The sequence below is a fragment of the Peromyscus californicus genome, unplaced genomic scaffold, assembly GCF_007827085.1.
Source record: "Peromyscus californicus insignis strain IS unplaced genomic scaffold, ASM782708v3 Scaffold_6__1_contigs__length_162567912, whole genome shotgun sequence".
Taxonomy (NCBI): Eukaryota; Metazoa; Chordata; class Mammalia; order Rodentia; family Cricetidae; genus Peromyscus; species Peromyscus californicus.
In genome coordinates this window covers 55192189-55264277 of record NW_026294584.1, presented here as the reverse complement: position 1 = coordinate 55264277, position 72089 = coordinate 55192189, and the positions used below count along the sequence as shown (strand labels likewise).

Genomic DNA, 72089 nt, shown 5'->3' with positions numbered 1-72089 from the left:
AGCTACTGGGAGGATGATCATGCACCATTGCATTTAACTGTGCATTGCACCATGCACAAGCAAACTCATTGGAGGGCAAAAACAAAGACACGAAAGTAGAAGAAGACTGGTTATGAAGAGAAGGATGAGCAGGAGCAAGAGAGAGTAACAGGGTAAGTGTGATCAAAACACATTATGTACAAGTATGAAAATGCCATAAACATGTCATTATGTATAGTCAACATTTGCTAACAAATAATAACAATAATAATAGCTAAAATAGTCTAGGAAGATCTATCATCTTAAAATGGCAAATTCCTTAGGAAATAAAATCATAACATATAAAAGAAAAGTCTTATACAATCCCATAAGACATTTAATATAAGAGCAGTTGTTACTGTTATCAGCATGTTATTAGCATGGGTTATCTCTAGACAAAGGCATAGTGGGAAAAATAATGAGGAAGAGTGGAGATACTGTTTTTCCTTAATCTCATATATACTGTTTAAAATTTTTGAATAAGAAAATACCACTTTCTCCCCCCACCACCACCCCACCCTCGCAAATGAATATCTGTTCTTCAGAACTTGTTGGCATTGGGCATTGATGGGATAGATGTCTCAGCAGTGCTTGCTTCTCCTACAGAGTACCCGGGTTCTGTTCTCAGAACCTGTAGAACATCTAACAATAGTCTGTAACTTAAGTTCCAAAGGACCTGATGCCCTCCCTCATCTGGCCTCTACAGGCACCAGGTACACACATGGTGCACCTACATACATACAGGCAAACATTCACACACATGAAATAAAAATAATAAAATCTTTAAAAAAAGAAGAACTTGTTAGCATTTCTTTCAGAATGAGATCTTAATGCAGAAGACTCTCCAGAGGCATTCTTGGGGATATTAAGATGGGGACCGGTACATGTCAAGGCATTTTAAAGATCATCCTTCTTCCCTCATGACATAGTTCTTGTAGTTCTCCAAACTACACGCATGAGGGAATGGATCTGGTGAAGCGATTTCTCCATATGGTGTTCATTCAGCCTGTCAGTTCACCAGCTATGTTGTGAAAGCTGTCAGAGTCAAAACAGCCATGTCAGACCCTGATAATAGAGTTACAACATCATCAACAAAGGAGACCTCGTGCATATTTACTTGATGAAAAATTCCATAACAATACACGCCACCAAAAGTACAATCTTGCCGTTAAAGCCACTTATCTAAGGACACCCTGTCCAAAAACAGCCAGTCCTAGCTGCAGCCTTGCCAGTCATCTCAAGCCATGGTCCATCACTGGCACGAATTTGTTTCCTAGCAACAAGCAGTGTACACATCAGCACTATGCGTTTCCTATAATCAACGAATATTTTTTTTATAAAAATTAGATTCATGTTTTGCATTTTTAAAACTCCTCCTTGCCTCATCTTCCCTGGATGTGCCCATGATCCTCTATCACATCCATGTCCTAGATTACAGTGTTCTGTCATTCATTCCCATGTAAAAAGTTTTAAGAGCCTCACTGTGTATTCTTATTTTAGTTCAATATTATATGGTAGCCTCTGTTTAGAAACTAGAAGGGAAGCAAATGAAAGGGGAGATATACTAGGTTTTTAAAGTAGGTCATTAAAAGTCAGAAAAAAAAAAAAAAGACATAGAACAGTGTTGGGAGCCCTGCAGCCTAGTGTCGGATCAGCATATGACTACCTGTCCAACAGGTTTCCTCAGGGCAAGACACCTGTGGAAACGCACTCTCACCTGGCAAGGACCAGTAATCCACAGAATGGCATAGGAATTTGCAAAATCCTTGCAGCTGGCAGGCTCTTTTCTCTCTCATTATATTGGTGATTCTTTGGGCAGTTTTTAGTTTTGCTTTGACAGTCACACATAAAACAGCTGTAACTTTCCCTGAAAATTCTGTTCCTTTTCAAATATTTTCCCCTAAGATTCAGCAGGGGGTTATTGCTTCTTAAATCTCTTTTCTGGAGTTACTAACTATAACTACCAATCCTGGGAATTTCTCTGACTCAATGGAAATAGTTAGGTACATATTGAGAAAAATAGCACTTGGAACATTAACCATCTTTCACAGTTCAGGAAAGGAGAGCAGGGCATGCATAAACAGACTAGGAAGAAAGCATCAGGAATACACATATAGTAACTACTGCTGAGAGTAAGTTTCCTGGACACCAAGCATAGAATCATTGGTAGGATATGGTATGCTGTCAGAGGAAAAAAAAATAATGCAAAATTCGGGATGGGAAAGAATGCTTTATCAAGATCTGCCTTTTACAGAGAGATTGAGACATGGGACACTTTTGTAGAAAAGGGAACTGTATAAAAATATATCTTGCAGACATGAAAGAATTGTCTGGGTTTGAATATTGTTGTACTTAAAACATTGTGCCCATGTCTATTACTTTTTAACTTTGTAGCGGCAAGTAGCTGCCAGCTGACCAAAGTGCTGTGAGAGCAGGATGTGTCTGGCTTGATAGTTAGTCAAGCCTGCAAAAGTGCTGAACCCTATGTCTAGAGTTAGGTTATGCAGGGTATGGGAAGGTGTATTTGGGGAGTCAAAAATAGAAGTCAATAATATAGCTGTTCATGTAACCCTGGTAAGAAAAACTCTGTTTAAGTACAAATAAAGATAGCCTGAGATATTCAGGGCCATTTGAGTGCAACCTACTTGGTGGTCAGAAGTTTTCCTTGCACTGATGCCCCTTCCCCATCTCAGGACCTGAACCTGGGCAGAGGCTAGACCCCGGCAGAATAGATGCATTCTATGAGGATGTCCCTCTACAATTTTACCTACAGCTGTAAAGAAGATTGAGTGTCCAGGCATGTGATCTCTGTACTCTAACTCTAAATATAGAATGGGTGGTTCCCTTGTACAGAAAAAGCTGCAAGAGGTCCTATGATTGGCAAATTCAACCATAGTCCACTGTCCATTCTGAAGGACAGTTTAGCTTTTTCCTATATAACTTTAAGGCAATGCAAAGACTCAACCAGCCTCAATGGAGGAGCATCCCAACCACTAAGCTTTTCCAGACATCTTCCGCACCCCAAAGCAAAACCCCTCTGCCACCTCCCATGAGACATTGAGACCTGCCAGCCTTGCCCCATGAATGATAGAGTAGTTGGTGTTGTAGGAAGAGATTGGGCATTGTGACCCAGACCCAATTATGACCCTGCTTCAATCTAGAAAGTAACCCTGAACCCATTACTTCTGATCTCTGATTCTCCATGGCATTATAGCTTGAGACAAACAGTAAGGCCAAATGCATGACCCTAAGTCCTTTCTACCTTTATTTTTCTCCATAAGTCTTACTTGCTATTGCCTTTCCATGAGAATGTCAGTGGGTATTCTTGACTCAGTAAGGACATTTGTGGATCAAAGCTTGGTACTGACTGCTCTGACAAAAAAAGAAAGTTTTGACTAAAGCCATGGGCCCAGGTGCGAGGCACAGAAACTCAGCAGCTGGTAGTATGCAAAACCAGTTTCTAGTCTCAACCGTCAAACAGGGAACTGCTTTCAGCCACAGAGCAACTGTCTTGAGGATGTGAGCAGGTAGAGGTAGAATCTAACTTTTCTTCCTTTACCTCCACCCACATCTGACCCCATCTCTTAACTGTTAAAAAGTTAAATATTTCTTCTTTCTGTTTCATTGGATTCTGTGAGCCATCACTCATAACCTTAAAGCTGATCTGTTTTTATTATATAATGTTCTGAAATTTATGAAAGACTCTTTCATACCTTATCTCATCTGATACTCACTGGTTCTCACAAGGTCAAATCTATTCTAGAACAGAACATGTGAAACAGTCCCGTAGCAACTATGGCTATGTAAAAGGTAAGACATCAGATTAGTTTCTCATGATTCACCGTAAATCACTGAAACTCAGACAACTTGAATGAAGAATGATGACATTAGCTCTAAAGATTTTTTCCTCCTCTAAAATGATCTCAAAACATAATCCCTAAAATAAATCAAAACTTGCAAGTGTGGTGGTCTTCACAGACAGTCCCAGTACTTCTGATGGAAAGATGGAAGGGTCACTGCAATTTTGAGGCCAGCCCAGTCTACAAAGCGAGTTCCAGGACAGAGAGAGAGAGAGAAGAGAGAGAGAACAGTTAAAGTGGTAACTCTCACACTTGGTTCCACAGTCTAACTCTTGAAAAACATGGAATTCATTACCAGAGTCATGGGCCTCACCAGCTGAGACACTTACTGTTCTGATCTGCTTTCAAGGGTGATCTAGGCTTCTCAAGTTTTCAAAGCTTCTGGATGAGTGTAATGTACAGTCAGCATTGAAAGCACTGTTCTATGGGGTTTACTCAGGCAAATCCTGACTTCTGGAGTTTTTTGTTCATTCTCAAGCCTCAAGTTACAGGAGTCCAGATGGACTGTCTAGCAGGCAGAGTCTTCTCTTTGTTTCTATGGTTCCCCCCCTCTTATTCTCATAATAGCCATTTGCACCCCTCCCATCACATTGCAAAATGACAGGAGATGAATATTGAAATACATGCCAGGGAGCTAGGGCTGAAGCTCAGTGGCAGAGCCATTGTTGAGCATATAAGTGACCCTAGGTTCGATCTGTAGTGCTAACAGAAGGGGGAAAGGGTGGGGAACCCTTAGAGAAGGGGAAAGTGGGAAACCCTTAAATGGAAGCCAGTAAGATTTACTGTAAATAAAGGAAAAAGATCATTTGTACGAGAGAGAGAGAGAGAGAGAGAGAGAGAGAGAGAGAGAGAGAGAGAGAGAGAGATCTTTATTCTTTGCTAAAAAAAAAAAAAAACAGCAAACAAAACAAAGATATGTTTGGAGGGCAAACATGCGTTCGCTGTGACAGAGAGTTTACCCATAACAAAGCCAAAGGATTTGAATGACACTCCCTTGCTGACTTCATTCTGTGGGCACTGTCAGCTTCCAAATGTTGTCATTGCAAGTGATGTGTGCATTCATCTTTTATTAATCACTTCGACAACCAAGCAAATGCCAACATTTCACCAAGGAGACAGCAAAATCTCAAAACATGAAATATAATTATAATTGATATAATGTCCTATATGAGGCCCTGATTTTATCAGCAGAAGATTAAGCCTGATTAATCACTGGGAACCAGATAGGCAATTTTCTGTTGTCATTGACCTGGCCTGGATTATGATGGAGCAAGAAGGACCTCTGCCTCTGCCTCTGCCTCTGCCTCTGCCTCTGCCTCTGCCTCTGCCTCTGCCTCTGCCTCTGCCTGGTAGGTAGGGAAAGGAGGAGTCCAAGAACACAGATACTGTGTTCTGTGATCAGAAGACAGTTCCCAGCAAGAGGCAGAGAGGAAAACACACTTACTGTGTAAGCCTGGCCATCTGGGCTGGGTCCCCAGAACCAGCATAAAGGTGAAAGGAGAGACAGCTTCACAAAACTGTCCTCTTACCTCCCCCCACATACCATGGTTCTTGGAAACACACACACACACACACACACACACACACACACACACACACACACACACACACACACATTTAGAAAGAAAACAACCCTTAAAGACAACTTAAATGTAGCCGGGCAGTGGTGGCGCACGCCTTTAATCCCAGCACTCGGGAGGCAGAGCCAGGCGGATCTCTGTGAGTTCGAGGCCAGCCTGGGCTACCAAGTGAGTTCCAGGAAAAGGCGCAAAGCTACACAGAGAAACCCTGTCTCGAAAAACCAAAAAAAAAAAAAAAAAAAAAGACAACTTAAATGTGTTTATTCACGGACTCAGTAAAAATTTTATTGTAAAACATACATTAGGAATGTTTGCATTTAAATATTCAAAAATCTATGACTTCAAGAGCTCAGCATCTAGTAAAGAACATGCTTTCATTCTCAGAGTCCTTGTCAAGGTCCTTTGCTCAGTCCCAGACCATGAGCTCTGAATCTGACTTAGTTTCCCTAAATCCCCAAGCAGACTGATCTATCTGCTTCATGAGGGAATGATATGGGTGAATGAACTCATTGTAATGCATCCCTCCAGAGCCAAGCACATTCAGGCTAAACTCTGTCCTGTTTAGAGCTACCTACCTGCTGACCCTGCTCACCCTCCTCCTATACCCTCAACTCTATCTTCCCATGTCCTTCCTCTGCCACCTCCAGAGAAATCCCCCAGATGATGGCACTCTTCCTCATGGATAATAAGACCTTGTTATTCCTAGGAGGACCTAGAACTTCTTCTCACTCACTCTTGTGGAGACCAAGTTCCTGCTACATAGCATCTGTGACCCTCCCCCCTGCATTACCTGACAATGATGATTCCAAGGTTTCCTGTGACCTGGCTGGTATCTTTTGTCTTGTGGGTTGGCTAATTCTGTCATGGAATTAGCAAACACTGCATGCATGCTCATCTGTGGACACAATGTACTGGACCCTATGGCCAAGGCACATGTCACACACACACACACACACACACACACACACACACACACACACACACATACATACACACACTCATAAACACACACTAGGTTATCATGTATAGCAGCAGAATAGTGGTACTGCCAATTGGTCAATTGAGCTGAACATCAGAGTAAGAACTCAAGTATAGAGAATTCAGGATCAGGAAAGGCCTTATCCTGGGACAATACAGCTTATATTAAGGCAAAAAAAAAAAAAAGTGCAACTGCACAAAGAAGTGAAGGGGGAGTGTTGAAGGATATACTCTGATTTTGAAGGTCTGGATAATAATGGCATTGCATTGGAATCCTTTTTATAGTTCTGCTCTTTCCCTAATAAGATTCAAAAGCAGTTTATGCCATCCAGAAATTTCATGCACGTATTTGCTGACTCAGTGAACATCAGGATAATTGCCCTCATCATTTTCGTCATTGCCCTGAATACCAAGTTCTCCATCCACAATCAATCAATCAACCATTCAGTCAAATTCTACAAAAAGATATCTTTTTTGTGTCTAACCCTGGCTCCTGTCATCATCACTATTGTTACAACCTCCCTCCTCCTGTGTGTTGCAGGAATCACAGGACCTGGGATGCCACACAGTCTTCCAAACAAACACCACATCAAGCTCCAGAGAGTGCAGAACACAGCGTCAGGTGCTGCAACAAACAGATTCTTCCACAGCCTGGAGAGTATGAGGAGAGATAAGAGATTAATGTCAAAATAAATAAATGAAACTGAATTCTAACACATTCCTGCAATGCAGAAAGTACAATTTTACAGTATCAGTTAAGAGCCAAACAAGAGACAGTTAGAAAAATCTTAGAAGTTAATGCAGTTCAATTAGAGAGATAGGAAATCCCTGTAGTTTGAAATGAATTTAAAGGAGAAAAACAGGGTGAATCTTGGGAAATGGTCAAGTTTCGGTAGATGACTGAGTAGAGACAGATGGGTTGTTCCTACGGCATGACCCAGGTGAGGAAGCAAAGACCAGGAATGCTCTGATGAGATGTGAGTAAACCAATATGAGAAAGATCTCATTCTGAGGAGTTATGGGGAGGAGCCGGGGCTGCAGAAGGGCTGTATATGGTAGATCTTGGAAAATAAGGCCATGAATTTTTACATTTTAGAAGATGACCACATTGCAGGGGTTTTGATATGGGACAAGCACATCTACCACAGCAACTAAAAGCTGTCTTCCTCCAGGCCTGCAGGACATATAGGGACAGACACATGGTGCATTTTATTCCATCATTACTCCAGTGAGTCTCTGTCCCATGCTTATGAGGAAGGAATAAGAAAGACAATATTTATAATTCAACTTCCCTTAACTACGGTGGACTTCATAGACTGCGTGGGGTTTAGGGGAAGAGTTCAGAGACTAAAACACTGGTGAGCATACAGACTAGAAGTTATTCCAAGTGTAGAAAAATGTTAGAAGCAAAACTGAATCTTGATATTGAGAACTGAACCAAAGGTACAGCTGCCCACAAAGTGCCCTCTACATTCTAGTCTTGTTTTTTGCTTTGTGCTGTTAATATCAGAAGACATCGCACCATCTGGGTAGCACTCTGAAAACTGAGCGAAAGGAAACAGCGCCCCTGGGTCTTCTTCCTGCCGTCTCTGGCAGCCACCATATCTGACCCCACACCATGCTTCAGCACGGCCACTTGTGACTAGACAAACCACATCCAGGTGAGGCTGGTAGGCGGAACCTGCTCTTCTGATACTGATTCACACAGGAGTCTGAATCTCACCTGTTACTAGTCTGGAAAGAAGCTCAGAGTATTTTTATGGAGACGAAGTCAACACACGATGGCCCTGAGAACAAAACTCAGCATCCATGGTCAAAGCATGAGCAAGGGCTCAGTCCCCTAAAGAGCAGTGAGGAGGCAGGCAACAGGGGGTAGAATTACTAAGTGTTTACAGAATCTCTCAGAGTCAAGGAAGAAAGCAAATGACTATTCTTGACAGGCCTGATTAACCCACCAACAGGACTTCCCCAACAGCAGTAATGCCCCTGCTTCCTCAGGACAACACAAACTTCTGTCCAAAATAAAATCTCCGAATCCACCAATCTCCATTCTAAATAGCCCCCTACCAGGAATCCCACCACAGAGAGCAGGGGATCTTAACTGGAGCTACTGCCAGATTTCAGGGTGTGTCTACTCCTGGAATTATGTTTCCAAATGCCTATCGCAAGCACACTTATCACCTCATTAGGAAACTGCTCCTTGATGACAGTCTCTCTCTGAGTCTCTGCCATATAAAGCCATGTCTTCATACACTGATAGGCCATGGACTTTCCCTTCCAGGCACTTTTCCCGATGTGTAACAATGTGATTACTCGTCAGACACGTAATTCCTGACTCCCACAAGATTGCTGATTCCCTGAGGAGGAGGCTGCACCCGTGAGTCCCCTGTGTCACCCCTGACACAGGCATTGCCTTCATATGCATATTTTAAAGTATTAACTGAACCAATTATCAAAAATTTTACCCTATAGGTCATTCTGTATGAACATGCTTTTCTATTTTATAGAATGTCTTTTATAAAATCTTTATCAGTACCTGGTGCCTTTAATCACAGCACTCTAGAGGCAGAGGCAGGTGGATCTCTGAGCTCAGGGTTAGCTTTATCTACCTGATGAATTCCAAGCAAACCAGGGCTACATAGTGAGAACCTGTCAAATACAAACAAAAAAAAACAAACAAACAAAAAACAAAGCACTTTACCAGGGAGCTGTGGTATTCGCTGTTGGTGAAATGGGAACTGTAAGTAGACCTTCACAATACCAAGGAACTGGACAGCAGGGAAGGGTAGTGGACATCAAAATCCTCGCCCAGACCCCATCCAAACATCTGAGTTCTCATTGGTACAATCTGATTTTAGAAAAAAAAAAAATTAAAGAAATAGCCACATTTGGAAACTCCTAATTTTCTTACATTTTTTTCCCCTTCAAAGGAATAAAATCTCTCTTGGGTTCTTTATTTACCTCCATTAGCTGCCATTAAAATACTGTTTGGGTGAAGTTTTCTATTAGAACCACACCCACAAGCAGCCTGCTAGTGAATTCCAAGCATGTGACCGTGCCAAAAATTCCTCTCCAGCAGTTTCTGACCGACCAGAACAGTTCTCCCCCCCTTCCACACACACAGTGTTTCCCTGTTTCACAAGGAGACAAGGGGAAAACTGTGAGCAAAATGGGGACAAAAGATCAGAGTCAGGGGAAGCCTTTGCGGACGGCCAGAAAAGGTCCTTGTTGTGTTCCTCCTTCTTCCTGCTGATGCAGCTACAGAAAGTAACGACATTAATTACGAGTTATCACAATTGTTTCCAAACTGTGATGAGCACTCCTTGTGTCGTGTGTGCACGGTGTGTTTCAACCCTCACAACTGTTAGGAAGTAGGGACTCCACTCAGCATACGAGGAAACTGAGACACAAAGGCGTAGTTACACTTAGGATGCTTAGGTTTAGGCATTGCCACTTTTTTTTTTTTTTTTTTTTTTTTTGAAACAAGGTTTCTCTGTGTGGCTCTGGAACTAGCTCTGTAGACCAGACTGGCCTCGAACTCAGATCCACCTCTCTCTGCCTCCCAAGTGCCAACACTGCCTGGCTCAAAGATTTGCACTTTCTAAAGTTAAAACACTAACAACACCAAAAACAAAAAACAAACAAAACCCCAGCAGGGGGTGGCACATGCCTTTTCACCAGCATTCCAGAGGCCAGGCAGGCAGATCTCTATGAGTTCACAGCCAGCCTGGTCTACAAAGCCAGTTCCGGGACAGTCAGAGCTATTGTACAGAGAAAACCTGTCTGGAAAAACAAAACAACAACAACCAAACAAACCAAGAAAACCCACTCACAATTATGTTTGTAATTTCCTATGAACCATTATTCCTCCTAGTGAGTTTTTTTCAAGTTATTATTAAAATCAAGAAAAAAATTTAAACTCCATGTGACAAAGGAAGAGCTGATTTCTACATGTAAGATAATGACAATCCTATCATAATGAGTCATATAAATTGTAAACATATTATACATATGTTTTTTGGTTTTTTAACCTAACAGATTGGTCAAAAATAAAGTGTGAGAATAAGCTGCTTGCTGGTGAGAAAGCAAATTGCTGCAAGCCCCGGGAGGGTAATTTTTAGCAAAATTAGAAAGATGTGTGCTATTTGATTAAGCCCATTTCATAGAATTTAGTCTACGGTTAATGTGAGCACATGCAAGATGATTGTGTGTGTGTGTGTGTGTGTGTGTGTGTGTGTATAATATGTGTGTGATGCGTGCATATGAGTATACAGGTGTACACACTCATGTGTTCAAATACAAAAGCCAGAGCAAGATATCATGTCCACCTTTTTCATTGGCTCATCCTTGAGACAGTCTCTCACTCAACCAGAATCTCTCCCTTTTGCCTAGGCTGGCTTACCTTTTAGGCCTTTTAGGATCTACTGGTCTCCATTCCCCAGTGCCATGGTTACTTGCATGCACAGCCATACCCAGGTTTTTTTTTTTAGTGGTGCTGCAAATTCAAATTTAGGTCCTCAGGCTTGCAGAGCACACCCCCTTATCTGATGACCCAGATCCTTATCCCCTATATTGTCATAATACCAAAAGATAAGAAATAACTTTGATGACTGCTGTCAGGTGAGTAGCTAAATCATGCTCCATCCACCCCAAACAAACAAACAAAATGAAAAAGACTCCATTTGCGCCCACACAAGCAGACCTCTGAGATATACTGTGAAGTGGGGGAGAGCAAGGAGCTGAGCAACAGATATATTACACAACCATTTGCATAGAAAGACACAGAGACACCACAGTGAATAAAGCATTTGGTTAGCAGTGTAGAGTTACCGGTTTATAAGTCAATGGACTGGTTCCTTATGGAGGTGTTAATACAGACAAATATTTCTAAAACCACAAACATAAAACTGCTAAAAGTGCCCCCCCAACACGGTAGTTAGAAGGGAGATTTTCCAAATACACCTGTCAATAGAGTTTGAGTTCTTAATCATTTCACTGTATTACACATAAAAATGTTTAAATTTAATATGTAGTCCCACTGCCTTTAACACTGCAGTCCACAGCCCAGGCTCACTTAGTCGAATATACCCTAAAACAGGGCAACTGTTTTTTACTCGGGGGAGAGTGCAATCTCTCTCCATCGGAAATCTGGTTGTAAACTCGTCTCTAAAATTTACATATTGACGCCTTTTAGCAAAAGTTCTTCTTTCCTAAAACGCCAGAATTTATTGAGTTACAATGAATACACAAGCAACATCAGTCTCACCATTTTAATTTATCAAATATTGCTGTTTCCACATGGAAATCACAAATTCTGTTTTTCCAAACGTAACTATAAATGTCAATTCAAATCACTCACCACACTTCACCCAATAGCACAGAGAGAGAGAGAGAGAGAGAGAGAGAGAGAGAGAGAGAGAGCTTTTCATTCTGTCTTACAAAGACCCATGTTTAACCACATATCTTTCCAAAATTACCTTTCAAAACATTTGTATAATAATTGGAGCAAGTTATTTTTAAAACGATATTTGGGACATTAATACAGTGAATTTTTTAAATGGCATTTGAATATAAAATAAGTGAGATTCTTAAGTCTGTTTTTTTTTTTTTTTAACAAAAAGATGTTTATTCAGTGCAGATGTGGGTTTGTAACATTTGCTTGAGGAAAGTAAAAAGGTTCCCTAAGACAGTTAGGAAAATGAGGCAATCACAATGGCCTTTTTGGAAAGGAATAACGAGCATGGGAAGCTGCAGAGAGGAGAAAATTAAAGGCAGGAAAGGAGAAATATTACTGAGAAATGAAAGAGTAGCAGCAAGAATTTCCCCAGTAATCTTCACAAAACCAAAGCTGCACTTTCCAAATTTGGCAAGAGACAAATAACCTCCATAGGGTGAAGAGTGATCAGGACTCCTAGCCCAGACCACTGCCGCCAGAGCCACCTGTCCTTCGGGGTTCTGGTACTGACTGCTACTCTGTCCTCTGCTTCCCGCGCACATGGACATCCCAGTTCAGCTGAGACACAAACATCTTTTCTGTAACTCCCCAGTAGCTAGCTGAGATGAGGTGATCCAGTTGATCAAGACTTTTACCTAAAGAATTAACCAGTAATAAAGGAATAACAGACAACTTTTACCTAAAGAATTAACCAGTAATAAAGGAATAACAGACATAGAAGCAATAGAACACATTGTATTTCGTACTTTAGGTCAATACTGGCTCTCCAGGATTCAGAATCTCCATTTTCATAATATCCCAAGTTACAGGAAGAATGCTCAGAGTCCCTGTATTTTCCTCTCCTCTTTCCCAAGGAGGGAAGTCCACAGTGTGACCCCCATGTCTGCCTGTGAAGACATTTCCATGAAGGTGAGCTCACTTCCAAGGGAGGTTACCCTCACCTGAGTCTCTTCAAAGGGTCTAGATGGAGAGACCATGCTTTCTAGGCCACCCAGAAACCCCTGGCAAACAGGAGTAGCTGCCTAAATGTGCCTCGAAACCTGAGATTATTGGTGATGAGGATAAATGGATGTACAGACATGCACAAGTAAAGTATAATTTGCCAGGGCCAATACCACATGTTATCTGATGAGATGAAGACCGTGGCATCGATGACCATGGACACAAACGACAGTGCATAAAGAACCAGGAAGGAGATGAGTGACTTCAGAGCTCTGCTGTGAGCCTGGGTGCTGGGGTCCTGCAAGCTGTGGGCATTGTGCTGCATTCTCTGGGTGTGTCTCCTAAGGGAATTAATCAACAGCAAAATTGAGACCAGAAAGAGAGAGCAAGGAATTGACATGGTGACAAGTTTCAGGGGCATAAAATAATCTATTTCCAGCCTTCTGTTCCACTCTTTAAAGGTCGTGTTCCCAGAAATTTTCCTTCTTAAGAATGCCTGATACACAGCATGGTTTCCCCAAAAGAACAGCAGAGTTACGATGAAGGACACCAGGATAGAGCCCAGCAGGAGCCAAGGCACCAGTGCCGGGAGCCTCCACTTCAACCACAGGAAGGCAGGATGGGAAAAGTTAGCAATCTTGGTACAGAACAGGACGCTGAGCCAGGTGCCAAACCAGAATGTGGCTGAGTTCAAGAAGTCCCAGTGGAGACCAATGAGTTGCCGGGCAAGACCCTTGGAGTACTCGACCAGGTAGAGGAAGTAGTAGAAACTGTTCACTAGCCCAACACACTGCTGGCAGAATCTGGAGACACCCAAACTAAGGAGGATCATGTCCAAAGGGAGCAGCCTACCACGACGTAGCCATTCCCTGCTCAGTATCAGCACAATGAAGCCGTTGGCCAGGATTCCCAGAAGACAAAGCAAGACAAAGATCAACATGAAGAAAACTGTCAGTGCTGGTAGCATTTCAGTCCCTCCTCCAATCACCACTAGTTGCTGTGGCTCCTGGCCTCCTCCCTGCCCCTATCTACAGTCCCTCACACTCCCTTATGGAGACAGGAGATAAATGGTTGGGTTCTGCATCTGAGCAAGAACTTCAATGCGAAGGATGCTCAGGCAGTAGATCAAAGGTGTGCTCTGGGCTCAGATAGGATGCAAATATCCCCTGGGCTTGGGTACCATGGGGCACCAGCTGCTCATGATTTGCCTTCTCTGATTTTGCCTACATCCTATCCTATCGTGCTTGGAATAGCATCAGTAGGGAGGGATTTTAGTCTTGGTAAGTAAGTTCCATCCTTATCCTATCATTGTACTATAGGACCATTCATCTTTCTATTAGGTGTAGATTGGTAGGTAAGTAGATAGATAGATAGATAGATAGATAGATAGATAGATAGATAGATAGATAGATAGTAGATAGATAGACAGATAGGTAGATAGATAGATACTTACATACCTAGATGCATAGATATCCAGTACAGGGGGATACCTAGCAAAAATAGTGACACTAAACTAAAGAAGTCAGTCTTAGCTGAGTGTCCTTGCCACGCATCTACCCTCACTCATGAATAGTTACTCCTTCAAAGTCAATACCTCAGTCTACCTTTCTACCCAAATCTCTACTTAAATTCCCTATGTTATAAGTAATTTATAAGCATCTAAACCTATCTCTTTCCAGGAGAGAATACACTTCCTTGTGGTTGCAGGACTGAGTGCATTTGTTTCCTACTGGATATTGCTTAGAGTGCACTTGGGTCCCCTAAAGACTGAGACAGAGGCTGTCCTCCATCTTTGCAAAATGAGCTATTTAAAAATGGTCACTGACTTCATTAGACCAGCAGGGTGCGGTATGAGCAAGACATAAACAACACATTCTAGAATCTCAACAGATCTGCTTTGCCTGTATTATTGACTAGACACCCACACCTCTGTAACAAGGTGGATTCCTTTGCCTAGAATCAAGACATGGCTCTTAGCAACTGGGAAAGTGAGGAATCCACAAAGTTCCAAAACTCAGGGTTGGTGTTCATGAAGGTCACCTTAGATTTGTCTACCACGATGAGAGACCACAGCTTAGAAGGCACAAGTGAGCCCTTGTCTACCAACACCAACATTAGAGACAGCCCTACAGGACCACATTGAAAAGTAAAACTACTTTAACATGCCTATCATCTCAGGGAGTTATGTTTTTTTAATGACTTTTATGTGTGACAAAGATACATAAGACCTATTCTTTCAGCAAATTGCAAGTGTGTACTTCGGTATGACCAGTTGCTGTCACATGGTTGTACATTTAGCCTCCAGGACTGAGTTGTTTAGCATAGCTGAAATTTTGTACCCCATGACCAACATCTCTCCACTCATCCTCACATCCTAGATCCCTGGCAACACCACTCTACTCTTGATATCTGCAAGCTCAGTTACTTTAGTTTCCACGTGTGAAGTTCTGCAGTGTTTATCTTTCTATGTCTAGAGTTCTTTGATTAGTTTAATGTCTTCTAGAGCATAATGCTCATTTGTGTTGTTCCAAATATGAGTATTTCTTTTTTTTAATTTAAGAGGATTTTATTTACTTTTGTATGTTCTTAAAGAAAACCATTCACATACGTGTAAAAATTAGACAACTGATAGGGGACTTAGGTTTTACTTTACACATACCAATTTGTAGAGCAGACATAATTCTTCAGTTCAGTGGGACTTCCACATGATTACAGTCACAAAATTGGCACACTATATTAAAAGACAAAACTAAATGGAGACAGACAAAATAGGAAGCTCTATGCCAACTTCGACCCAGGGTGTACTGCCTGTCATACAAGATCTTGGAACTGTCTGCTGTGAACTTACCAAAATAGAACCAGAGGTCAGAGGTCACAAACAGTGGCTTACAAAATAAAACCTCTTTTCCAAAAGCTACTGGTTTTATAGAAAAATATTATAAATAAAATTAATACTCTTTGAAGTGATTATTCCAAAATCACATGTGGTGCACTGGTTCATACCAACCCCTTTAGGACACAGTGCCTGGCGGAGACTGAATTACTGGTCAGGTTCACCATGACTACCCTTCCAGCTCAGCCCGCTGGCTGACAATCATAATGTTGTCAGCCATTGGGTATACTTATAATGTGTTCCTAGTTTGAGATTCAGAAAAAAACTGCTTGGGAAACATGACATAATTTGTATTTCTTCCTGAAGGAAGGAAATCAGTAGAAATTTGTAAACGTAAAAGAGATTTTTTTTTTAAATAGAAAGAAATAGCTGATTCTTCTTCATTGCTGGAACTTTACTCAGAGATGATACGAATTTAATTTCGGTTTCTGAGACAGGGTCTCACTATGTAAGCCAGGGATCCAAGTTGGTCTGAAACTCTCCACATAGCCCAGATTGACCTAGGACTTGTTGTAATTCTCCTGCCTCAGCTCCCTGAGTGCCAAGTTACCATGCCTGGCTCCAAATTATCGGGCTATCCTGAAAGGCTGGAGGCTAAGTAACATTTGGTAAGCAGGGATGTTTCAGAGCGCTACTCCACTTAGTCCAATCCTCCTGATTTCCCTTCATGATTATGGAAATTATATAGAAAAGAGATCTTACAAGTTATGTACAGCAGTTTACATCTCAGTTTCTTTTTTCACTTGATGAATAGTTGAAATGAATTCATGACATATGTTTGTCATGGAAATCTGTGTAGGAACATGGAAGTTTCACTGGAGAGGCAAGATCTTGAGCAGGATCATGATTCTGGACTCCATTTCCTGAATAAGTGGAACCATATGGTACATCAGTTCCTCCAGCCATACTTGTGTCATGCTGCATTCCATATGTTTTTCTTCTCTGGTCTGAAGATCTTTATAAGCAATAATTGCCCCATTCAATCATTGCTTCTGGTCGGAGTTGGTTGGACCTGAGTTCGTTTATATCGGGTCCTGATCTCAGCACCAACTCATTCCAGAAACTGAACTGCAACAGCAGCTGATTCCTTCTGGAGAGAAGCATGTCACTTCTGGCCCACCGATATTTACAAATTCCTGGTTTTCTTTGAGTTTATTCATGACCTCTGTGAGGGCTGGATAGCCTCCTTCATCTCTCCAGATGTGGAGGGCTTGATCCTGCTCGCCACACCATGTGTTCCATATCCCCACGAAGGTACGAGGGTACAGTTTGTCTTCTTGGGTCTTTGGTAACACTTCTTGATAAATTTTGTTGTACGCGATCAGACATTTGGACTTAACATTGTGAAACTGTAACTTGTAACAGACTGCTTTTCTCCTTTTTTGGCTAGGAGGTTAGAGTTGATCTTTTCTTGGATCAACCTCTCTGACAAATAAAGACTTTAGCCAGCTGTCCTCCTGAGCTCTGTGACTTGAAGATGTCACTCTTGTGAGCCTGGGCAGGAAGTTGCCAAGGGCAGCTGGCCACAGCAGGCCTCCTCGACTAAAGCACTAGCACCACCCTCTTGCTCCAGAGCCTGAAGCTCCTACTGTCTGGGTGCAGTTGACCATGACGCTGCCCAGTATTTCATTTTTTAAGGCTGAATAATATTCTACAGTGGTCATGTATCATGTTTTCTTTACCCATTTACTGATTAGTACTTTTTTATTTTGTCTCCATGTCTTGGCTACTGTAGCTGACACTTTGGTGGACATAAAAATGCTGCTGGCTCTAATACAGTGATTTCACTTCCTTTGGATATTGGTTGCTCTGGTTTGGATATGTTTGATCCGCACCAAAACTCATGTTGAACCTCAGTTCCAATGAGGCCATGTTAAAAACTGTTGTGGACTTTCAGAGATGAGTAGTTCATTAGGAGAAATGAAGTCTTTTTCTCATGCACATTCTCAATCTTGTAGGACTGGACTGGTTGGGAATGTAAAGTGCTGCTGGTGTCTCCCTAGTCCCTTGTTGTGGGATTCTCTTCCACATACACCCGCTTACCTTTCTTCCTTCACCAGAAGCTAAGCAAATGTCAGTGCCATATCCTGAGCTTCTAAACCATTCTCTTTAGAAATTACCCAGTCTAGGTATTTTGTTATAGTGACAGAAAATGGACTGAGATTTGACGAAAACCCAGGAACGGGACTGTTGAATAATAAAGTGCTCTGTTTGGGTTTTTTTTTTTTCTTCCTCTCTCTCTTTTTTCCTGAACATCCACATTATTTACCAAACTGTGCCAATTCACATTCCAACCAATGCATACAGGGACTTGTTTTCTCTGCCTCCTCCCAACATTTATCTCTTTTTGGTAACCACTAACAGGTGTGAGGTAATGAATGCCTCTTCGTGGTTTGGATTTGCATTTCCCTGAAGCAGATGACGCTAAGCACATTTTCACGAATTTCTTGTGTGTTTGTACGCCACTTTTGAAAACTATCATCTCCTCAGATCCTCTGCTCACATTTAAATCAGGTTTCTTGGGGATGATTTTGCTGTTGAGCTGTATAATTCCCTTACAATTTTCTTCTTTCTCAGTGAAGAAACCATTGTTTCCACATTGCATACTCTTGGCACCTGAGTCAAAGTTTGGTTGTCTGCATGTGTGTGAACCTGTGTCTGAGATCTCAGCTGTGTCTCATTGGTCTATACGTCTGGTTTTATTCCAGCGCTGTGTTGTTTGCCTTCTTTTGGGCTAGTTACTGGAAATTTATTGTGTTACTTCTGTTTTGTGTTTCTCTGATCTTCCATGTCCCATATAGCGTTGTGTGGGATGTTTGTATGCCTGAAAAACAATTATTTTTTCCACTGGGTTGATTGTTTCCTTTGTTGTCCATGGGCCTTTTAGTCTGATATAATCTTCTTTCTCTATTTTAATGATGTTCTAAAGCTCAGCACCCATATCGACATCAGGGAGTGTTCGATTATCTTCACTTCTTACAGTTTTATGATTTAAGATCTTAAGCTTGAGTGTTTAACCTATTTTAAGTCATTTTTGTATGTGAGCTGTGTAATGTAGGGGCCTGGCTTTACTCTTCTGCCTATGGATATCCAGTTTCCCCACTTTCCCTAGCATCATTTATTGAGGAAACCCTCTTTTCCCCACTGCATATTCTTGGCACTCTAGTCAAAATTCAGTTGACCATATGTGTATAAACTTGTATCTGAGCTCTCTGTTGTGTCTCATTGTCTATATGTCTTGTTTTATTCCAGTACCATATTGTATGCATTCTTTTGGGATGGTTACTGGAAATTTTTTGTGTTCCTTTAGTGTTGTGTTTCCTTGATTTTTTTTTAATGTTCATATAATCTTGGGTGTGATTTCTGCGTACTCAAAGAAAAAATTATCTTTCCCAGACTCTACAAACTTGGTTTTCAAAGGAACCACATACACACACACACACACACACACACACACACACACACACACACACACACACACAAAATGAACATTGAGAAACAAGCCAGGCATGATGGCTAATTCTTATAATCCCAGTACTTGGGAAGAAGAGGCCGGAGAATCAGCAGTCCACAATTCTCCACAGCTACACAGTGAGTGCAAAGTGAGCTTGAGCTACATGAGACCCTGTGTCAAAAACAAAAGCAGAAGTTTTAAAGTGTGTGTAAGTATGAAGTCACAGTCTAGATGGGACATCGCCCTCTAGTTATGGGGAGGACAATGGTGGCTCCAGCTCCGGGTGATGTAATGGCTCTGGCCCTAGGGCAGAGGGACCAAAGAACTCTGGGCAGCTCCACCAGTTGAGACTGGAGTTGATGAAAACTGCAGCTTACCTCAGTGGAAGGAGCTTCTGGTGTCTCTGATAGGGAAGGGCTGCTCAGTGGAGGGCACCAGGGGCCTCCTGCTCTACTTCCCACTGATGGGGCCTCTGCAGCTGAATATTTCTCTTCTGCACTGAGCTGTGATGATTGCTGGCAAGGATCAAACACAATAAATGCTCCCTATCTTTTTCTGTGTAGCCATCCTAGCTTTTGTGCTCTGCTTCGTTGCTGAGCTTATTACATTCTGGAGCTCTCCAAGAACAATTGTTTTCAGGAGGAAGTTATTGTTTTGTGGAAGACTTGGATTATGACCCTTAGTCTGCCATCTTGTTCCAAAAATATTTTCAGAGTGAAAACATATTCAAGTTAAACTATATTAAGAGATTTTCTGTTTAATATTTTCAACATGTTCTGATTTGTCTATGGCTGTTTTTAAGCATTCACATATTCTGTTAGAATATGATTTTATCATGAAAGAGTCATGTGAGAAAATTAGTCCAACTAATAATATGAAAACTGTTATTCCCACAGCATAAGGGGACCAAGACACTCCTGTGACATTCATGTGGGATGATTCCTTGACCTCCCGTGAGTACCAAAATCTTCAAAATGCCCCAGTCCCTTGACACAATGGAATAGAAGTGGCATATCACTTGTGCACATCTGTATGCTCTGAGAATCTCTAGATTGTTTATAATGCCTAGTTCAATATAAATACTATTTAATTAGTAAAAAATAATCCAGTAAAGTGCTGGATTTTTTTTCCTTTTTTTAACTTACTCTTCTCATATATTATATCCCAGCTACAGTTTCCCTTCCCCCCACTCCTCCCAGTCTCCCACTACCAGATCCACCCCTTCCCCATTTCCCTTCAGAAAAGAGCAGGCATCCCAGGGATGGTTTTAGGTAATAATGATAAGGAAAAAAAAGTCTTGACATGTTCATTACAGGCATAGTTTTTACTGTGTTTTCCAGTTGCTATCAACAACTTGGATCCAGAGGCCCTACTACCACAGTGTGAAAATCAGTAATCTACAATAAAAAGAGCAATTCCTCTGAAACCATCTAGACCTGCAGTCTTATCACTATCACAGATCTTACATTGTTTTTCATGTATTTGTTTATCTACTAAATAAAATGTATGGACGTTTTGTTTGTTGTGATTCAGGGGACTCGTATGCACTCTAGTACTAAGGTGTATCCCTAGCATGCAACACATATGTATAAGTGTTGTTGTTTGTTTCTGCTATTTTGGGAGGCCTGCCACCCAAATAAATCACATATGGAGACTTCTTAATTGTGAATTCCCAGCCTTATCTTGGCTTATTTCTTGTCAGCTTTCCTTAACTTATCCTGTCTACCTTTTGCCTCTGGGCTTTTCCCATTCTCTTACTTCTGTAAATCTTACTCTTACTCCGTGGCTTGCTGTGTAGCTGGGTGGCTGGCCCCTGATGTCCTCCTCCTTCTCTGGCTACTTCTTTCTTCTCTCCCAGATTTCTCCCTCTATATATTCTGTCTGCCTGCCAGCGCCGCCTATCCTTTCTCCTGCCAGTTCTTTATTAGAACATCAAGTGTTTTAGACAGGCACAGTAACACAGCTTCATAGAGTTAAACAAATGCAACATAAACAAAAGTAACACACCTTAAAATAATATTTTACGACATATAAGCACTTTTATTTGCTGCCACAGAAGTCCTATAGAATGTAAGTGCGTGAGCAAGGTGTTTTCAAATACTTACTAGTTCTTTGAAGAAAATAAAAGAAGATTCCTGGAGTTTGCTGGAGAGTGAAAGCTGTTCCTTTGCACTTACAGGAGACAGGGAGAAAGTTAAGAGAAAGGTTTGTCAAGACAATATATGTGAGCTGAGAGGCCCAGGAGAGCAGAGCCTTGCACTGCATGAACACTCATTCTTGTAATATTATCTAACTGTAACTGTATTCATCCTCCCTCACCGTTACTTTAAACTTGATTCTAAGAAAGAAAACAAGCCAAGGCAGAATGCGTAGCTATTATTTTCATTCTGATCACATGGATTATCAGAAGATCACCTCAAGTAGTAAAGCAGACTTAAACCATCCTAATATAGGAATCCTAGATAGCAATATAGTGGCAGCTTCAACCCTTCTGAGACAGGCTGATGCTGAAGTTAGAAAAAGGACAGGAGGAAGCTACTGGGACCAGTACAAGAATCTGACTTTGTGCTTACCAGGCCTGAAAAACAATTAATATAGCCTTTTCCTTCCTGGGTTTCTTTCTGAGATCTGAAGATTTCCTACTGGACCTTCCTACACTTGGATATCCAGTTTCCCTGGCATAATTTATTGAGGAACCTATCATGACCCATTGGGTATCCTTGGCTGCATGGGAGGGGCCCATCCACATCAATCATTAATCCAGAAAATGCACTACAGGCTTGACCACAGGCCAATCTTATGTCCAGTTCAGTTAACTTTATGTGTAAACTTATGCCTGTGATTTCCAAAATCAATCCAATCAGACTGTGTATTGCCTATGCCTTAGTATATGTTCTTATTGCTATGATAACCATGACCAAAAGCAATTTGGGGAGAAAATGGTTTTATTTGGCTTCCAGGATATACTCCATCACTGAGGGAAGTGAGGGAAAACTCAAGACTGAAGATGGAGGAGGGCTGCTCACTGGCTTGCTCTTCATGGCTTTGTCAGTCTGCTTTCTTGTACAACTCTGGACCACAATCATTAATCAAGAAATTGCATGGCAGACTTGCCCTCAGCCCAAACTTCTGGACTTGTTTTCTTAGTTGAGGTTCCCTCTTCCCTGATGGTATAAGTTTTGTCAGCATGTATCAGGTTGACAAAAACTAACCAGCACCCCCTCTACATCCTTCTGATGGAATCAAGACCCCAAATCTGTTAGGACTCCCAACTGAAGACATAACACAGTGTGCTTTGTTGATATCATGATGGACACTCCTGATCCCCACAAGCTTTTGAGGTGAAAAGAAAGACTTCCTTGTCTTTCTCCACAAACCACAAGAGGAGAATCAACAGAGTTTCATCAAGTATTTACTCTCCACAAAATCCTCTCTCCCTAACCATCTCAACATTCCACTTTTTTATCAAAGGACTTCAAAAGCATTGGAACAGGGTGTTTTGTTTCATTTTGTTTTGTTTTTGTTGTTGTTTTTTGTTTGTTTGTTTTTTGTACCTACTTTGAAAATATGGAAGGCTAAACTGGAGGAATTCTCATGTTATTGAGGTTTTGCTCCCCATAGAAATATCAATTTCAGCAGCATGTAACTAAAAAGCAGCATCAAAAAATTTGTTAGTCCTGGGAAGTAATTTGAATATTATTCTAGTATAATTGAAATTCACTTGAGGGTTTAAAGTAAGGAGTAATGCAATCAAGTTTATCTTCTTAAGTTGGTCCCCCAGACAACTGTATGAATAACAGATCTTGGGCAGGCTAGGGTGGAAGAAAACAGAGGGTACTACCTTGGACTGTACTTGCAGATCAGAGCTTCTCCTCAGGTAGAAACCTGAGAGAAGGAAAGCAATAAGATGCTGGTGAATTATGAATGTAAACCTGATACAATTTGTCTGATCAATAGGGGTAAGAAAAGGAGAAAAATCTAGCACCAATTCTAAAGTTTCAACTTTGTCATTGGAGAGACTTTCATGGAGTCCCTTGCTGAGATGAGAAGGAATAGAAGAAGATGTCTGTGGGTGGAAATCTGTTTTGGTCCTGCAGCACTTGAGATGCCTGTTAGATATCTAAGTTGAGACATGAGCTAGACAATTGAAATGTAAGTCTGGATCTCGGTGAGTAGCAAAGGCTGGAGTAACAGGTTTGGAGACTCAACACTTACATGGTATTTAAAGCTATTAAACTGGATGAGATCATCTGAGGGAAAATGTTGGTGGATACTGTAAAGGGGGCTGGAGTAAGCATTACACCTTCAGCTTTTAGAGGTTGAAAGCTCAAGAATCCAACTAGTATTATAGAGGACTGAAACTAGTATTGAAAAGGTTCCTCCACCCTGAGCTTACACTCAGCACAAAAGATAGAGGAAACAGAAAGATAGGGGTGTCAGCCCAGAATGAATAACATGCCTAAAAGGTTCTATGCTAGATCCCCAAAGTGATCTGCACCCAGAGGTTCTAGGTCATGCTCTCTGGGATGATATCTCCAAAGAACATGTGACTAACATGTTCTAAGGTTTTAGCTGCCCTCAGCTTCTATGCTGGCTAATCTATGTCAACTTAACATACAAAGTAGAGTTACCTGAAAAGAGAGAACCTCAATTGAAAAAATGCTATCGTAAGATCTGACCATAAGGCATTCTCTTAGTTAGATTGATGGGTGGTGCCATCCTTGGGCTGGTGGTCCTGGGTTCTATAAGAAAGCAGGCTGAGCCAACCATGGAGAGCAAACCAGTAAGCAGCACCCCTCTACAGTCTCTGCATCAGCTCCTGCCTCCAGGTTCCTGCCCTGTTTGAGTTCCTGTCCTTTCTTCCTTAGATGATGAACAGCAATATGGAAGTGTAAGCCAAATAAACTCTTTCTTCCCCGTTTGCCTTTTGGTCACCGTGTTTCACTGCAACAATAGAAACCCTAACTAAGACAGCTTCCAAACCCAGTCAACTATAATAGAATAATCAGTGTTGCGAATAGCATCTGCCCAAAGCTTTGCCCGCTGACTGTTTCATCAGAAAAGGCCTGCTTATTATCCATCCACTCAACAAAATCAATCCATCACATGTCTGTCAGAGTAAGGTCTGTCAGACCAGGCGTGTTGGTATAATGACTGAGATAGTCTCTTGGGAGAAAAACAAGCAGACTGTAAAAAATGATAAAAATAATAACCAGAAGTTTAAACTTGTGACTGCTATGCCTCCTCCTGTACTATCCAAAATGCTTTAAATATATTAATATTTTGATTTTCACAAAAACTCAGTGAGTTTCAAGAATGGTGGTGATAAGATGGTTCCAAAAACTCAAAATGAGTCACGACTCTAAATGTGAGAACTCCAGCTATAAAGTTCGTAAAAAGAAGCCAGAAGAGTGTGTCTTCATAATCTGGATAGAACAAAGCATTCTTGGCTATAATACCAGATTATAAACGTCTAAAGAGAAAAATAAATTGGAATTAATCAAAACTAAAAGTGTTTTTGCCATCATAACCCGAAAAACAACCACATAGTGAGAGAAAATATTTACAAGTCACAGATCTGAGAAGGAATTTGTAAAATTCCAAAATTCCAAAAATGTAAAGCGCTTTTAAAATTCAGCAATAGAAAAAAAGAGTAATCATATCAGAGGTGGGAACTTGGGAGGAAGAGGAGGAGAGTAGATGGAGTGGAAAATCATAAAGGATGGAAGGATGAATGTGACCAGAATCCATCATACACATTTATTAAAGAATACATTCATTAAAAGATTTGACTGGGCTTGGACATTCCCAGGGTGCCCTGCAGATCTTTTCTTTTGGATGGGGACAAGGCATGGCCCCTTTCTGAACTGACCTAGAAGAATTAAACCCCTGGTGGGTGCTGACTTAAAAAAAAAAAAGATTTGAATAGAAATTTCCCCACAGAAGAGACAGAAAACATCAACGAACACAGAAGTCAGCAGTGGGTGCTTTCATTGTTACAAACGAGGCATTCATTAACTGTACTTCATGTATGCTCATGTTTCTCAAGTCTAGACTTAGCAGTTAAACCTGCAGTATCCCAAACTCTTCAAACCACCACGGGGCCACATTTGTAGGAATGGAAACCATTAACTTTTCAAAAAGGTCACTGTGAAGTCAACTTTTTCAGTAGACACCGAAATCTCCCAGCTCTGAACTCTCAGCACCCCACTTCACTTTCTGCCAACCCCTCCCCACTCGAGATGGATTCAAGGATGCCCCTTACAGCCATACCACCCTAAAAACACCAGTTCCCAACAAGGATGCCATCACAATGCCCCATCATCATTCAGGGATGAGCTATAATGTAGGTCGCCCAGTAAGAGTGTTTTAAGCTAGGGTCAAGTGACCCTAGTCATTAAGACTGAAAGGCAGAGGCATTTTGTTTGTTTGTTTGTTTTCTGATAGCTGAAAATAGGAAGCCAGAAAGTCATACTCAGTCTAGCCTGGAGTAAATCAAATGTCTGATAGTGTCTATAAAGGTCGTGTGGCAAGGAACTGGTGGTTTCTAAACACTGAGTACAATTCCCTGACAAGAAGTAGATATGAAGGCTTCATCTCACTTGGCAGTGGGCAGCTATCAAAGCAGAGACTCACAGTGTAACAAAGGGTGCTGAGAATAAGGGACTGCTGAGTTTTCAACCCTAAATATGACATCTATTCCACCAGCTCCAAAGCCCAGGGGACATCATGGAAAGGGTAAGGAAAGCTGTAGAGCCAGAGACTGGGAAAGAATACTATAAAATGATGGCCTCAAAATATGGTATAGCCATTGTGATCATGAACACACACTAACTATGATCATATGCACAAGATGTGAAAGCAGGGATGGGGTGGCTGCTAGTAAGGAAGGAGGAAGGAGTCAACAGGAATGGGAGGGTCATAAGAGAAGATAGTGAATATTATCACAATATATTATATACAAGTAAGAAACTGTCAAAAATGTTAAACCAATTTTAAAATGAGGTCTTCAATCTTGTAGCTGAGGAAATCAATTCTTAGTCATCAGTGAGCCAGGAAGTGGACGTCAAGACTCAGATTAAAATCAAAATCAAGCCCAGGACAATGAGCAGTGTTTCTGGCCAGGCAGAACATAAGAGTACTGGCCTGCAGAAATACGAGCTAATGAAGAGGGTGCTGTTCAAACCATGGAGTTTGTCATCTATTTTGTAGCAACAGAGAATGAATTTAGTCTCTTTAACAAGTTCTCTGAAGCCTGCAGTACAGACCATTGGCTAGCTTTAGGAATGAACAGAAAGAGCATATTACTTGCCTCTATGTTATTCTCTAAGATTTAAATAAGCATTTAAGGTAATTTTACAAATATCTTTATCCAAATGCTTAGATGGGATATTGGCACCAGCATTTCTTGACTGAAAAATATCATCTTCATTTGAATTTTAACAACATTTATGAAATGTGTAAAATGATAATCAGTTAATCTCCATTATCACAGTTTATTCCCACAACATATAGTGGGCTAGGAATCAACACAATCATAGCTTTTAAAAAATATGTTCAAAAAATATACATGACTTCTTCAGGCTCACTAAAGGAAAATCTTCTAATTAGATTTGGATATTTTTCTATTGTGATTCTTATACTCTGTCTGCTATGTCAAAGCCATCAAATCTACTTCACTGTATGTGTGATAGACAGACCAGAGAGATATCACTGAAATGATACAAAACTCTGCAAAATAAAATAGTCATAATAAACATCTCCAAAGTGACAGCCAGCCAACTAATACAGTGTCTGGGCCTGTCTGGGATAATAAAACATGTGTCTGTAGTAGTTTCAAATAATACATGTTGCCAAGCTACCTGAATACAAGCTGCTTGGGACATGATGTTACAGGGCAGAAAAGCCCAGGCTGAGGACACTGGGAAGGATTAGCTCATGGTGACTCTTTGAATGTCTACAACAACCCTCACTTTGTAGGTTCCAAACACTGAGCAAAAATGTAAAGGTCTTGCCTGAAATCTGTGCCTATTCAGACCTTTGGGGTCCAATGAAGGGTGGAAGAGCACCATGATGGAGCAGTCCAGACACTTCACTGTGTTTATTTCATTCTAATTCCATTTACATGTTTGTGACAATGTAAAAATAGAATTCCATTAGTGACTGACTTAATCAAATACTTTTACTCCACAGCACTGCATGCCCGCTTTTCTCGGGTTTCCGCATACTTCCCTGCATTTGCTTGTCCTGAACTTTGCCATCTGTCAAAACAGATGATTTCTCTCGTGGAATGGAAAGAATTCTTTGCTTGTTATTCATTGCTTGATATTTTTTAGGCATCCCACTTATTTTTATATGTCAAACTCTCTTTTCATAGTCACAGAAAGGGATTTTTGAGGCTGTCACTGCAGACAAAAAGTCACAGCATATTGGAAGATAATATAAATGTATTTTCTTAACTTTGTAAAATTAGGTTTACATGTCTGATATGTTGGAACTATGTGTTTTTGTAGAACACACATAGCACAATTTAGAGTGAGAAGAAGCACCTAGAAAGGGTAGTGGGTGCTAACTGCAATAATCTCAAGGGATCTATAGAGATTTTTAATTTTCTCTATAACACTCAATATTCCAAGTTTTCTGCAGTGAACATATTACCGAAAAAGAACAGGGAAGTTTTTAAATTACTAAACAATGTGTGACATCGCCATGACCTTCATGTGTCACCCCAAGTTCATGTTAAAGTTCATTACCAATATTATGGCATTGAGAAGTGGGAACTTTGAGGAACTTATGAAGCCATGGGAACTGGATGAGTGCCCTCATAACAGGATTTGAAGGGAACACGCTGCCTTCTGCCCTCCTGCCGTTTTTTGTTGTTGTTTTGTTTTGTTTTGTTTTTGCTCTTACACCTCCATGTTATGAAGATGACATGAAGTAAAAGAGTCACCAATAGAATAAGCTCTCCCCAGATGAGGAACTCAGTCCTTTGATCTTACACTTCTCAACCTCTGGAGTGGCAGGAAAATAAATGTCTGTTGTTTATAAATTACTCAGTGTCACACATTTTCTCAGAGTGGGAATGGAATAAGTCTGTTGTATTTCACAAAGACTAAATGCCTCTATCTACCTATTAACCCAAACTTGTAAGGTCCTATGACAGGAAGAATGGATCAATCAAACATGGGGGAAGAGGGTGGAAGAATGGGTGGAGCAGGGCTGACCGCCACCACTTTAAAAGAGTTGTATATTAATCTTTGGAAGACTTAATTGTTTTTGTGCTTCTGCCAATCCTCTATTTTGACTAATTGACCAAACTAAACCTCTCAGAACATCTGTTCTGCCCCTCCCTACACACACATGTGCCCACTACCAATCACCAGCACTGTCGTCTTACTACCCACCCAAGTCTGAGGACCACAAGCTCCACTTCCCTCCATGGGTATGGAATCTGAAGCACTGTGATGGGAATGCCTTTCTGAAAGTCATCACATAAGGAGAAGGAAGAATTATCACTTGAACTTGAATCTTGACTGCAAGCCAGTGTCACTCATACTCTCAGATCTGTCACTTGGGACATCTGGTTTACTTCTGCTCACCTCTGGGTTCATCTCTGAGCAACTATCATTCCCCTTTGCAAATCTCTGCTTGTTTATAAGGGGGAATCAGGAAGCCTGAGGAAGGCACTGGATATAGAAAACCCAAGTGGCTGACTCTCCTTTGTGTTTCAGGAATGAGAGATTAGGAGGAGGACATCTGGCTGTGACCAATGACCCTAACTCCTCTATTATGAATTCTTTGGTCCTGACCCCACAGGATTCTCTAAGTTCATAGAAGCCATTCACAAATTTTAAATCAAAACTAAAGTGAGGAAACTTCTTGGTGGTTTGGCAACTTTACTTCTCAGGGTTGGGTCATGACTGGTTGTTCTGCTGCCAGGGTGATCAGGAAAACACAGAGGAGAAATACGGGGAGCCCTTGAAGGATGACAGCATCAAAAACAAAGACAAAGCAATAGGGACTAACAATGTGGGTCCAAAACAGTGACCCTGGCTGGAGGGAAGATGCCAGGAGCAGTGTTTTCATTGGGAAACCAGTGGACTTTCCAAATTTCATGCTTCATGGAAGACTTTAAACAAAAGCTGGAGCCCAGCGTTGAAAATAAGCAAACAAATGTGAATAGGGAAGTAAGGAAAACATCACAAGGTTTCTTTCAGTTTCGCCCAAGAATGAATGCTATCGATGTCAGGACAGGGACCATTTGCCCCAAACTCAGTCACTTTAGGGCTCTTTTGATGTGAGCGAGTCAGAGCTACCCATAGGTGCTTTCCAGAGGAAAGCAGGGCTCAGGAGCATGTGGGAGGCACACACTGCCTCGGGAACTTTCCAGAATCTTGAAGTGGTGCTCCAAAAAGCAGTGTCCAAGCTGCTCCCCACATGTGAAGGACTTTGTATTCATTACATGCTGGGTGCTCTGTAATGTCTCCTCTCTTTCCTGTTTCAGTTTAAGAATTTGCTAAAAACTTATATCACACACACACACACACACACACACACACACACACACACACACACACATCAATGCCTATACATACAAATACTTCAGTTAACTGTGATGCTTGATCCTTCCTTACAAAGTATGTGCTACCATTCAATTTCTGATTCTCAAAAGGATTTGCACAAAGAATGTTTGCTGAATATAGTGTAAAATCTGACTCATGTGAACACACGCTGCAACTACAGACATGGCTCTGGGTCTTACAATAACATGTCATTCTCCAATGGCCAAACACGGTTTCCTTCAACTCCCACATAACGGCACAAAAGAATACCTGTCCCATGACTGAGGGGTAGCTGCTTTTCCTTTTTGAGATAATCTTCATTTGTGAGCATATCTTTCGAAGCATATGCTTTCAGTATTTAGTAATCTAAGGAAAATGGATTGGTAAATCCTCTGATAAATGTTATGATAGCAAAAGCAGAAATGCTCTCATCTTGCTGAGTGATATCCACATTTCTGTCTTCTTGATTTTCCTCTTATACTGTTGAGGTATCTGCACATGTGACTCAAATGCAAAGATGTTTTTCTTTGGAGATGGAGAATGGAGGATAAGGAGTTGAAGGCCACCCTGGGCTCCATAGCAAGACTCTGTCTCACAAAGAAAAATACAAGGAAGCAATGAGATGGTTCAGCAGGTAAAGACAACTGCTACCAAGCTTGATGACCTGAGTTTGATCCCTGGGACCCAGACGGTGGGAAGAGAAAAGTGACTCTTGAAAATTGTCCTCTTACCTCCACACATGCACGCTTGTGGCCTCCATATTATATATATAAAATAAATGAGTACTAAAGTTTAAATAAATAATAAAGTGGAAGACTATTTTAAAAACATGAGAAGAAGAATAACTAAGTCATAGTGATTGCCTGTAATACCAGCACTCAGGAAGTAAAGACAGGCAGAGCCTAAGTGTGAAGCCAGCATGAGTTGCATATTGACAAAAAGTCAAATATATGTTATATAGTCTTTTCTGTTGAGGCACTGAAATCTAGTCTCAGTTTCGAAGGTTGAGGATGACTTTTAGAGAACAGTTAAAATAATAACAATAATAAATTAACAAAACTCAGTGGCCATAAAGGAATGTTACTATTCACCTACATACAAGACCCTGGGTCTAACTTGAGAAAGTCAGCTCTTCCTCCAGTTTCTTCTAGATTCCTTAAATATACTACAGAGTGGTTAGGAGGCCAGATTCCTTCTAACTATAAATCTTGAGACTACCTATTTTTCTTCCCCCTTTGAAACTTCCCACCATTAGGGACAGTACAGTCATGCATTGCTTAACAACAGAGATATTTTCTGAGAAATGAGTCACTCGGCAGTTTCATCCGGCATGCACCTCCCAGAGCACACTCACCCAAACCTGCATGGTCACTCCCCAAAGCCTCCTGATGCAATCAGGAAATGTGGCAAATGAAGATGTGTAAGGCTGTTGCTGGCAGAATGTGCATATTATCTTCCTGTGAGGTTTCAGTTTACACACAGTAGTACACTCTAAATTAACAGTAAAACATAAAGCATGATAAATACATAAAGTGGTAGCATAGTCATTGATTTTCATTATCAAGTATTGCATATCTATGGAATTATGTTGTACTTCTATATGACTGGCAGTACACCAGATGTGTTTATACCACCATTCCCACAAACACATGAGTAATTCTTTGAGTTACAATGTCTCTATGAAGTTTTTAGTTTCATTATACTGTGAGACCTCCATCACACTTGTAGTCCACGGTTGATGAGACTGCTATGATGGAGCACATAATGTGGTCTTTCTGCATTAGGATTGGAAGGAACCTGCCTTCAGTGATGACCCAAGTCATAAGGCCCCAAGAGTTTGTCAGCAGAGCAGATAACCATTAACCTCAAATTTTAGTTCTAAATCCTTTATCCTTCATTTGAGCAGGCAAGATGCCTCAGTAGGTAGAGTAGTTGCCATGCAAGTGTGAGGACCAGAGTTCAAATCCCTGTAATGGCATAAATGTCAAGCAGGTGTGGCCCTTCCTGCAATCCTACTACTGGAGAATTGGAGAGAGGGGATCCTCAGAGCAAACTGGACACTTAAACTACATGAGTCAGTGATCTCTGCATTCAAGAGATCTTGGGATCTCTGCCTCGATATAAGGTGGACAGTGATCAAGAAAGACACTCAACATCAGTCTCTGGCCTCCATTTGCACATGTAAATATGTGCCACACATGACAACATGCACACACACACACACACACACACACACACACACACACACACACTTTTGTTCTGATACAAAAGGTACAATAGTCTATTGACACAGAAGTAATTTTGCATTTTTAAAACCATCACTATATGCAAAACAGTGATTAATAGTACCATGCAAATATTCTATCTTAACTAGCTTATTCAATCACTTCTATAATCATTTCATTCACATGATGAGAAATAAAAATTAAAATACTCAGAAATAGCTGGCCACCCACCACAGTCCTTGCATCCTCAGCCTTGATCCCATCCTTTTCAAACAGAGTAGGTCTTATTTATAGTTGAAAGTTGTGTCAGTTAGTTCAGCTTACTGAAGCTCAAAATACATCCAGGCCACTCACTGCTAAAACCCACTGTCAAATCTTTTATCTGTAACTAAGGCCAGTCATCCAGACCATTAAAACTTTGCTTCATTGCAAGTTGTGTGACAGAAGCAAACCCTGGGAGGAGTAGCAGAAGGCACATCCTGCTCGCTCTCTGCCTCATGCTTCTGATCTGACTTCAAAGGCTCAGCTCTCTTCACAGCTCTTCTCCCTCTTGGGGGACGTTCACGTGGCTTTCTACATCTGCAGAATGCCCATTTTCACCTGAGTGATTCCTACAACGAGGAGCCAGGGAGGCAAACCATCAGCATTCGGGGAAAAACACTATGGTGACATTCGTCAAGCCAGATAAATTATTGTAAGAAATGGATGGGAATTCTCCAAGATGTGTTATCTGAACAAACAAAATTTGCAGCAATGTATTGTAAATAAATCATGCTAAGCAGTGGCTGGGCCTAAATAATTTCCATTTTAGAATTCTCTGAGTACTAAACACTGTTAGAACTTGACTTATGGTCACTTTAGTTCTTCATGGTCTTGCATTCCTCTAACTAGTTCATGCATACAGGAAGAAAAAACTTCCCATACAGCATGAAAAGTTTTTTGAATGTTCGTACCCTGCTTCCATATGCCCATCACTCAGTAGACAGATGTATGTCTAGATTGTCGGATCTAGATGTTGGATAAATTCTTTTTAAATTAATTTGACTGGGATTTTTTTTTGTTTTTATAAAGAGTCTCACGTATCTCATCCTCACCTCAAACTTACTGTAAAGCCCAGGATAATCTTGAACTTCTGGACCTCCTGCCTCTACACACACCTCCTGAGAGCGAGAGTTACAGACGCATACCACCATGCCACTTATGCAGTGCTAAGGACTGAGCACACACACAAGTACTTTATCAGCCAAACTATTTCCCAAGCCCCAATAAATTCTTGTTAAAAAGTGAGAGGAGTCAGGCAGTGGTGGCAAATGCCTTTAATCCTGGTTCTTGGAAGGCAGAAAGAAGCAGGCAGATCTTTGTGAGTTCCAGGACAGCCTAGTCTACAAAAGGAGTTTCAGGGCAGCCAGGACTGTTGCACAGAGAAAGCCTGTCTCCAACTGCATGCACCCCCTCCCCCATCAATGCCTGGGGCATATGGGAGAGCTCACCTGTGATCATAAAAGCAGGAGAGCTGTCCCTGACCCCCACCAGTTGCAACATTCAGGAGAGCAAGCCCTACACAATAGACCCAACCATGTTAGCGGAGGTGTGGGTGAGCCAGCCCTGAAATTGTGAGAATGGACAGCTGTCCTTATTACCCATCCGCCTTGTGATGGCATGGACAGAGGAGTGTTGCCTTCCCCATCAATGCCTGAGGCAAGTGGGAGAGCTGGCCCTGTGGTCATAAGTGAGGGAGAGCCCTCTCTGACCCCCACCAACCACAACATTCAGGAGAACAGGCCCTGCACCTTGCCAGGGCAGCACAATAGAGACAACCCTGAAGGAATGGGTGAGCCAGCCCCAAAACTGGGGGCATGGGAGAGCTGTCCCCATTACCTATCTGTCCTGTCATGGTATGCATGGGGGAGAGATACCTTGCCTACCCTGCCACACACACACCCATCAACCCCTGGGACAGGTGGAAGAGTTGGCTTTAGGGTCATAAGAGCAGGAGAGCTGTCCCTGACCCCCAGCTGCAACATGCAGGAGAGCAGGCCCTGCACCTCACCAGAGTCGCACAATAAAACCAACCCTGGTAGCTTAGATGTGGGTAAGCCAGCCCCAAAGATATGAGCATGGGAGAGCTGCCCCATTTCTTATCTGCCTTGTGGTAGCATGGGCAAGGGAAAGAAGCCTCCCCCGCCCCCCGTCTTCTGTCCACCAATGCCTGGGACAGGTGGGACAAGTGGCTCTGTGGTCATAAGAGTGGGAGAACTATCCCTGATGCCCACCAGCCGAAACACCCTGCACCCCACCAGGCCAGCACAACAAAGCCAACCCTGTTAGAGGAGATGTGGGTGAGCCAGCCCTAAAATCGTGAGCATGGGACAGCTGGCCCTATTTCCCATGTGGAGGACCAATCCTACAGCTGTCTAGGCCTATACCCAGGGTTATGACTTGGCCTGCCCCAACACCCACCCCATCTATGATCTGCTGGAGTGTGTGAAGGGACCTGACCTGCAGACCCAAAGCTTCAGAATCTCCACAAGACAGGGCACCAGAAAGATACCCAGAAAGAGTCATAGTTAGGGCCCAACATCAAACGTGCAGTGGAGACCAGGGGCCTTGAACGCAATCAGTGACTCTTGGCAATAGATACTTGCAAGTAGAGATGTGCGATCCAAGGGGTATATGGTATGACTTGTTGGATTACACTGCAGCTTCCATGATGAGATTTTTAATTCCTTCCCTTTTTTAAAATTATTTTTTTCATATTATTTTCTTCATTTTTTTCTTTTGAATTTTGTTTTATTTGGGGAGGGGTGCAAGGGAAGAGAGCAGATGTGAAGGGATAGGGGATGAATGGGATCAAGACACATGATGTGAAAAACACATAGAATAAATAAATTTTATTTTAAAAAAGTGAAAGAAATGTAATGATCATCCCTATAGGTGTTGTATCAAGGAACTACCAAAAGTTACTCACATTTCTGAATATATAAGATATTGTCAGCTGATGATCCAGCTTCCAATGGTCATTCTCACTGACATAGAAAGAAAATTTTGTGGGAATAAAATTAGTCTCATTTATTTTAATATTTATACATGCATTCAAATAATATGTATTAAGTGCCAGTAGGGGACAAGACAGGCACAAATCTCTGTCCTTTTGAAGCTTGTATTACAGTGAAGGAATTAAACTGTAGACAACAAAAATAAATAGATTAGATATTGATAATTGTAGGAAAAAGTAGGATAGGCAGTATGAAAGACTGCAGTTTCGATAGGGTGACAATGGAAATGCCTGGAAGAAGTGAAGGAGTGAGCCAGGACACTAGAGACCATTCCAATCGCCAAGAGCAAGGACCTGAGAAACATGGCTGAAGTGCTCAAGGAACATCAAGGAAGTCAAACAGGCAAGAGAAGTGTGAGAAGGATTTGGGTTCGGTATGATCAAGATATTGCATGCATGAAACTGCCAAAGAAAAAATTGAAACTATTCTTTTACAAAGCTGAGAAGAAGATTCAGAACAAGCAGATGACTTCAGATTTGAAGCATTTCCTTTCACCCTCAGACTTGAGTTTTACTCTCAGGTGGAAAGCAAACAGTTATGAAAGAGTTGCAACATGATACAATTTGTATTTTTAATAGATCCTACTGACTGTTGTGTTGAAAACAGACTAAAGGCAAAAGGACAGTAGAAGCTGCAGAACCAGTTTGGAGGCAATTGTAATATACAATCATATGGTAACAGTGGTTTGCACCAGACCGTAGCCATGGAGGTGATGATAAACAGCAGAATTACAGATTCTCCTGGAAGGTAGACAACTGTAACTCTATCCCTAATGTTTTCAAACCTTTGTGCCACAATCTGACTTTCAATAGATGAAAGGAGTGTCTTTGCTTCCTATGAACCCACAACCCAGAAGCATGTTATCTACAAATGGTTTAGCTCTGTGTTAAACGATGTGGCACCCCAATTGCTGGGTGATTAGACATTGACTGCAAAAGTTTTTGACCAAAGCAACTGGAAGATAAAGATGTCACATACTGACATAAAGCCAACAAACAGAAAACAGTGAAATAATTATGTTAGGATGAGATTCACAGAATATCAAGAGTTCAATTTTGATATAGGCTTGAAATAGTCATGAGGATATGTAAAGAAGGGATATGCATGTGTAGATCAGAGAGACATACCTCATGTAAACTAGACTATTCTGTTCCATTTTTCCAGACACAAAGCCTGAGGTGGAGACGTTTCAACAACTGATATTTGGAAGAGTTACTTTCAGTTGAAACCCACAGGAAAAGTTTGAGACATAGGAGAGGGCAATGGAAAATGCTCAACAATACGCAAGGTGATTACATAGTCAACATCCATTCTCTTTGATACTGTTTGCTACAAACTGAATCACAAAGCTTGTCTCACCCAACTATATGGAAACTGTACTGTTATCATCCTGCATCAGTCATTACCACAGACCCTCACAAGGAAATTTGTTGGAAAATCTCCTAGAAAACTCCTTCAGGTAAAGCAGCTCCCACAAATCAAAGGCAAAGCCCAACAGTGCAGTGATGGTAGTGATGAGTACATCAACTTATGTAGAGAGTTGGGAAAGGAAGAGGATGCTTGAAGGGGAACCTACCCCTTACAAAAATCAGTTTTTCCTGACACAGTGGGTTCACTCCATCTCCTCATAGCTTCCCCATAAGTCTGGTTTACTGGAATTTCTGGAGAAACTTGCAAAGAGTTTTAATGAAGCCAACCATGGGAATCTTCTACTCTGAAGTTGGATGTATGACCAAAACTAGTATAAAACGTTCTCAGATCTTCATCTCTCAGTGGTCCAAGTCTTTATTTCTAGTGTCTTATAAGCATGTCAATTGTTCTTGCCCACGTACAATAGACACAGCTTCAAAAGTCCTAAGAGATAACTCAATGGTCCCAAGAATGTGGCACGTATTCCTCATAGCTCCTTTTCCACATGATAATCCTAGTCAACTATTCATATTAAAAGGAAACTTTTTCTTTGCTACCTGGTCCTCTGGGACCAGGAATATAAAATAACTAGGTGGAAGCCATAGAATTTTTAGGAATCTTCTTGTGTCACGTTTTGGTAGTGCTCTTGAGCCTAGGAAGCAAGACCTATATTACCACAAACTAAATCTATGTGGATGGGAAGTGTAGCTTCTCAGAGTGAGTCTCTTGGGAATAAGGTCAGGAAATAATTCTCAGAAACTTCCTGAACCTGGGTATTTTATTTGTTGATGATAGTGTTCAAATCAATGGCCATTGTTTCAGGGTACATTCCCCATTTTAAGGGAAGCAGCCTATGCACCCTCCCCCCAGAGTCACCTCAACGCTAGCTGCATATGCAGGTCCAGGTCATTCTTGTGCTCTCAGGTAGACAGGTCCCAGATGCCAAGGCTGTGACTCTAACTGTGCTAGAGAATGTGGAAAAAAAGAAAACAATCAGTGTAGGGCTTGGAAAGTCCAACACAAGATCCAGATAAAGGGCCAGAAAGCTTCTATGTCTGTAATAATAATAATAATAATAATAATAATAATAATAATCATCTCATTCACATGTAATTGTAAGTCTGAAATTTCTGACAAACAAAGCAGAAGTCCACACAGTGAGTGACTGAGTTGTAGTGAAATGTTAACTCTCTGAAAAACTCAGGACACCAATCTGGGACAGCTGGACCCAGAAAACTGAGATGAAGACACCTGGGTATATTCCAATAAAGGCAGCAATATGGACTCCTAAGTTCTGCCAGGTCTCCCTAAGCGATAGAGGCAGCTCTTCCCGCCAAGGCTGGAAGACAGACCATGCTTTCTCTGCAGATCCTGCAATGGACTCGTTACAAAGAGCTGACAGGCCTGCTCACAACCAGGCTCCACCCCTCTTCCCTGCTGATTCCAGTCACAGCAGGTCCGAGAGGGTGAGGTACAAACTGTAACCCATGAAGAGGCGTGCTCCACACCAAACTCTCAAGGAGGATTGCTGAATCAAAGGGTGCAATTTTATATTGCCAAATTACCCTCTGTACGTATTGTACCAATTTATACTTCCATCAGCAACGTACGGAGAACAATGCTTCCTTGACAACTTAGCAACAGAACGTTTGGTGAATGTTTCCAAAGTTTGGCAAATGAGTACTTTTTAAGTGATAGGACTGCAGGCTTTTTAAATTATTTCTCCAATTATAAATTATATTTAAATATTTTTCTTGTGTTTCTTTCCCTTTCTGTGAATTTCATGTTCAGATTCTTAAGGGGTTTTTTTTCTTTTTTTTTTTTTTGTTCATTTTTCTTTTATTTCTAGGAGCTGTTTGTGTATTGAAGATGAAAGCTCCTTTATAATACAGATGGGAGAGATTCTCCCAACTTGATGTTTTGCCATACAGATATTTTAACTGTAATGAATCAATCATTTCTTTTGTAGATTTAAGAGACTTTCCACACTCCAAGGTTTGCAAAGATGTTTACCCTCTCATTTTCATCTGGCAATCATGTGTAATTTCTGACATTAAAATCGCTGATATCTTTGGAGTTTATCCTGGTTATGGTTTAAGATAGGGCCACTTGTTTTTTGTTTTTGTTTTTGTTTTCCAGGTAACTATCTTGTTTTCTAAATATCAGCACTGAATTTTCCTCTGATTTGAAATTGTAGTTTCAGCTACACTGAATTTATACTAAATTATAGATAGATAGATGACAGATAGATAGATAGATAGACAGACAGACAGACAGACAGACAGACAGACAGACAGATAGATAGATAGATAGATAGATAGATAGATAGATAGATAGCTGTCCTGGACTGTCTAGTCTATGGGTTTATATTTATGCATATTTTTTAAATTATGAGGCCACACTATATTTTAAGTTAGGAGAGAGACTGTTTAGTTTTACTGTCTTCTTCTGGGCATCATTCAGCTTCATAATAATCTTTGACTTTGTCCATATTTCTTATATAGATTTAATTTGATATTTCTGTAATCTTATGTTAAATGAACCATTTACTGAGGACAATTGGCATACTTATAGTGTCAAATATTCTTAAGAAAGCACAGAACATAGGATTTCATTAGTTCATGTTTTTATTGAGTGTTTTATGTTTTCTTTCATATAGATCTTATACATTTCATGTAAGTTTTGTTTCTAGGTACTTGTTCTTACTGCAAAAACAATCCTTTCTTGCATTGTGTATTCTAGCTGGTAACTATTTGTACATCAGAACTTATTTCTGTGTATTTACTTTGTACCTCAATGTAGCACAAATTGTTAGAAGGTCTTATTAATAAAAACAAACCCAGGGTCAGGTATTGGGGTGAATGCTGTGAGATCAGAGAAGCAGACAAGCCACAGCCACCTCACCTTGCCAGTTCCTCAGCTGATACTGTTTCCTCAGACTGGAAGCCTCTGAGTCCTTATCCAAATGGATCTCAGCTGAACTGCTTCTTGAAAGCCTGAAAGCTTAACCGACTCTAGTTCCTGGTTCTCATGCCTTATATACCTTTCTGCTTTTTGCCATTACTTCCTGGGATTAAAGGCTCTTGTTACCAGCCTGGCTGTTTCCAGTGTGGCCTTGAACTCACAGAGATCCAGGCGGATCTCTACCTCTGGAATGGTAGAATTAAAGGTGTGTGTGCCACCATTTTCTGGCCTCTATATCAGTGGCTGCTCTGTTGTCTGACCCCAGATAAGTTTATTAGGGTGTACAATATTTTGGGGAACACAATATCACCACACCTCAACACCTTACCACATTTTTTTTTTTTGCTCTATGGTAGTTTTGTCTTATTCAGGGGAGGAGAGAGACAGGTGGGATGGGGAGGCATGATGTGAAAGACACAAAGAATAAATAAAAAGAAAGTTAAAAGAACACAAAAGCACTGGGATAGACGCTCATTAAGTCTGTCTGTTTCTGCTACTGGAATGGACTGCACATAAAGCATCTACTGACTTGGGATTCTGGGGTGCTGGATCACATGACAATGACCATTAGTGGAAAAGAATGAGAGAGGATAAATTCTGCTACACAAATAGTTTTTAGTACCTCTCCCCTCCTCTCTCCCTCCCCCACCTCCAGTAAATAAAGCTACCTTGTTTTATAATTTTGTAACATAAAAAAATGTTTTCCCTTACCTTTCTGTTACCTAAAACCTAATTGCTTTCTCTAACTTAGGAATTTTCACTAAAATGAAAACAGTGGTAGTCATGGTCATTCTTAAATTTTTTTTAACTTTGTAAGACTGCCTCTAGATTCAATAAATATGCTGTGAGTTTTCAGATAATACAAAAATATCATATTACAAAATGTATTATGAGTGTTTATCAAAAATTAGTTTTAAAACTTTTTCAATGGTGTTCCAGAATATTTAGAGATGATCACACAAACTTTCTTAGGATTTATTAATATAGTAAGCTGTAGTGATGACTGTCCTGAAATTATTTTCATTGTTAGTCTTTGGCTTAAGAAAGCAGGGTTTTCTATTTAAGATAATTGAAGGATATATGCAGACCTTACAACAACATCAAAGAGATAAGGAATGTACAGAAACATTTCCTTAAATTATTCATTTCTTTCTTTATTTATTAATTTATTGGTTTGTTATTTTCAAACAGTATCTCGCTCTAGCCCAGGCTGACCTGGAACTCACTCTGTAGCCTAGGCTGGCCTTGAGCTAATAGTAATCCTGCTGCCTCAACCTCCTGAGTACTAGGATTACAAGCCCCATTAGGCTCCTTAAAATTTAGAGATAGTATTTTACAGGATAAAATATAGGGAACAAATTAAATCATTTATAAAAAATAAACAGAGCTTTAAAAATTTAAACATTTGTATTAAATATCATCTACTTGGAAATTACAATGAAATGACTTCATTTTTTTTCTTCCAGATTGGAATGTTAGTGTGCTGGTGCACGGCTAAATGGACCTTTCCCCCATGGCTTACAATGCTTTGTCTACCATACATGGTTTTTCACTTATATACTGACTGGTAGTGATGATCGTTCTTACACCACACTGCTAGATCTTCGTTTTGCTTTGTTTTTCCAGTACTGAAAAACTGAACTCAAGGCCTTGTGCCTAGCAGGCAAGCATTCTGGCTCCGAGCCACATTCAAGCCCACACTGTTTTACTATGATAACAGTCAATAATTCCATTTCTACTACTTACTAGCCAAAACATCAATAAACCTAGCTTGCAATTTCCATTTTACTATGGTATTTAAAAGTCAAGCACATAGGGGCTGGAGAGATAGCTCAGTGGTTTAGAGCGTTTGTTGTTCTTGAAGGGGACCTGGGTTCAATTCCTGATACCCACATGATAGCTTACAAGCATCTATAACTCCATTTCCAGGAGATCTGATGCCTTCTTCTGGCCTTGACATATATTCAGGCAAAACATTCATATAAATAAATAAATAGTCAAGCATATAAAAGATCTAAGTAATATTCTAGCCTATTCCTTATACAAACTAAGTAATAAATGAGCATTACTAATATCACCAATGTAATATATGCAAAAATTGGTCTGTGAATAAAGGCTAATGATAATAACAAATTATCATTAGGTATGCTTAAATGCAGCAAACTTTGCTTGTGAAAACTGAAAGTTCAGAACAAAGCAAAGCTTATATAGGGCACCTTGGAGAGGAAGACTGGATCGGTAACAAATGCAAGCACTGGCTTCTTGTGTAGATGTGATATGAAGTACCTGATGGCCAATGATGCACAGTTGCTTAGCAACATGCTAATGTATAAAAAGAAAGATGGAAAGACATCACAAAATGGTATGGGCACTCTTACCTCTACATATATTACTCCTCCGTAGTAAATACCTCAAATAGGAAATTAAACTAAGCAAGCCACTGACTTAATGAAAAGGTTACAGCATAAACTAGTCACTGAGTCACAGGCAGCTCACACATAGATGTGCAGGAAAACGTATGTGCGTCATAGTTGGTTTTCAGGTGCAATGGTCTGTCTGTTTGAGGCAGCAAGTGCTCTTATACACTGCAGAGGATGCACAGAAGAGCATGAATCACCCAGTCCTTTAAAAGCTAATATCTCCTAGGAAGTACACAGCATACAAATAACTGCGTCATGAGGTAGAATTCAGGTCACAACTGGAAAATACCAACTTACATATCCTCAAAAGTGGGAAAGATCAAAGCTTGGGGAGCATTCAAAAAGGTTTCAATGGGGCAGTAGCATACGGGCCAACCTTTGAAAGTAAGAGAAAAAAGGCAAAATGTTGAATAGGATTCTGACAGATACAGGTAATAGGGAAACATTTCCCAGTGTCAGGGAGGCAGCTGCAGGTTCACTCATCACAATGATGATCCAAATTCACTGAAACATAGGATTCTCCTGGAAGCCGTTACCAGATTGTAGGGGTATTTGAATGCCAAGCTTTGTCTGATAGGCACAAAGACATGCTTAGGTATTCTTGAAATAGATCAGAGTTATGCCTTCTAGAGATTAGTATGGTAATGGTAGGCATCTTAGTTCAGTAATGTTGCAATAATAAAATGCCTGAGGCTAGGTTGCTTGCTTTCATAACTGATATTTTATTGATTATGTTAAGATACACTGAAAATCCATGCACAATTATTAACACACATACTGAAAACAATCAAAAAGCCATATATTGTCTTGTTTCTTTTCAAACAAGGTTTCTAACAACTTTCCAGCTTCCAATATAGAAACAATTCAGCATTTGGAAATAAAGATAGGAGGTTATCCTCAGCTCTATCACAGGTCTGCCTGGATGAGCTACATGAGACCCTACCTCAAAGAAGTATAGAGGCACTGGAGAAATGGCTCAATGGTTAAGAGCACTTGCTGCTCTTGCAGAGGGCCCAGGTTTGATTCCCAGAACCCACGTGGCAACTCACAATTTGCAACTCCAGTTCTCAAAAGATCTGACACTCTCTTCTGGCCTCCACAGGCAATATACCCACATGGTACACAGACACACATTCAGGCAAAACCTTCATTTGCATAAAATAAAACTAAATAAATAAATCTTTTTTAAAGTATACATATATCTGAAGGAAGTTTTTCTTTAAGATAGTATTTTACTAATATCTTCAAACATTGATAAGCTATTACTGAAGTCCACCAATTGACAGTTTTATATTATATATATGGTGCTAGGAAGCTAGGAAGCAAACAAGGAAAGAACGTGTGTGTGTGTGTGTGTGTGTGTGTGTGTGTGTGTGTGTGTGTGTGTGTGTGTATGTGTGTGTGTGTTCACATGTGTATGAGCTCACAGGGGACAGAGGACCTCAGGTGTCCTGCTCTGTCACCCTCCACCTTATTGCCTTGAGACAATGTATCTTACTGAACCTGGGCTTAGGATGGCTACCAGCAAGCCCTTGTCTCTTCCCCTGACAGGGTGCTGGGGTCACAGGCACACAAGTGGCCATACCCAGATTTTTGTGGGGGTGCTGGGAATTCGATGTTTTTGAAGCAAAATACTCTTACTTAGTGAACCATCTCTCCAACTGCTCCTTTTTCCTTGTGCATGCACTTTCTTCTGTAAGACTAATCATTCCAGCCGGGCAGTGGTGGCGCAGGCCTTTAATCCCAGCACTTGGGAGGCAGAGCCAGGCGGATTTCTGTGAGTCCGAGGCCAGCCTGGTCTACAGAGAGAGATCCAGGACAGGCACCAAAGCTACACAGAGAAACCCTGTCTTGAAGAAGAAAAAAAAAAAAAGGCATCATTTCCCACTTCAGGAGTAGGTCTAATTGATAACTTCACAGTCTCATTGTGGGCTCTTACTCCATCACTCGTTGGGCTGAAATGACCTTCTCAGACATCTCGGCAGCACAGGGGCACATATGAGCCTCCTTTTTTTTTTTTATAGTTTTACCTTTTTCTGAGATCTTCATACATGACTATCTTAGTTAGGGTTACTATTGCTGTGATGAAACACAGTAACTAAAAGCAACTAGAGGAGGAAAGAGTTTATTTGACTTATACTTCAACATCACTGTTCACCAGTGGAAGATGTCAGGACAGGAACTCAAACAGGGCAGGAACCTGGAGACAGGACCTGATGCAGAGGCCATGGAGTGGCGCTGCTTACTGATTTGCTCCTCGTGGCTTGCTCAGCCTGCTTTCTTATAGATGCCAGGACCACCAACCCAGGGGTGGCACCACCCACAATGAGCTGGGCCCTCCCAAATCAGTCACTAACTAGGAAAACTCCCTACAGGCTTGCCCACAGTCAGATATTATTTACCTTCATCAGTCAGGCATCTACTCAACTGAGGTTCCCTTCTCTCAGATGAGTCTAGCTTGTGTCAAGTCAACATAAAACTGGACAGGACAATGAGCAATGCCTCTGATTTACTCCTGTCCCTTTATCTTGCACCTACAACTCCACCCATGTCCCCATTACCAAATTCATGATCTTTTCTTTAAATATTTATGTGTGTGTATGTATACATAACCTGCTGCATCCAGAGACTCCCTCTCTCAGTAGCCATTAGCCACCTGTAGCTCTTCATTTAGGGATGGGGCAATGTGGAATTTTCCCTATCCACATTAGCATGCCAACATTGCTATTCTTATGCTAGTTTTGTTCAGATAGCAAGTGGGGCATGAAAACTCAGAAGCCTGATTCCATGCCTCCCCGCATTAAAGTGGCAGAACAATAGATGTAGCAGGACAAGGGAGGGAGCTATTAGGGACACAAGGAAAGACCACAGGAAGAAGGAAGAAGAAATCTGAATTTGCTACATGTGAAGTGCTCGTGAACTGGTAGGTGATACTGTTCAGCAAGTGGAGAAAACACAGGTTCGGAGTTTGGTAATTACCCACCTGGAGGCCATATCTGAAGCTATGTGAGTAATGACACCAGGAAGGAGGGGGATTGCACTGGATTCGAAAAGATAAAGGGCATAGATCATAACTAACTGTATTTGCAAACTTTTTTAAAACCCTTTAGAAAGATTACTTAGAAGTTTTGTTTAAAAAAAATCAGCTTCCTGAGAAACCATTTGCTATCAAGAGAGATAGATACTGAAAGCTATAGGAGAATGAGGGCTGGGATCCTACAAAATGAGTAGGCAGTCATATGTGTCCTTACAGAAACACACTTCAGTAACAGGGAATGAGGATCAGAGGCAAGCTCGGCAAGGAACTGGTCAGCCGCTGGTCCCTTGATGGGCAAGTTAGGGGAGGAAATGTATTTCTTCTTTAGAAAAGAAACTTTAGAAGAATGTTTGTTGAAGAAGGAAAGAGTAATAAAGAGAGAATGGCTGAAACTTCGTGTGAGAGGAAATTTTTGTCTTAGTTGAGGGACTAGAAAGGAAAAATGTAGCTAGGTGCACAAATGTCAATCTGGAAAATCCAAAAGCAGGGATTTCTCTTCTAACGCAGAGGAGCTAGGAAGAGCAGCCATAAACAGAAAGTAAAGCTGTGTGAGAGATGATAAAGGGACCAGAAGTTGAGAGATGTCATTTTGAACTGCTCAGGGGATAACTGAGTGTATTGAAAGCTTGAGAAAAGAAGGTTTCTTACGAGAAGCAGAAACGCAATTTGCAGTCAGTCCCTCACCAAATGAAGAGTCTTGTTGTTCTTAAACCTAAGTTCCGTCAACATAGAAGTCTTGTTCATATAAAAAACAGATCCAAGACCCTGGGCTTTCAGAGGGGTCTCAGAGGTCATCTGAGAATACAAGCATTCAAGATGACGCACATGGCTGCACCCAAGCACAGAGTATACCATGATCCATCTAGAGAATCCAGACCAGGGAGTGTCTTAGTTTTGTCTCTGGTGAGGGAAGGAAATCTCCAAGGCAAATGGCTAAACTGCTGAGAAGTAGTGAAAAGGCAACAGTGGTTCACAGGATGACTCCAGAGGGGGAAAAAAGTTATAAGCATCTTCTCCAGTGTGACTCAGCACAGGAATTATCATATGGTGTGTGAGGGTCTTTTCACCCAGTTCCCAGAGAATAATTTTAACCTCCAAGAGATATATCACGGTGAATGTCAAAGCTTTCTGGTCCTTTGATGACATCAAGTCCCACAGATAACATGGTACATATCAGTAACTCTGCTCATTTTCAGGGTCTTGGAGCCCACCTTGAATCCTATTGCACTGAGATTATTCATATGTATATATGAATAATATATATATATATATATATATATATATATATATGTAGTAAGCTGGGAATAAATACCAAATGTACCACAAAAATAAGCTGTGTCCGTTGCTCTTGTGCCTTCTGTCCCACTGTCCAAGGGTTATTATCAACTGCCACTCAGGTTGCTCCCTCTCTTCAGCAGCAGCCCCTCTTCACCATTACTCTCAACCCAGGGTTGCTGAAGAGTATAACAATGGGGTGTATCATCGTGCACAGATGAATCACCACCTCCCACATCCAGTACCTGAATTCCTGAAATGGTGTACTGCTGATGGAACTAATTACCAGAGTCAGAAAACAGGAGACGAAAAGGATGATGAATGAGAGAAGGGTAAGAAGAACTTTCACGTGGGCCTGTGCTCTAACATCCCGAAGTCCTGAGAAGGTCGAGAGAGTCTTCTTCATGTGTTTTACCAAAGATACGAGGAGCAAAATCATGAAAATGCTAAAGATAACAGTAGGGATTGTCCACATAATCATTTTTATAGAAAAGAAGTAGAATTTCTCAAATGAGTTTCTTAAGCTATTCCCAGTGACATTCCAAGGTTGCTGGTCACTCTTTACAAAGTTCATATATATTATATAATTGCCTATGAAACACAGGATACTAGTTAAGCTTGACATCCCTACAGCACTGACCAACATCCATGGTACCCACCCAGGCACCCTGTACTTTAGCCACATAAAGACAGGGTGGGCTAAGGTTGCAATTTTCACAGAATAAAAGAAACCTAGCAAGGAGCAGAACCAGATAGTCACAACAGTCAGGAAGTCCCACATTAAATTTAGGAGCTGCATTACAGTGTTGTATGGGAAGACTGTTGGATTCAGGAAAACGTAAGTATTCTTACCTATCACCACACATTGTAGACAGAAGCGAGAGGCTGCCAGACTCATCAGTAACTTATTATGTGCTGACAGTGTTCTCTGGAGCAACCATTTCTTGCCCAGTGCTATAATGATAGATCCATTGCCTATCATTGCCACAAGGCACAACAGGACTAAAATGATAAATAAAGTGATGACTGCCTTATCAGTAGTCTGACATCCCAGAACTGTGTGCCCTGTGCTCATTTCTCCTGTCGACATGATGGGTCCCAAGAAGGACTATTTGTCGCTCTAAGAAGTCTCTCCAATATTGTTTTTCTCTCCACATGCCCTAAGTGGAGAAGTGAAGCCAGAAGTGAGGGTGCAGGCTCTCTGAGGAGGATAAAAATGTTTCTTCTCTTCAGAATAGATGCAAATACTGCCAAGGCTAAGTTTCCACAAAGTCTCTGTGTGTGCCTGTATATTTGCCTGCTCTCTTGCCTATCCCCTACCCATTGTCAACATCCGTGTGAATAATGTATCAGGCCCTTGCATATGGTGTCTCTTACATAGGCAGTTACGCTTCTCTGAGCTGATATCTAAGACCACACACCTGGAGTTACTTGGTAATAAAATCCCCAGGACATGATGCGTCCTACTGAATAGCAGAGCTCATGTCCATGTTATGGGGGTGGGGGTGGGGAGGATAAGAGGTAATTGTTGGGTACTAGACATGGTTCTAGATGCCCCTCCAAATATTTAGTTCTGACAGCAACCCTTTGAAAGAGGTACAGTAAGAACATCCCTTTGGCACAGAGCCAGAAACTGATCCCAACCTCTCTCTCCTGAGAGAGATTAGCTCAAGTTCTAGTCAGGTGAGGATTCAGCATCCCAGAGCAGACCAAAAGAGACAGTTACACAGAATGAAACAGAGACTTTCTCTCAAAAATGTAGACACTGTTCTGTTAGAAATGACTTTCTCGATGGCATCTCATCAAGAAAGCTATAAACCAATAGGATAGGCTGTGAGAGGTCTGGCCAGAGAGAGGCTTCAACCCATGCCCCTCTCTGAGTTTCAACCACTGTGAGTGCTTGAGCATTCCAGTGAGCCCCTCTGTTTCCTTATTTCCCTGTCTAAAACATGGAAAGGACTCATTCTACTCCACGGACTTTCCTTGGAGAGTGGATGTGGCTGCATGAAGACATCAAGGCTGATTTCATAGATAGAAGAAATGAAGCCACAAGTGACAGATGAAGACTCGTATTTAAATCATATTTAACTCACAGCAGAAGGCCAAGAGCTGCACTGATTCCAGGACCAGCCCCCTCACCACAGTTAGCAACTTAACTTAGAACCTCCATCCTCTTCCACCTTGGCAGCTGTGGATTCCATCTAGAGCTCTGTTTCTTTGCTGATTAAAGTTTTAGGGCTGGCTGGATGGCACAGTGGATCAAGGTACTTGCCGACAAGGCTGAAGACCTGCATTCCTTCCCCAGAAACCACACAAAGGTGGAATGAGAGAACCAATTCCACAAAGTTGTCCTCTGGCCTCTACAGAGGACACCTTGTTGAGAGCACAGGAGCACACACACACACACACACACACACACACACACACACACACACACATAAACACACATACACACACATACACACACACACATACATACACACACACATACACACACACATACACACACACATACACACACACATACACACACACACACACATACATACACACACACACACATACACACACACATACACACACACATACACATACACACACACATACACACACACACATACATACACACACACACACACACACACACACACACACACACACACACACACACATAAAAAAAATCAAATTAAAATAACCAGGACTGGGGAAATGCCTCAATAAGTGCTTGCCACACAAGTATGAGGATCTTTGTTTATCTCTCCTAGCAACCATGGAAAACTCCAAAAATGGCTGAGAACCTGTAATCCCCCTGCTGGGTATGGGAGACACAAGGCATTCTGGGACTGGCCACCAGCCTAGTGGGGAGTGGGCTGAGCTCCAGGTTCAGAAGGAGAGCCTATCTCAAGAGTAAAGGAAAGAAGGCACACAAAATCGACACAGTGACTGTGCCTTCTTGTGAAAATGCCAGTTCCCAGGGAATAGTGCTCCAAACTTCCTTCTCTGTGTCCCGGTTTCTTGGGCTGACTTTTAACAGTTCTCCAGCTGAACCTGGAGAAACGAGGCAAACTGGGTCTTTGAACTCCGGAGTTTGTGCAGCCGCAAACCTTGCAGTATGTAAAACTCCTCTCTCTTCCTTCTCCCTCCTACACCATCGATGGCTCATAACCTCAACTGATTGAACAGTTACTCATAAGCATCTCCTATTCCATAACACGGGTATGAAAAGCACTGGTCTGCAACAGTGAATTAGTTGCCATCAAAGTGCTTTTATGCACACATCATAAACCAAAAACATTTACTGTGCATATATTATGTGCAAATTAAATTCATTCAAAAAGAAGAGTAGCCTTTTATATTTAAAAACATAATAACTTACGGTATGCTTTTAATATTTACTTACTGTATTTTGTGTGTAGGAGTGTTTCACATAAATGTATATAAATGCACCATGTTTATGCCTGGTATCCATAAAGATCAGAGGAGCATATCAGATCTCTTGGAACTGGAGTTACAGATGGTCATGAGCTACCATGTGGGTGCTAGTAACTGAACCTGAGTCCTCTGCAAGAGCAGTGTGCAGTCACATATTCCATGGTGATTTTCATCCCTGTATTTATGACATTTTGCTTTCTCTTATTTAGATTTAGCTTTTAGGTAAACACAAAGTCTGATAATTTCGAATTTTTCATAGTCTTTTTTTTTCAAGACAGAGTTTCTCTGTGTAGTCTTGGCCATCCTGAAACTCCTTCTGTAGACCAGGCTGGCCTCAAACGAACAGAAATCCATCTGCCTCTGGCTTCCAAGTGCTTGGATTAAAGGCGTGTGCCACCACCACCATTGGTGTAAGTATGAAAGCAGTTTGATAGGAATCTAGAATAGATGTTCTGGATAGAAATTCTCAACTCAGTGCTCTGCCTCAGAAAGCTTAAAAGAGAAAACAGTGACCTGCATGTTGTCTTTAAATGTTATGTAACTTCCTAGTCATTCCCAAGAACTCTTAGAAGGGTTCAGCAGGACTGGGTATAAGATTTAGCAAGTGAAGGCACTTGCTGCCAACTAACAACCTGAGTTCCATCCCCAAGACCCATAGAGTGGAAAGAGAAAACCTGTTTGTGAAAGCTATCATCTGGCTTCCACAGCCTACCATGTCATGTGCTCACCACCCCCAACATGTGCACATCACAATAAATGTTGAAAACGTTATGGAGATGAGTAAAATGCTGTGCTGTGTGTCAGAAGAGTAAAGCACTGGTAAAGGCAGTAGGGACACAATTATGCAGCTAGTTTTATGGTTAAGGGGTGTTTAGTGCTTACTGCTCTTTCAGGGACCCTGAAATTGGTCCCTAGCACCCATGTCAGCAGGTTCACACAGCCCATAACTGTACCCTTCTGGCCTTTGGGGGCATCCACACATACATACACACACACACACACACACACACACACACACACACACACACACACACACAAGTAATAACTTTAAAAGAAATGCACATGTATTGAGTATGACCAGATATGCTTGAGTTCCATCAGGGATTCACTTGATGCCATGATGGTGTCTCTGGCTGAAAAGTTGGACTATAAAAGGATCCCAGATTCTTCTCTGTCACATTATGACAGATAGATGCTTACAACCAGGAAGAAGGATGTCATCAGAACCCAACCATGCCGGCATTCCACATTAAGGCTCTAGCACTGTAAGAAATAGTCACTTAAACTATGATATTCTGATACAGAGCCTAAACCAACCAAGACATAACCATATGCATATTTATTAATTATAATCTTGTCCACTTCATCGTTGTGCTATGTGCATTGTAAAACATGCACAAAAAGATAAAAGGTAATGGAAATTGAAATGGCCACATTTTCCTTTCCACTCCCAGTATGTCACTTTTCCCAAATTCCAGCCAGCAACAGCATCCAGGGAAGGCCCCTGGGCAAGACAAGCAGAAGTAAGATTATCAAAATTAACAATTGTCATGTAGCTTGGCACTTGCCTATAATCAAAGCACTTAAAAGGCTGAGGCAGGAAGATTGTGAGCAGCCTGAGCTACATGAGAACTGGTCTCAAAAACACCATAGTATGAGGATGTAGTTGCATCTTCAAGTCCCCCGTATAGCATGGACAGTGCCCAGGGCTGGATGTCCAACAAGAACACAAACAAAATTTGAGAATTCCTTTTTGTTTTCCCTCTGTCTTCAGTTGGCCAAAACCTAAACATCTTTTCACATTAGACAACGCAATTCCACTGAACATGAGGTCATGGACAGGACCTACGGTAGCACAAACTCTTCCTGCCCTCTGTCTCCTAGGTCAATCTGGAAAGGACCTTTTTGTGGGATCAGCTTTAGTCAGGGTACAAATGATGAGGGCGGCAAAGACTGGTAAGAAGAAAGAAAAGAAGGAAAAAGAGAAGAGAAAGGTAGAAGGAACTGAAAAGAGACTGGGCTTAGCAGAGCAGAGGCTGAGGGGTGACAGCTAAGGTCACACAGTGGGTGGCATGCAGGAATCTGTGCCATGGAAACAACTGATAATGGTTACATGTCTTCATAAGGGAAGTACTTATAGAAATGAGGCTTGGAGAATACAATGTGGTTTGCTTTCACAGAGAGCCACAGGAGCCTCTAAGGAACTGAGACCATTGGCTAAGAAAAACCTGGGTGATTTGGAACTCAGACCAGGGACTACCACAAATGAAGGTGACAAAAGAAACACAGAGAGTTAGGGGGAAGTTATTGTGGAGCTTGGAAGAAGTTGAAAAGAGAGAAAGCAGTGCGCGGGTATCCAAACCTTATGAATTCTTGCTACACATAAACTCATTTGTCACAGTCCTGACACTGATCACTTGAAAGGAGAGACACCCTTTGGTCCAAGGCCTTCAAAGCTTATGATAGGGCAGCATGCATGTCCTAAAATCTCATCTTCATGGTCTTTCTCAGTTTAGGATTGCTAAGCACCAGCATGACGGAGTTCAAAGAGATGCCTGTGTATATGATGACTTCTCGGGCCCAATACCAGTGACTCTGCATGGTTTTGATTTTTGTAGCAAAAATTACCAGGGACAGAAAAAATAATATATAGAAGATGAAGAAGAAGAAGGTAAGGGATTTCAGAGCCATGGTATGAGCCTGAGTATGGAAATCACAAGCCCCAGATCTATGGTCCCTCAGCTTTACCACATGTTGGAACAGCGAGAACATGAACAAGATAATGGACACCAGGAACAGGAAGAAAGGAGTGAGCCACATGAGCACTGCATGAGCCAAGTAACAGTACCGAAAGAAGTCCAATGTCATGTGACCAAGAGTGCAATTTCCGAGGGAACCCTGGGAGATGGTCATCTGAATAGCAATGATGTTCCCAGTGGCTGAGATGATGGCTGACAGGCCACCCATGATGACAGAGCACAGCAGAAGCCTAGGAACTAACCGAGAAATCCTCCACTTGAGCCAAAAGAGGGCAGGGTGAGAGAAGGAGGAGATCTTCACACAGTAGAAGATAGCTAGCCAGGCAGTAAGCCACAAAATGAGAGTGTTGGTGAAGTCCCAGAGGATGCCAAGAAGGTTTGTTTGGTAACAAAAACCAAAGGAGGCCAAGAGATTGATCAGGATGGTCATCCCATGCAGGCAGAATGGGGAGGAAGCCAGAGAGGTCACAATCGTGTCAGCTGCTGATAGGGCCCGCTTCCGCATCCACTCTCTGCCCAGCACGATGATCATGAAGCCATTGTGCAACAGAGAAGCCAGCGACACCAGGCAAAAGATGATCATGAAGATCAGTGTGGGTGTGGAGGGCTTCTTGTGGAGGGAAGATCTGTTCAGACAGGCTCCAGAACACTGAGACACAGGCACAGGAGAAAACAGAATCTACCGCCAAACCGTCGTTAGACCAGAAACATGGCAACTTTCTCACCCTGGATTCATGCAAAAGCAGCCAAGTTCTAGTGCCTGGGACTTGAAATGATAGTAACTACAGTCTCCCTAGACATGGAAATCACTCCCAGTTCAATGACACCTGCCTCAATTTGTATAACCTGCATTTGCCTACTTTGCCACAGCCAGGTGCAGGCAAATGTTGGCAGGAGATGCTCCGGAGTGCTGGGGAATACCCCTCTTTTGCAGATTGTTTCTCTCTCTCTCTCTCTTTTCTTTACATTATTTTCCTTTATTCTTTGACAATTTCATGCATGTATACAATGTATCTTGATCATATATATTCCTAAATCACCCTTCTACTCCTTCAGCACCTATACACACACACACACACACACACACACACACACACACACACACACCCCTTCATGTCTTATGGAGTTTTGTTTTCTTGCTTGTTTTGTCTAACTGAATCTAATTAGTGTTTCCTGTGTACACATGGAGGTATAAGGACAGGGCCTTCCACTACTATGTCAAAAACCTACCAGTGGCCACACTCCTGAAGAATAATGACTCTCCAATTAGCTTCTCAGCTAGGGGTGGGGCTTTATGACCCTCTTCTGTCCATGCTGGAATTTTGATCAACTCTACCTTGTGAGGACTTTGTGTAAATAATCACAGCTGCTGTGAATTTGTAAGTGTGATGGCTCCATCATGTCCAGAGGATAGCATTTCACAGCAGCCCTCCCCACCCAGCTCTCATATTGTTCCCACCACTTCCTCCATGATGTCCTCTGGGCTTTGGGTTAGGGAGTGTGATATAAATGCCCAATTTAGAGCTGAGCCTCACAGTCACTTCTTCTCAGCACCTTAGCAGTTAGGAGTTTCTGCATTAACTATAACTACTGCAGAAAGGAACTTCTTTGACCAGTGTTGAAAGTAGTACAAATCTCTGGGCATAAATAAAGCACAGATATTTAGAAGGCAGTTGGATATTCCCTGATAGAGTCTATGACCTCTCCAGCCATGGGCTTTTGGCAAGGTTTACAGTGATAGGCAAGAAATCCTTCCTGTATAGCAAGCCTGAAATTCAGTCAGAAAACAGTTGTTGGTTACCCCTATAAGAGTCATGCCACTATTACACCAGTGGGATCATCTTGCCTGGCAAACATATTGTTTATTTAAATATACTATTTCTTTCCAGAGTACTTCTTAAAAGTTGCTGCTACTCGTATTTCCTTCTCTGAAACTGAACTTTCATGCCCTGAGTAAGTATTTTATTAAGTGCCCTTTAGACACTATGTTAAGGCTCACCCCTCCCCGCCCCCGCCCAGGTCAGTGACATAGGGAGACAATGTGCAAGGCTTGGAAAATCTCCCTACCCAGTGGCCTTTAGAGATGCCTATCAGACACCATAGCAGAGTCTCTAGCTAAAATATGAACTTCTCTGATATATTACATTCAGGTCTGATATCCACTAACATCTTAGCTTTGATGTGTTTTACAAATAAAATTTATTTGTTCCTAAAATGGCACTGAGGATATGAAAGAGAAGATAAGTAGTGATGAGGAGGAGGAAGGAATGACAGAGAAGGAAAAATAGCCCAGAAAGTCCATCACACTAGAAGCTGAGAAACAAAACTACATCAAGAAGAAGAGCTCAGGACAAATCTGGAGCCAAAAGAATGTGGAGTGAGCTCCATTCCACAACAATACCCAAGATCATAATAACTATCCTGCCAGAATAACTAGCCTGGCCATTCATCAAGTGATTTATGTCACACAGGTTATATCTTGCCTTCACCACCAGCCACACAAAGTAAGCCAGTTCAGATCAGCCAACCCAGCTCAGGGGGCAGTGCAGAGGATCTCACCGAGGTAAGCTAAGAAAGGAAAGAGCCTGTGCTCGTGGACAACGGGAGAAGCAGCAAGGAAGAGTGAAGAGGAGGTGCAGCTGCCGCATAAGGCACAGATGCTGGGACAAAGTCAAGACAGGAATTCCCTCTTCAGATGCCAGCAATCCTGGAGTCAGAGTGTTCTAGGATGGCTCACAGAAAATGGCCTCACTGCTGATATTCTGGGACCCCACTCGAGATACTGCAAGCAAGAAGTCTATGTAAGAAAGACCAAAGTGAAATGAAATCAAGCATTTACAGATTTACAGTGGAAACTATAGGGAAAAGATATATAGCCAATTAGAGAGGAGCATTTGGTTGAAAAAAAATGCTTTGTTTTTTACTACATTTTCAAAAGGTTTTCGAAGAAATGATAAGCCAAATGAACTGACTCTGCAGGCAGCTCCGGGGTCTAGGCCAAGGGCCTTGCAGGTTTCCCTCTGGTTCTCCATAAAGATAGCAGCAGTGAGCAGCCTCTGAGCATTTCACAATGTTTGGCTCTGCTCAAAATTCCTGGGCCAGAGGCCAACTTCCTGATGTCATCATCGAGCAAGTTGAGGCCATGACACCCACGCCCTGCTGTAGCCATGTGTAACCAAGTGTACATTGTGTGCTCACAGGCACCTTCATGTTACTTGTTCTACCACCAAAGCCTATCTCTGGTCAGAATGAGTCCCTCGGTCCCCAGACTTTACCTTCTCTGCAGTTGGCAGCACCACAGTGCCATGTCTCAATTCCCTCCCGAGAGAAAGTCGACTTCAGAACTGGGATGTGGCTCAGCTGCTAGAATGCTTGCCTTGTCGGCGGAAGCTCTGAGTTCAACCCCCAGCAGCTGTAGATGGTGGTACAGGCCTATAATCCCAACACTTGGGAACTGGAGGGAAGAGGAGGAGAAGCTCAAGGTCATCCTCGAATATGTAGTGAATTTGAGGCCAGCCTGGGCTACCTGAGAGTTGGTCTCGGAAAAACGAAGAGGAAGGAGAAGAGAAAGAAGAAGATAAGGGGGAGGATTCCCCCAATCACCTGTTCTAGCTCGCAGTGGTCCATCTGACAGGTCTCAGAGGTCCCCTGTCCCATTCACAGTCTACCACCAAAGGATAGTACAAGCAGGCCCATCACTTCAGCTGTTTTCCACAGTCCTTCAAACACAAAACAGTAATCAAAGTATCAAACCTTCTCATAAAACTCTAGATCCTGTTTCTCTTCCTAAAGGTGTCTGGTGCCTACGAATGAAGGTAATAAATTCTTTTCTGTGACACAATATTGTTTTTCAGGATGATGCTTGAGTCCTCTAGGGGAGGACTAGTGTTGAATGAGTCACAGCAGGATCTTGGGTTCCAGATGGAAAATTCTGCAAAGAGCTACGCATATTTCCTTCCTTTTAGTTCTCTACACTAGTAAATGTCTTTGTTTGTTCATTTCTGTTCATTAATTTTTCATTTTGTTTTGCTTTTTTCCTTATTACAGTGTAATGCATTGTGTCATCTTTGAGATATGTAAAAATGTGTTACATTTGACAAGGTTTGTTAATCCTTTGGCTCACTCTCCATTGCAACTTTGGGTGCTCTGTGGTATGTGCATAAATACTTCCATATTATCTCAAGGTTTCTGCAGGCAGCGATGCCAGGAAAAGGTGGATGGAGAAGGAAATAATGTTTTAATGTCGAAGTGGTATACACAGTTTAGGCCAAACTATGCATAAAGTTGAGTTATATTTCTTAAAAATGTTCTAAATATCTGTTTCTAGCCCTACCAACTTCTCCTCATTCTCTTTAGGTAAATAATTTAAGACTGTAGCATTGATTCTAATAACATACCATTATAAAATAAAATTCTAGATCTCTGAAAACAAATTTGGAAAATTCCAATAACCTCATTTACCAAAATACATGTCTGAGTATGGGGCTACAGGCCTCTAACCTCAGCACTCAAGAGGAAAGAGGATTTTAAGTGCCAGCTTATACCATTTATACAGTGAGATCCTATCTCAAAAGCAGAATGGGGCCAGAGAGATGACTCAGACGCTAAAGTGCTCCATGCTCTTGCAGAGGACTGGAGTTCAAATCCCCAAATGCTGTGCAGCTCACAACTGCCTGTAACTCCAGCTCCAGAGCATCTGATACTCTCTCCTGGCCTCTGCGGACACCAGCACACATGTTAACATCCACATACAAAGACACATACATTTAATATAAAAATAAATCTTAAAAAAGCAAAAGAAAACAGTTTTTTAAATATCAAAAATCGTAACATAGAACAAAAAAAATTTAGACACAGTTAATATTGGTCATATTCAAATAAATTTCTCATCATTTTCCTTTCCATTGAAAAACAGGACTTTCAGGTTATTTCCACAACTGTAAGAGTATCCTTCAAGGAGAGTCCTCATCCACTTTTATTTTAATCATTAAAATGTTTCCTTCCCACTTTCTTTTTTAGTATTTATTTTTGCTGTTTTTAATCATGTGTACTTTAGGTACGTGAGTACAAAGCCTAAAGAGGTCAAAGGTGTCTGATCCCCTGGAACTGCCATGATAGGCTGCCCAACGTGTGTGCTGGGAAGACAACCCAGGTGCTCGGCGAGGGCAGTACAGGATCATAACCACTGAGCCATCTCTCCGGCTCACTTTCTCACTTTCTTATACCATTTGAATAACCAGGAACAATACCAGGGAACTTTATAGGAATAAATCAATGCTTCCTCCTTAATGCCATAAAGTTCATTAACATATTACGTCTGTGGGAGAGATGATAGCGTCCAAGCCATTGAGTCAGTGGTTTGAAGACCACGTTTCCAGGACATTCTCAGGGGCCAACACTAAGAAGAACTAGAGAAAGAAAAACCTCCAGCTCTCATCCAACAGAGCTGATCTATTGACAATTACTTTTTTTAATACTGAGTTTTGCCAGGAGATTTCAAAATCGGGACTTCACTCCATTGCAAAAAGAAACAAATGTGAAACTATTGTCCTTGACCAAAACTCAGACAAATGGACAAGGACAGACAGAGCCTGGGTTTCGTTGTTGTTGTCTCATTCATTTCTCAAAACTCTTCTAAAATGCCAGCAAAAGGATTTTTAAAAATTATTTTAGGGCATCAGGCCATAATAACAGAGAGAATGGAAAACAAAACTCATTTGGAAAGCTGAAAAGTAGATGGAGGACAATGAAGAGTCAGTTTAGAACGAGGATTCCAGTAGCTGGGTTCAGCAGCAGAGCTTTGGCCTAACATGCAGAAGGCCCAGGGTTGGAGTCTCAATACTGCAGGAAGGGAGGAGGGAAGGAGGTGAGTGGAGAGGAAAGGACTTGGGTTCCCAGGTTCCCCTGTTTTGCATAACTGGGGCTACCACCTGCCCTTCACCTAGAAAAAGATTCAGGTGTATTCTCTGTAGAGGGTCAACAGGCTCTCTGGGCTGCATTGTCAGAGTTGAAACAAGGGAACATACTTAGAGCAGGGAGACTACAGGAACAAATGTGTTTCCCTTGCTGAAGGAAAACTAGCATTAACCTAGAACTCCCTAACTGGATGCTCAAATGCAAAGGTAAATTCCTCCTGATTTACAAGGTCAAACCCAGTTTTTTTTTCTGACCTCACACCCATGCAAAAGCTTTGCAAATTTGGTTGAAATCACACTTTGGGTTTTGTGTTTAAGCTTTTCCCAGGCCAGTGATACACAGTTGAGATGCTGGGCAGCTCCTAGACAACCATGTAGTCACAAAGGGTACATCCAATCCTCTTCTGCTTGCTGAGCTGTCAAGCTGTGCTACTCAGGAGGTTAGATATATTAACCGCACTTTTGACTAACACTATTTTCAACTGACAATGGCTTTACTGGGATGTGGCCACATGTAGGTCAAAAGCAACTTTACAGGCTTTACAGACAAATTTTCAAAGATGTTTATTTTCTCCAAAGTAAATACACAAAATGCAATCACTCATCTGTAATGGTAAATGAAATCAGGACAGTCTCTGGAAAATGGATGCAACCGAAGACCATTTAAGTGAAATCGCCTCAGAAAGGCAAGTACTGCATGCTTTCTCTCATACAAAGATTCTAGATTTAATATGTGTGTGTATATGTGTGTGCATGTATGTGTGTGTGTGTGTGTGTGTGTGTGTGTGCATGTGTGTGTGTGCTCATCCAGATGAAAGTAGAAAGGAAACTGGAAGGGGATTAGGGAGATCTTGAGGGAGAAAAGAGGGAGGGGAAGAAGAGAGAGAGAAAGATGAAGTACAAGGAAAGCAAAAAGGAAAAGGGGGACAGGGAAGGACAGAAGGGAAGGAAAATGATGAAGAACACAACGTATAATGGCATATGTATTCTAGGTATGAAAATGCTCTGACAAAAATCCATTATGTTTTATGGTAATGGGAAAATTCAAATCAAGGAGAAGTTCATCCTGTATCCCCTTGTCCAGGGAGCCACTGCAGAACATACTCTCCAATCTTAGAGGATATGCTGGGGCAACGGAAGACACGGTCATAGCAATACGTGCTCCAAGATGTGCAGAGACCAGGGGTGCCGCAGGGATGAGACAGAGCGAGAGGTTAGTGCAGAGGGAGGGACAGACGGAGGGAGGGACAGACAGAGGGAGGGAGGGACTGAGCATGACTAGTCCAAGCTGGAGCAAAAGCAAGAGGTTCTGGGAGGACAATCCCAGACAAATAAAATTCTGCTTAGTCTAGTTTGCTTTCTGTTGCTGTGATGAAACACTCTAACCAAAAGCAACTTCAGGAAGGGAAGGTTTCTGTCTGTGCACACTTCAAGTCCATTGTCAAGGGAAGTCAGAGCAGGAACTCAAGATGACACTGTAGAGAAACACTCCTGACTGACTTCTTCTCCTCCGGCTCATGCTCAGCCCCTCTTCTTGTATAACCCAGGACCACCAGCCCACAGGTGACATTGCCCACAGTGGCCTAGGACCTCTCACATCAGTCAACAGCCAAGACAATTCCCAGCAGACGTGGCCACAGGCCAATCTGATCCGGGCAATCACTCAGTTGAGATGCTCCTCCCAGTGCCTCTTATTGTGTCAAGCTGATAATAAAAACTAACCAGAACACTGGTGCATCCAAAATTGTTGAGAAAGACTTATACCAGTGACTGGGCTTTAAGAGTGAAACACACACACACACAAGCAATTGTTAGGCTGAAAGAAAACAAATTGTGTACAGAAAGAGAGAAGGAGTCTCCGTCTAAAACATGTTTTAAGAGCATTTCCACTGTCAGAGCCAAACGGTGCATATGCATTTAACAAACGTTAGAACTACAGTCAAGAGGGGGATGCACCAGGACTGGAGGTAAGGAAGAACCAGAATTGTTTTCCACAGTGGAAAGCATGCTCATAGCTGAAAAAACAAAAGTAGGATGGGTTATGTAATTTAGACACACACACATATCCACATGTACACATACACACATGCCTACATGCACACACACATCCACATGTATACACACACATCCACTTTACACACATCCACATGTACACATACACACATGCCCACATGTACACACACATCCACACATCCACATGCACACACATCCACATGTATACACACACATCCACTTTACACACATTAACATGTACACACACATCCACACATCCACATGTATACACACACACATACACATGTATACACACACACACACACATACACATGTATATACACACACACATACACAAACACACACACACACACACACATACACGCAAGCTAAAAGGGGTCAAAACGGCTTCCCATAAAAGGGGGCAGGTCTAGAGGGTGGGAACAAGAATCAGTGTTCTCAGAATTTGTTTTATTTGTTTTGTTTTGCTTTTTCAAAATAGATCTGGTACAAATATCTGGCTCCTTGGAACAGATGCATATGTAATTTTGATAAACTCTCAAGGGGAAAAATGAGGAAAAGCAGCCAATGGAGTGAGGGCTACTCACAAAAAAACAGTCAAGTTATGTTCCCTTGATGTTTACCAATAGTGGTACCTCCTTTAAGTAAGGGTTCATTTTCTTCTTTCAATTAAGTTTTGGATTCTGTCCTCCATGAATAAGATCATAATTACTAATAATCATAATTTCATTAAAATCTTCCAAGTATATGTTTTTCATAATCATTTGGAGGAAGAAGGGGGTAGCAATCAGTATGAGTCACATTTGCTGAAATGGCTTAATCTTGCTTACAAAGAAAAGTCATAGTCCAAAATTTCCATTTTCCAAATTGTAATTTTCTCCTGATTTTTTTTTCTGCCCTGTGACCTCTTCCTTGCCCTTCCTCCGATCCTGAACAGCCCCCAACCACACACCATCCCAACCCTTCCGGAAGGCACAGGTCTGTCTGAGGGGAGTGTTGGTGGTAGCAGGTTATGAAATGTCTTCTTGGGGTGAGGCCAAAATGTAATGACCTACATACCACTCTGAAGCAGTGCTGAGAAGTAGAGGATAAAAGAGAGGCAAATTAAGAAGCACCCACTATTTCTCACAAACAATGTGGGAACTCCCACAATTTCCCTTGAAGTCAGTGGAGAAGAGTTGTTTTAAAAAAAAAAAAATCCCTATCGTGCAACTTTCCCTGACCATTCTTGCAGAAAATCCCAGTCTCTGTGTTTATCTGCATGAGATGAAAAGAGGGATTCTAGTGTGGCTAAACTGGGCAGCAGCTTAGAGAGAGACAGCCAGCGGCTGTGCCAACACTGGATAGGTTCAGTATGAACCCACAGTACGCAAGCTTTGTGTTCCCAAGTAGGTGGGAAGGCTGGTGAGCTCACTTCTTCCCATCACACCGAGGAAACAAAAATAAGGACAGAACCAAAAAAAAAAAAATTAATCACGAGGTATTAAGTGAGCCTAGAAAAGAAACGTGATCTCAAATTGACTAAGCTGTTTTGAAAGCCTATATGGCTGCCATTGTGTAGAGCTCATTTGCAATCATCTTTCCCTTGTGTAATCTTACTTAGGAAGGCCATATATGGTCGGTCCACTTCTGCTCTTTATCATTAGACACAAAGTCTATGCCTCCACCTTGTTCTTAGAAAAATATAAGGAAGACTCTGCAAATCGACATTCGCCCGACAATTCAATCGACAATTTTAGGATGAATTGAGCATCCTAAAACCACAGGGTTTCACTGTATTCCCTACTGCCTGTCCTGGTCAGAACAAACGGACTTGATCATATTGCCGTTTTTCAGTGACTGCATTGCACAGTTCTGAACTAAGACTGCCATTCTGAGTCACTAACAACTGTTTTCTCACCTTCTTGCTTCTCTAGTTCCTCATAATATTTCTTATTTACCACCAGGTGGCAATGAATAAATACGCCCAAGCAGGCAAACATCAGAAGCAGTCTAAGAAAATAGCATGCCATTCCAAAGAAAGCTGCAAAATGAAAATGCTCATCTTGACAGTCTCGGAATAAAATTAACTTCGAGCTGGTCTGTGGTAAAACAAGATGGAGTTCAGGTCTGGACCTGCCTTCTTTTTGGTATCTGTTGCTTTCTTATGCTAATCTAGGATGTCTCTTCCTCAAACCACTGTAAATAATAACACTAGACAAGGTCATGATCAAGCAATCAACATTTGGGGTGGAGCTCCAGCTATAACCCAGTTGGTAGCATGCCTGCCTGGCCTGCATGTAGCTAGGATCAATCCCCAGCACTGAATAATCTGGATGGCAGTACACACCTGTGATCCCAGCACTTGGGAACTGGAAACAGGAAAATCAGAAGTTCAAGGTCACCCCCAGCTATATAGAAAGCTGTAGACCTGCTTAGGTGAGACCTAAGACTAGGAAGGTGAGACCCTGTCTTAAATATTACAAATAGATAAAGTTTTGTGCTTTGTGCATGGCTAAGCTCTTTACAGTCCAGTCATTAGCAAGACAGACACAACACATACACACACACACACACACACACACACACACACACAAATGTTGTGAATAAAAGACACAAGAAACAGAATGATGTGGACAAGATGACTCAGCAGGTAAAGGCATTTACCTCCAAGCCTGAGTTCAATCCCCAAAACCCACATGGTGGATGGAGAAAACGTCCTTCAAAAGCTGTTCTCTGATTACACATGTGTTCACATTCATATATGTGCGAAATAATTTAACATGAAACAGAATGCAAGCCTAGAATGCCTTCTGTGGTTTTCCTTTTTCTGGAGGGAAATTCTCCCACCACATCCCTATTCCAACGTACTTTAAAAACTTTTTTGTTAATTTTTTTTTTATATTTATGTTGTGAGCTGTATGGTGGTGGTGGTGCACGCCTTTAATCCCAGCACTCAGGAGGCAGAGGCAGGTGGATCTCTGTGAGTTCGAGGCCAGCCTGGGCTACAGAATGAGTTCCAGGACAGCCAGGACTGTTTCACAGAGAACCACTTAACTAACAAACAAACAAAGAAAAAATTATGTTCTTCTGTATATTTGTGGGATGGAGGGTGCCATGGCACGTGGGTGGAAGTCAGAGACAACTTGTGGAAATCAGGTCTCTCTTTCCACCGCGTGGGTCCCAGGGATTGAACTCAGGTCATTAAGCTTGGCAGCAAGCATCTTTATCCAGTGAACCATCTCACCACACTCCCAATAGACTTTCTTTAGGTTAAACAAAAAGGACTATATGTTTTAATATATAAATAAATCTCCAGTCTTTTAACTACATCTTTTTAATGATTTGGAGTCAGCTTCTTCCTTTCAGAACACTCGGTAGCTTCCTCCACCACCTGTGGAGGCTGAAAGGCCCCCCCATCTCATGGCATCTCATTCAAAGCTCAAGACTAATCCTCAAAGTTTCCTGCCATCTGCAACTCCAGGATTCTGACTGTTCTCTCTTTCCTGGTTACTGTCTAAGAACCTTGATCTCTTTTCTTTTCATTAGCCTCTCTGGATAAAAAGTCCAACTTCACCACTTACCACAGCCCCTTTGCTCTGCTACAGCAGGATGTCTGAGACTGGGTCATTTATAAAGCACTGAAATGTTTGTCTAACAGTCCTGGAGATTAGGAAATGCAAGGAAACAGTGTTGGCACCTGAAGGTGGTTTGCATACTGCATCATCCTGTGGCGGAAAGTCGATGGGCAACAGAGGACAAAGGGGGATGGAGCACGCCATTACAGCAAATGCACTATTACAAAAATGCCAATAATCTGATCATGAAGGCTGAGCTTTCATAACCTAATCACCTCTCCAAAGTCCTGTCTTCCAATGCTAATGCACTGGGGATTAAGGCTCCTACACATGGGCTTCGGCACACATCCAAACCATAGTATTGTCTCTCCAAGAAATGCCTCCAGCCATTTGCAATCTTCAATATGTACAATCAAGATACCTCACTCATCAAAAGCAGGCTAAAAACATTAGCTTATGCCTATTTTGTTCCTATTCCAATCCTGATTTATTCACGTTATCACACGCTCACCAAAGGGGTGTCCCATGAGGATTAAACATCTCTATAGAAATCATGTATTAAATTATGGGAGATGAGTCAAAATGCCTGAGTGGACCATTCTTGGTAGAGTAGGGTAAGCTCTTAGAAATCAGGAACATGTACCCATGCAGAGAGAAATAAATTCAAAAAGCTAGATAAGGGAAGGACACCAGGGTTCTGAATTTTTCAAGTGAAACTAGGTCTAGAGGTCAGACACAGAGGAGAAAGGGAGAGAAAAATTCCTCTGGAGAAGTCACACCTCATGCTCTAACACAAGTATGAGGCCCCTTGGCTAAAACATCATGGGCCACTTCTTCACTGAGCATTTTCCTGACATATAAGGATGCTACTTGAAGCTTTGTTTCAAACAAAAGTTGAAGGGCAAAGAAAACAGTAAACAAAAGCATTTGTTCTAAATGAGGACACTACCACCTCCTTAGATGTTCCAAGGAAATGTTTCTAGGTGTTTCTGATTGTCACCAGTTTGGGGGAGGGGTGCTACTGGCACTTACTCACTCATTGGTTGGGGCCAAGGTGTGTCTGTCCCACACAACAAAGAATGTCCACCACCCCCAACGATGACACCGAGTCTCCCACCAGACATCTGTGTGGGTGAAAAATATCTGAGCTAAGAATTTAACTACACTAAATATAAACTCAAAGTAATTTTTGCGCTGCTCTAAGATGTAATGATTTTTCCAGGAATAGAGCAACTAAATAAATTCAAAAGTATTGAAATCTTGTTTGGTTTGAATCTCTCCCATGAGTTCTTGATCGTCTGAGAAAAGTCAAGAATTGAGTTAGCCACACACACCTTCAATCTGCCTATATATGGATCTGAACCCTACATATAGGGACCAGCAACTGTCTGCTCCATTATGCCACCTGCTGTATGTGCCCATGCCAAGTGATCAAAATGACTATTTGTTTACTATAAATAGATTTCTTCATATATTCCTGTTACAATGAAGATATTATTTTGTTTTTAATCATATTTAAGGCAAACTGTATTATTTATTAACTTAATTTTAGTAGTGTATAGCGGTCATTCTCTAAGATTTTCCTAGGAAGAAGGCTGCATGACAAATAAAGTAATATATTTGATTCAAATAAAAAAGAAAGAAAGAAGGAAGGAAGGAAGGAAGGAAGGAAGGAAGGAAGGAAGGAAAAAAGAAAGAAAGGAAGGAAGGAAGGAAGGAAGGAAGGAAGGAAGGAAGTTTAATTTAGCTCACAGCCTTGAAGTTCCAAAGTCCAACAGAGAGAGGCTAACCTCATGAGAGCAGCAGCCGGTGGCACAGAACAGCAGTGCGGCCTCTAAGACAGAAATGCTAAAGAAAGAGAAAGGGACAGACAACTGGGTCCTGCGATCTCTTTTCAAGACACAACTACCATTGTTGTATTGTTGTGGAATATTAACTTAAGATGTGTTACATTTGTTGTGCTATAGAATATTTGTTTAATGATGCAAGATGTGTTGCATTTATTTAACTCTGTGAAGCTATGTTACCTTGCTTGTCTAAAACACCTGATGGTCTAATAAAGAGCTGACTGGCCAATAGGTAGGCAGGAGAGGGATAGATGGGACTGCCAGGTAGAGAGAATAAATAGAAGGAGAAAAAGAGAAGAGGGAGGAGTGGGAAAAGTAAAAGGAGAGGAGGAGGCCAGGGGCCAGCCACACAGCTAGACTCAGAATAAGAAGGAAAGAAAAGATATACAGAAATAGAAAAAAGGTAAAACCCCAATGGCAAAAGGTAGTGGATAAGTTAAGAAAAGCTGGCTAGAAATAAGCCAAGCTAAGGCCAGGCATTCAAAAGTAAGAATAAGCCTCTGTGGGATTATTTGGGAGCCGGGGGCTGGCCTCTCCAAAAAAGCAAAGAGTTAAAAAACAAACAAACAAACAAACAAAAAACTACATGCAATAGATTTAAAACCTCCTGCCAGTGCCCAGTTCCTAAAGTTTCCAAACCTTCCAGTAAACCCCACCACTGGGACCAAGTCCTCAACATGTGGGCCTTTGGAGGATCCTGTCCATATTCACACCAGAGCAGAAACCCTAGTCCAGAGTTACTGGAGATGGTTACTTGGCCTCTAGTTGAGTTCAACTTCCCCATCTAATGAGCAAATAAGGGCTGAGGAGATGGCTCAGTGGTTAAGAACACCAACTGCTCTTGCAGAGGACTTTGGTTTAATTAGTGGTTTAGCACCCACATAGCAGCTCTCAACAATTCACAACTCCAGTTCCAGGGGATCTGATGCTCTCTTCTAAACTGCTTGGGTAGAGCATGCATATGGTACACATACATGCATGCAGGCCAAACACTCATCCACACAAAATAAAATGAATAAATCTAAAAGTAGACACACACACACACACACACACACACACACACACACACACACACACACACAAAATAAACTACATCTCCTGGGGAACGGAAGGTGACTCCGAAGTTAAGAGTACTTACTGTACTTGCAGAGGACCCAAGTTCAGTTCTCAGCACCCACATCAGGTGACTCACAACCACCTGTCACTTCAGTTCCAGAGACTCAGTTGCCCTTTGACCTCTACTGGCACCTCTATGCATTAAAACTCACACAGGCACAGACATATAAACATACACAGAAAACTAAATGGAAAATCTTTAAAAGAAATCCAAGTGTGTCTTCTGTGGGAAAACAGGTCTCCGTGGTCATTTGAAGAATCAGCTCTCCAGAGTTGATGGAGAGGGCATCTTTCCGGTAAATGAGCCTTCTCCTTCCTGGGAGCAGCAGGAAGCTGGTGGGGAGGCAAGGTCAAGGGCAGGAAGCGGTCACCGAGATGGACAGCAACAGCAGGAACACAACAGCTGTGAGAGAAGAAGCTTGAGCAGCTGTGTGTAGGCGTGTGAGCGCACAAGGGGAGGACCCTGACTAGAGACCCACACAACGAGTTGGCGGGGTGCACAAAGTCTAGTGCCATTGTTATGTGTCATCTGTCCCCCAGGCTGGGTACAAATTGATCTTTTAAGTGTAAAACATCTTTCAAACTGGGACATGTGAGTGTTCTATATTTGGATAAGCTGCCTTGCCTGAGGGTGAGTCCTTGTTTTTCTGTTGTCCTTAACGTTGACAAGAGCCCCTTGAGCTTCTGAGGGGGATGCTTCTCGTTCTTCCATCACCTCAAGACTGCTAAGATTCAGACACCTATATTTTGTGTATGTGTGTTTTCATAATTGATAAACAAGTATATGTAGGCATTTTTCTGAAACAGCTTTATTAATTCAACTACTAGTCATACAGCCTTCCCCTTATTAGTGTATTAGCGGTCTTAGCTAATTCCTTAACAGTGACAGAACATTCTCTAGTAACAATGTCCTATAACTGTTTGGTGGGCTCTGAGATGACTGTGGATAGCTCTTTTGCTGGGCTCATCTGAGCCAGAATTCTCCTAAGCACTATGTACACATTGCAGTTGGATCTCACAGGAGCTTGTATGAGTCCCTCAATTGCTCACTCTTTTAGATTTTTTTTATTTTGTACATATGAGTGTTTCACCTACATACATATATATGATATGTGTATATATGTGTGTATATATACATATATATGTGCGTATGTATATATAGGTATATACGCATACCATATGCATGTTTGATGTCCAGGGGGTTTAGAAGAGGGTTTCAGATGCCTTGGAACCGGAGTTATGGATGGTTGTGAGCAACCATGTGGGTCCTGAGAACAGAACCCATGTTATCTGCAGTAGCAACAAGTACTATTAGCTGCTGAGCCTCCTCTCCAGCCCTAGGAGACACACACATCACACCCTGCCATGGCTTTGATGTTAAGACCAGCTGCCCGTGTTAGTTAACTACCTTCATTCTCTCCAGACCTGGATGCTCATTCCCTGACATCTAACGTGTTTTTTTACTATTTCATTATTTTGTGAATATTCTCAATCCATGGACCCCAAAGAACCTGGTCACCCCTACCAAGATACTCACATAAATCGGATCCCTGCTGTCCACGCACAAGCAAGGGCCAAATGCAGCGACTGATATTCTGAGTTCTGGTTTCAGACTATCTGAGTTTGAAGGTCCTCTTTGTGTTGACAGATGCAGAGCCCTGAGCCAGTCACTTGGCCTTTACTGAATTAAGTCTCATTATCCACCAGATGAGCAAATCGTAAGTCCCTGTAAGACCAAACTGCAATGAATGTAGAATGTTCAGGACAATCGTGGTTCCAGCGAGTCTGACGGAAAGAGCTGGCATCAGTGCTCTGTCTCAGGACCTCCCAGAGGCGTGCAGAGGGAGCTCCATTCCTAACCTCCCCACATAGTAGCATGTACGGTAAAGGCTGCATTGTAGCTTGTTTCTTTCTTGTGACCTTAATTCAGAATTCCTCCATGGGAAAAAGAAATTATTCTGAAATTGTGTTAGATCACCCGCGACTTTGTTTCTGGGGGCCAAGCAGATGACATTCTCTAATTAGTGAACTTAATGTTAAAGGGTCTTTAGAGCACACCATGAAGTCCTACCCCAGAACTCAGGTAAGATCTTCTATCCAAAGCCAAGAGGACTCAAAAGGTTTGCCTGTAGGCTCACAGCTAGCAGTGAATGAAGATCAAAGGCAAAAAGTAGTACGGTTGACCAATATATCTGGGACATTTGGTTGCTTTGATTGTATGTGAATGTCTACGGACTTTGGTATTACACTCTTATCTCTTCAAGGACCAAAAGAGCTCCCTGTACAAGACCTATGCTTTTTCTTGCTCTCCTTATCAGCTTGCTACAACTGGATGCTTCGTGAGGAACTGTGACAAAGGTTAAAATAGTTACAATAACGACAAAGTAGCTGCCATTTTTCCAGTAGGGGTTTTGTTATTGTTTTGAGTTGTTTTCAGTTCTCAGAGTTGTGCAGAGACAGTGTGGGATATATGTTAAGCCAGAAAAGTAATAAAAGAAGGTGAACTCAATCCCCATGAGGACATAAAAGACGAGTAAAGAACCGGGTAGACTTAAGAGCCCCATCTGCACAAACATAACCTTTTGGCAGAAGCCTAGACCTGAGGTCAGTGGAGAGGCTGGCACTGAAGGAAAGAACCAGAAGGATGCAGAGAAGCTCACAGACAGTACCCCTAACTTCCATTGCAGCCACTACTGGGGGATTCAAAGCAAAACTCAAATCACAGGGCAGAATCACAGAGCAAAGGGCAAGGCTAGAAGAGCAGCCAGCAGGAATGTCACACATCGGAAGGAAAAAAAGGAGAGGGAACACATGTCAGAGTTTGACTGAAATTTCTACTTGCTCTGTCCTGCTACCAGGAGACAAGCAGCGGAGGAGAGCAAAGGCTACCCTTCCTGCAGGTCACACTCTTCTTTCTATCCCATTCTTCCAGGAGAACTGCACAGTTCATAGTGCAAAGCAACTCTGTGGGGAGACAGAAGCCTCCCCATCCATACCACCCTGCAAACCTTCACAAATGTCCATTAGGAATCTCACCCGTTCTTACTCTGAGATTCCATCTTACACCTGTCAGAATGGCTAAGATTAAAAACACAAGCAACAGCTCATGCTGAAGAGGATGCGGAGCAAGGGGAACACTCCTCCATTGCTGGTGGGAGTGCAAACTTGTACAGCCACTTTGGAAGTCAGTGTGGCAGTTTCTCGGAAAACTGGGAATCAACCTACCACAAGACCCAGCTATACCGCTGTTGGGCATATACCCAAGGGAAGCTCAACCATACCACAAGGACACTTGCTCAATGATGTTCATAGCAGCTTTATTTAAGCAAATGGCTTCCATGTGCAGAATTATTGCTGGCTCTGATTTACAGAGAAGGAATTTCAAGCTCCATAAGCCAGTCCCTGCTGTGAGATGTTCTGTATGTCAAATATGTTGCTCTGATTGGTTAGTATATAAAACACTGATTGGCCAGTAGCCAGGCAGGAAAGATAGGTGGGACAAGCAGAGAAGAGAATTCTGGGAAGTGAAAGGCTGAGAGAGAGAGAGAGAGAGAGACACTGCCAGCCACCGCTATGACAAGCAGCATGTGAAGATGCCGGCAAGCCACGAGCCACATGGCAAGGTATAGATTTATAGAAATGGATTAGTTTAAGATATAAGAACAGTTAGCAAGAAGCCTGCCACGGCCATACAGTTTGTAAGCAATATAAGTCTCTGTGTTTACTTGGTTGGGTCTGAGCGGCTATGGGACTGGCGGGTGAGAGAGATTTGTCCTGACTGTGGGCCAGGCAGAAAAACTCTAGCTACAGGTTCCCAAAGGCCAGCTCTAGACCACTTTATTGGCCTTATCTCCCCTTCTTCCTGCTGACCTCAGCCTAGGTCACCACAATACCACAACAGTTCTTGGGCAGATGCCACTCTCCTAGTGTGTACTTATCAAGCTTTGCCTGCCCAAGCCTGAAGCAATGTCTGTGTTCAAGTGACCTGTCTCCAGTCCCAGTATGCCCCACTGACTCCCAGCTTCAAGGTTTCTCCTCTCCTGTTCAGCTAAGGCCACTGCCCTTCTGCTATGTCCTAGCTTCCTGCCTAACCTTCAGGAATTGCTCTTCCTCTGACAGCAGATACAGCTTGTTCCCGCTTTGTTCAAGCCTCACTCTATCTACATCATCGACACCACCTCCAATAATCCAATTTCCTTTTCACCTATTTTAATTCTCTCCTAGTGTTTCTCACCAACTGAAAACTATGTTCTGCTGCTTACCAAGGTGCCACCTGTCTCCCTGTCCTCCTCCTCACCTGAGCAATGAGCCCAGGTGAGTAGGGGTTCCTATTTTCTTATTCGCCATTGTGTCTAAAATGCTTAGGACAGTGTCCAGTCTACCAGAAGAGTTTAGTAAATTTCTGCTGAATGAATGGGCCAAAACTACACCATTGAAGTCACACTGGAGGGTGAACATAAAAATCACCTTTTCCATAGATATCCTGCCAAAGTTAGCTTCCTGCACTCCCTCAGCTTTCTCTTTCTGACTCTAACCAGAGTCCTTCCTATATATGAATGCAGCCTCAGCCACAGAGGTAACAGGATCACGGAAATCTATGGAATCCATCTGAGAAAGCACTCAGACCCAGCGAGGTTAGCTCCAGGTCTGACACTCTTTCTACTAACCTCAGTAGCTCTCAAAATAAACAATAAAAACTAAGTATATTAAACACCCAGTACAGGGGGTCTTGGGCCTTTCTTTTACTCTAATATAGAGATAGGAATTCCAAACATGGAGGGCAGAAAATAAAGGAAGAAGAGAGAAAGGGGGAGGAGGGAACGACTAAGGAAGAGAAACCGTTGAGAGTTTGGAGGGAATCAGAGGCAGAAAAAGGAAGAACACCACACAGCCACCTTTTTCCTCACTGGTGGCCTGCCCAGAAGATATACCAACTTTAGCATAAGATGGTCTGTCTGTAAATCCCTCTCTCCAGCGCAGACACCACACACACACACACACACACACACACACACACACGGGGCGGGGGGGGCGGGGGGAGATAACAGTGGCTGTCCTTTTCTCTCCTCAGGCACTTCCTAGATCACTTGTTCTCTGCTTTTTGTTGCATTTGAAGCCGCCCATTTAAGAGTTAAGTCATCTCATGGCAAACTCCTCCCTTCCTTCCTGGCCTGGTTGGAAGGCCGTCCTTAGTGAGCTGAAGAAAACAAGAAAGCCTTCTGCCTCACGGCCTACCGATCTTTATAATCATGGCAATATGTGATAGTGATGCCACCAACACATCTCACTGAAAAGTGTTCCCCTGCTTCTCTACGATATTT

General features: G+C 41.9%; 3 protein-coding genes and 1 pseudogene across 3 annotated transcripts; all 4 read right to left on the bottom strand.

The window, feature by feature from the left end:
* Nucleotides 1-12873: 12873 nt before the first annotated feature.
* LOC128098655 (taste receptor type 2 member 41) lies at nt 12874-13800 on the bottom strand. Its single transcript, XM_052719967.1, has one exon. It carries the CDS (start codon nt 13798-13800, stop codon nt 12874-12876), a length of 927 nt encoding a protein of 308 aa, XP_052575927.1.
* A 2738-nt stretch (nt 13801-16538) lies between these two features.
* Nucleotides 16539-17598, bottom strand: LOC128099529 (protein NipSnap homolog 2-like; annotated as a pseudogene).
* Nucleotides 17599-46265: 28667 nt separating this feature from the next.
* On the bottom strand, nt 46266-47225 carry Tas2r60 (taste 2 receptor member 60). Its single transcript, XM_052719974.1, has one exon. It carries the CDS (start codon nt 47217-47219, stop codon nt 46266-46268), a length of 954 nt encoding a protein of 317 aa, XP_052575934.1. The 5' UTR covers nt 47220-47225.
* Nucleotides 47226-52042: 4817 nt separating this feature from the next.
* On the bottom strand, nt 52043-71115 carry LOC128099528 (taste receptor type 2 member 143-like). The gene is made up of 2 exons (XM_052721494.1): nt 71066-71115; nt 52043-52946 (listed from the first exon to the last, which is right to left on the bottom strand). Exons 1-2 carry the CDS (start codon nt 71113-71115, stop codon nt 52043-52045), a joined length of 954 nt encoding a protein of 317 aa, XP_052577454.1.
* Between the last annotated feature and the right edge of the window lie 974 nt (nt 71116-72089).

What these genes read in the sequence shown, in the direction of transcription:
- LOC128098655 (XM_052719967.1), bottom strand. Translation starts at nt 13,800, where the DNA reads ATGCTACCAGCACTGACAGTTTTCTTCATGTTGATCTTTGTCTTGCTT.
- Tas2r60 (XM_052719974.1), bottom strand. Translation starts at nt 47,219, where the DNA reads ATGTCGACAGGAGAAATGAGCACAGGGCACACAGTTCTGGGATGTCAG.
- LOC128099528 (XM_052721494.1), bottom strand. Translation starts at nt 71,115, where the DNA reads ATGGCGAATAAGAAAATAGGAACCCCTACTCACCTGGGCTCATTGCTC. An exon ending in CACCTGGGCTCATTGCTCAG is followed by an intron (nt 52,947 to 71,065) that starts GTGAGGAGGAGG and finishes CTGTCTGAACAG; the next exon opens with ATCTTCCCTCCACAAGAAGC.